The 72,089-nt window shown below is 43.4% G+C and overlaps 1 protein-coding gene across 1 annotated transcript; it reads left to right on the top strand.

Moving 5' to 3' along the window:
* The first annotated feature begins 66,431 nt into the window (after positions 1-66,431).
* FZD5 (frizzled class receptor 5) lies at positions 66,432-71,680 on the top strand. Its single transcript, XM_044304421.1, has 3 exons — positions 66,432-66,574; positions 67,025-67,100; positions 67,406-71,680. Exon 3 carries the CDS (start codon positions 67,495-67,497, stop codon positions 69,208-69,210), a length of 1,716 nt encoding a protein of 571 aa, XP_044160356.1. The 5' UTR covers positions 66,432-66,574; positions 67,025-67,100; positions 67,406-67,494; the 3' UTR covers positions 69,211-71,680.
* The last annotated feature ends 409 nt before the right edge of the window (positions 71,681-72,089 follow it).

Here is a 72,089-nt window from a genome sequence, read left to right as displayed (position 1 = left end):
TTCAAAGATTTGTGCTTAAAAGCCAAGTACAGATGGATCTTTACAGACAGAAGAGGCGCAGTACCCTCAAGCTCCTGGTTTTTGTTTGTGTTCCTTTCCCATGAGCACATAAGTGGTACCCTCAGTCATACACTAGCTCTTCACTAGGAGAAAGGTTGGCACATGTAAAAAGGTCCTATTCTGCACCCATTCATCCACAGCAATCTCCTCTAGTCCCCAGATTCTCATACCAAGCAACCCATTTTCATACTCATTTCTCAACAGTTATGCAAGTCTCGGAGCAAACCAATTTATGACGACGCTAGTTTGTCTCTCGCATTTCTCTTTTTCCGTTTAAGAGTTTGCCTATTTAATAAGTAGAGTCCCCTCTCCCTTTCATTGCTCTTGCAAGTTTCCTTCACAAACACCCAATTGTCAATGCCAATTAGTGCATTGTTAGCATACACAATGGCGTTACTGTAGCCAGTGGATGGTCTGCTTTTGTGCTTCTCCAGTCGGCCGTGGGGGCAGTCAAGTTGCATTTAGTACTGAGCATAACATGGACAGAAAATGCCATCAGAAAACTAAGAAAAAGAAAGAGAAAAGGGGAAGGAGGTAGATGGGTGTTTGAGGAGGACCGGGGCAGAAGCATGAATGCTATTCAAGTGTTAGCCCAACTTGGTGAAAGGGCCAATGGGCAGACCTTACATTGAAAACTCCTCTTTCAAATACAAAGGAAAGCTTGGCCATAGCAGTAATTAGTGCTCTAACTGGGCTATGTCCACTGTGCCTGCAATGCCGATTGTCCCCATGTTTACTCTCCCTCCCACCAATCAAAGAATGAGAATGGGGCCACTTTTCTTTGCCTCAGCAGTATACAGTTTTTCATTCACATTCTTTTTGATTTCTTCATCATCCTAGACTCTAACCCCCTCAATGTGCACGGATATGAAATAGTTAGCATGTGTTGCAATGATTGGTGTTCTAAGGGTGCTTTCACACTTGCAGCAGAGGATTCCGGCAGGCATTTCCATCATCGGATCCAGCAATCCGTACGCAAATGGATGCTTTTGTGAGACATATCCCGATGCTGATCTGTCTCACAAATGCATTGCAATACCGGATCAGTCTTTCTGGTTGTCATCCTGAAAAACGGATCCGGTATTCATTTTTTTCTCATTTCTCAAAGGTCTGTGCACCAGATCCGTTTTTCCAGAACACTTGGGGCCAGATCCGGCATTAATGCATTTCTGCAAGTGTTCAGGATTTTTGGAAGGAGAGAAAACTGCAGCATGCTGCAGTATTTTCTCCGGTCAAAAAACGTAAGAGGGGCTGAACTGATGCATCCCGATGCACACTGAACGGAATGGTCTCCATTCAGAATGCATTAGGATAAAACCGATCAGTTTTTTCCGGTATTAAGCCCCGAGGACAGAACTCAATACCGGAAAACTTTAACGCAAGTGTGAAAATACCCTAACACATGCATATAACTAGACTATGCCCTGTAAGTGCTTGTTTCACCATTGTCCCATCTCTAATTTCCATTATGAAAAGTTTGTTGAGCTATGCAAAGCGGTTCCTTACTAACACTGATGATATATGTGTATAATAGGTCATCATCACATGATCAGTATTAGTCCATCTTTGTGATTATCATCACAAGATTAAAAGGGTTGTCTTTTCCCTTCCAGTAATGTGTACCCATATAAAAAAAATCACCTGTCCACAGTGCCAACCTTCCAGCACTGTGGCTCCCTTCCCAGCAGCTTCAGTTTCCATCAGACCAGAAGTGGCTTGGTTCTGTGACTGCTAAACCCAATCTCTGACCTCAGCAGACAGCTATCCCCGTGAAAAAGCCTCATCCTGTGCAGTTGCTGTCATTTCACTGTGAACTGAGCATAGGTAAAGACGTGGCAAGCACTAGGGTCAGTATTTTAGGAAGCTTATAATTGTAGAATATTGGATAGGGACAGGGGGGGAGATCGTAGGGAGAGCATAGGAAGACTGCAGGGACATTGCAGGCTCTGTGTAATCACCCTGTGCATCTTGTTCAACTGCTGAACCATTCATACTTAATCTGTTCTGTTATACATAGACTTACTGTACATCAGACTCATTGTCAACAGGCGGTTTAATATATAGACACATTTATCTTGTTCACCTGCAGTGGCATTTATATTTAATCTATTCTGTTATACATGGACTTACTTTGCGTCAGACTCATTGTTAACAGGCGGTCTAATATATAGGCATGTTTATCTAGTACACTTGCTGTGCCATTAACACTTAATATGTTCTGTTATACATAGACTTACTGTGCATCAGACTCATTGTCAACAGGCGGTCTAATATATAGGCGTGTTTATCTTTTACACCTGCTGCACCATTTATACTCAATCTGTTCTGTTATACATAGAATTACCATGCATCAGACCCAGCGACAACAGGTGGTCTAATATATATAATTTTGTTTCTAGTTCACCTGCTACGATATTCATACTTAATCTGTTCTGTTATACATAGACTTACTATGCATCAGACTCAGTGTTAACAGGTGGTCTAATGCGGGTAAAATGCCATACTCAGCAGTGTGGGAATTTTTTATCAAGTCGCTGGAGGACGTTATGCAGAATATGTTGGCAGAAGATGAAGCGCGGTCAGGGTGCTAATGTTTGCACTGCGTCAATACATACAGCATCACCCTAAAGTGGCCTGGGAAAACTGTGGCACTAATGTAGTGGTACAGCCTGATGCAGCAACTGCTGTATCTCCCAGCGGCCTGCACACCTTCTCCAGCAGTCAGGGCTCCTCAATCTCAGCAGAAGGAAGCTGTTGTTCCTTCCCTTCATCTATTGCTCCTGATTAGGGATGAGCGAACTCGAACTGTATAGTTCGGGTTCGTACCGAATTTTGGGGTGTCCGTGACACGGACCCGAACCCGGACATTTTCGTAAAAGTCCGGGTTCGGGTTCGGTGTTCGTCGCTTTCTTGGCGCTTTTGTGACGCTTTCTTGGCGCTTTTTGAAAGGCTGCAAAGCAGCCAATCAACAAGCGTCACACTACTTGCCCCAAGAGGCCGTCACAGCCATGCCTACTATTGGCATGGCTGTGATTGGCCAGAGCACCATGTGACCCAGCCTCTATTTAAGCTGGAGTCACATAGCGCCGCCCGTCACTCTGCTCTGATTAGCGTAGGGAGAGGTTGCGGCTGCGACAGTAGGGCGAGATTAGGCAGATTAACTCCTCCAAAGGACTTGATTAATCGATCGATCTGCAGCTGTGCATCATTGAGCTGCTGAAATTCAATGGCTCACTGTTTTTAGGCTGCCCAGACCGTTTGTCAGTCACTTTTTTCTGGGGTGATCGGCGGCCATTTTGTGTCTTGTGGATTTAACCAGCAATAGTCTGTTTATTTTTTGGCCATATACTACACCAGGGGCAAGCTGCGCCTGTCACCAAGTGCATTTAACCCTCAATGGTGTGGTTGTTTTTTTGGCTAAAGCCTACATCAGGGTGAAGCTGTCACACCAAGTGCATTTAACCAGCAATAGTCTGTTTATTTTTTGGCCATATACTACATCAGGGGCAAGCTGCGCCCGTCACCAAGTGCATTTAACCCTCAGTAGTGTGGTTTGTCAAGCTGTCACACCAAGTGCATTTAACCAGCAATAGTCTGTTCATTTTTTGGCCATATACTACATCAGGGGCAAGCTGCGCCTGTCACCAAGTGCATTTAACCCTCAATGGTGTGGTTGTTTTTTGGCTAAAGCCTACATCAGGGTGAAGCTGTCACACCAAGTGCATTTAACCAGCAATAGTCTGTTTATTTTTGGCCATATACTACATCAGGGGCAAGCTGCGCCCGTCACTAAGTGCATTTAACCCCCAGTAGTGTGGTTGGTCAAGCTGTCACACCAAGTGCATTTAACCAGCAATAGTCTGTTAATTTTTTGGCCATATACTACATCAGGGGCAAGCTGCGCCTGTCACCAAGTGCATTTAACCCTCAATGGTGTGGTTGTTTTTTGGCTAAAGCCTACATCAGGGTGAAGCTGTCACACCAAGTGCATTTAACCAGCAATAGTCTGTTTATTTTTTGGCCATATACTACATCAGGGGCAAGCTGCGCCCGTCACCAAGTGCATTTAACCCTCAGTAGTGTGGTTGGTCAAGCTGTCACACCAAGTGCATTTAACCAGCAATAGTCTGTTAATTTTTTGGCCATATACTACATCAGGGGATAGCTGCACCTGTCACCAAGTGCATTTAACCCTCAGTAGTGTGGTTGGTCAAGCTGTCACACCAAGTGCATTTAACCAGCAATAGTGTGGTTATTTTTGGGCCATATCCCAGTCTAATTCTGTCAGTAAATCCATACCGGTCACCCAGCGCCTAAATACTAGGCCTCAAATTTATATCCCGCTAAATCTGTCGTTACCGCTGTACTGTTCTGGCTGGGCAAGTTATTTAGTGTCCGTCAAAGCACATTTTTTGTTCTGGGTTGAAATACAATTCCCAATTTAGCAATTTCATAATTTTGTGGTTTCTGCTATATCAGAGCTATTTGAAATCTATCCCTAAAAGGGTATATAATATTCAAGGTGCACATAGGGTCATTCAGAATAACTTCACACACACGCTACTGTGCATTTCCAAGTTTAATTCTGTCAGTAAATCCATACCGGTCACCCAGCGCCTAAATACTAGGCCTCAAATTTATATCCCGCTAAATCTGTCGTTACCGCTGTACTGTTCTGGCTGGGCAAGTTATTTAGTGTCCGTCAAAGCACATTTTTTGTTCTGGGTTGAAATACAATTCCCAATTTAGCAATTTCATAATTTAGTGGTTTCTGCTGTATCAGAGCTATTTGAAATCTATCCCTAAAAGGGTATATAATATTCAAGGTGCACATAGGGTCATTCAGAATAACTTCACACACACGCTACTGTGCATTTCCAAGTCTAATTCTGTCAGTAAATCTATACCGGTCACCCAGCGCCTAAATACTAGGCCTCAAATTTATATTCAGCTGAATTTGAATACAATACGTTGGGCCAAATAATATTTTTGTTGTTGTGGTGAACGATAACAATGAGGAAAACATCTATTAAGGGACGCGGACGTGGACATGGTCGTGGTGGTGTTAGTGGACCCTCTGGTGCTGGGAGAGGACGTGGCCGTTCTGCCACATCCACACGTCCTAGTGTACCAACTACCTCAGGTCCCAGTAGCCGCCAGAATTTACAGCAATATATGGTGGGGCCCAATGCCGTTCTAAGGATGGTAAGGCCTGAGCAGGTACAGGCATTAGTCAATTGGGTGGCCGACAGTGGATCCAGCACGTTCACAATATCTCCCACCCAGTCTTCTGCAGAAAGCGCACAGATGGCGCCTGAAAACCAACCCCATCAGTCTGTCACATCACCCCCATGCATATCAGGGAAACTGTCTGAGCCTCAAGTTATGCAGCAGTCTCTTATGCTGTTTGAAGACTCTGCTGGCAGGGTTTCCCAAGGGCATCCACCTAGCCCTTCCCCAGCGGTGGAAGACATAGACTGCACTGACGCACAACCACTTATGTTTCCTGATGATGAGGACATGGGAATACCACCTCAGCATGTCTCTGATGATGACGAAACACAGGTGCCAACTGCTGCGTCTTTCTGCAGTGTGCAGACTGAACAGGAGGTCAGGGATCAAGACTGGGTGGAAGACGATGCAGGGGACGATGAGGTCCTAGACCCCACATGGAATGAAGGTCGTGCCACTGACTTTCACAGTTCGGAGGAAGAGGCAGTGGTGAGACCGAGCCAACAGCGTAGCAAAAGAGGGAACAGTGGGCAAAAGCAGAACACCCACCGCCAAGAGACTCCGCCTGCTACTGACCGCAGCCATCTGGGACCGAGCACCCCAAAGGCAGCTTCAAGGAGTTCCCTGGCATGGCACTTCTTCAAACAATGTGCTGACGACAAGACCCGAGTGGTTTGCACGCTGTGCCATCAGAGCCTGAAGCGAGGCATTAACATTCTGAACCTTAGCACAACCTGCATGACCAGGCACCTGCATGCAAAGCATGAACTGCAGTGGAGTAAACACCTTAAAAACAAGGAAGTCGCTCATGCTCCCCCTGCTACCTCTTCTGCTGCTGCCGCCTCGGCCTCTTCTGCTGCTGCCGCCTCGGCCTCTTCCTCCGCCTCTGGAGGAACGTTGGCACCTGCCGCCCAGCAAACAGGGGATGTACCACCAACACCACCACCACCTCCGTCACCAAGCGTCTCAACCATGTCACACGGCAGCGTTCAGCTCTCCATCTCACAAACATTTGAGAGAAAGCGTAAATTCCCACCTAGCCAACCTCGATCCCTGGCCCTGAATGCCAGCATTTCTAAACTACTGGCCTATGAAATGCTGTCATTTAGGCTGGTGGACACAGACAGCTTCAAACAGCTCATGTCGCTTGCTGTCCCACAGTATGTTGTTCCCAGCCGCCACTACTTCTCCAAGAGAGCCGTGCCTTCCCTGCACAACCAAGTATCCGATAAAATCAAGTGTGCACTGCGCAACGCCATCTGTAGCAAGGTCCACCTAACCACAGATACGTGGACCAGTAAGCACGGCCAGGGACGCTATATCTCTCTAACTGCACACTGGGTAAATGTAGTGGCAGCTGGGCCCCAGGCGGAGAGCTGTTTGGCGCACGTCCTTCCGCCGCCAAGGATCGCAGGGCAACATTCTTTGCCTCCTGTTGCCACCTCCTCCTTCTCGGCTTCCTCCTCCTCTTCTTCCACCTGCTCATCCAGTCAGCCACACACCTTCACCACCAACTTCAGCACAGCCCGGGGTAAACGTCAGCAGGCCATTCTGAAACTCATATGTTTGGGGGACAGGCCCCACACCGCACAGGAGTTGTGGCGGGGTATAGAACAACAGACCGACGAGTGGTTGCTGCCGGTGAGCCTCAAGCCCGGCCTGGTGGTGTGCGATAATGGGCGAAATCTCGTTGCAGCTCTGGGACTAGCCAGTTTGACGCACATCCCTTGCCTGGCGCATGTGCTGAATTTGGTGGTGCAGAAGTTCATTCACAACTACCCCGACATGTCAGAGCTGCTGCATAAAGTGCGGGCCGTCTGTTCGCGCTTCCGGCGTTCACATCCTGCCGCTGCTCGCCTGTCTGCGCTACAGCGTAACTTCGGCCTTCCCGCTCACCGCCTCATATGCGACGTGCCCACCAGGTGGAACTCCTCCTTGCACATGCTGGACATACTGTGCGAGCAGCAGCAGGCCATAGTGGAGTTTTAGCTGCAGCACGCACGGGTCAGTCGCACTGCGGAACAGCACCACTTCACCACCAATGACTGGGCCTCCATGCGAGACCTGTGTGCCCTGTTGTGCTGTTTCGAGTACTCCACCAACATGGCCAGTGGCGATGACGCCGTTATCAGCGTTACAATACCACTTCTATGTCTCCTTGAGAAAACACTTAGGGCGATGATGGAAGAGGAGGTGGCCCAGGAGGAGGAGGAGGAGGAGGAAGAGGGGTCATTTTTAGCACTTTCAGGCCAGTCTCTTCGAAGTGACTCAGACGGAGGTTTTTTGCAACAGCAGAGGCCAGGTACAAATGTGGCCAGCCAGGGCCCACTACTGGAGGAGGACGAGGATGAGGAGGAGGTGGAGGAGGATGAGGATGAAGCATGGTCACAGCGGGGTGGCACCCAACGCAGCTCGGGCCCATCACTGGTGCGTGGCTGGGGGGAAAGGCAGGACGATGACGATACGCCTCCCACAGAGGACAGCTTGTCCTTACCCCTGGGCAGCCTGGCACACATGAGCGACTACATGCTGCAGTGCCTGCGCAACGACAGCAGAGTTGCCCACATTTTAACCTGTGCGGACTACTGGGTTGCCACCCTGCTGGATCCACGCTACAAAGACAATGTGCCCACCTTACTTCCTGCACTGGAGCGTGATAGGAAGATGCGCGAGTACAAGCGCACGTTGGTAGACGCGCTACTGAGAGCATTCCCAAATGTCACAGGGGAACAAGTGGAAGCCCAAGGCCAAGGCAGAGGAGGAGCAAGAGGTCGCCAAGGCAGCTGTGTCACGGCCAGCTCCTCTGAAGGCAGGGTTAGCATGGCAGAGATGTGGAAAACTTTTGTCAACACGCCACAGCTAACTGCACCACCACCTGATACGCAACGTGTTAGCAGGAGGCAACATTTCACTAACATGGTGGAACAGTACTTGTGCACACCCCTCCACGTACTGACTGATGGTTCGGCCCCATTCAACTTCTGGGTCTCTAAATTGTCCACGTGGCCAGAGCTAGCCTTTTATGCCTTGGAGGTGCTGGCCTGCCCGGCGGCCAGCGTTTTGTCTGAACGTGTATTCAGCACGGCAGGGGGCGTCATTACAGACAAACGCAGCCGCCTGTCTACAGCCAATGTGGACAAGCTGACGTTCATAAAAATGAACCAGGCATGGATCCCACAGGACCTGTCCGTCCCTTGTCCAGATTAGACATTAACTACCTCCCCTTAACCATATATTATTGTACTACAGGGCACTTCCTCATTCAATCCTATTTTTATTTTCATTTTACCATTATATTGCGAGGCTACCCAAAGTTGAATGAACCCCTCCTCTGTCTGGGTGCCGGGGCCTAAATATATGCCAATGGACTGTTCCAATGTTGGGTGACGTGAAGCCTGATTCTCTGCTATGACATGCAGACTAATTCTCTGCTGACATGAAGACAGATTCTCTGTTACGGGACCTCTCTCCTCTGCCTGGGTGCTGGGCCTAAATATCTGACAATGGACTGTTGCAGTGGTGGCTGACGTGAAGCATGATTTTCTGCTATGACATGCAGACTGATTCTCTGCTGACATGAAGCCAGATCCTCTGTTACGGGACCTCTCTCCTCTGCCTGGGTGCTGGGCCTAAATATCTGACAATGGACTGTTGCAGTGGTGGCTGACGTGAAGCCTGATTTTCTGCTATTACATGCAGACTGATTCTCTGCTGACAGGAAGCCAGATCCTCTGTTACGGGACCTCTCTCCTCTGCCTGTGTGCTGGGCCTAAATATCTGACAATGGACTGTTGCAGTGGTGGCTGACGTGAAGCCTGATTCTCTGCTATGACATGCAGACTAATTCTCTGCTGACATGAAGCCAGATTGTCTGTTACGGGACCTCTCTCCTCTGCCTGGGTGCTGGGCCTAAATATATGCCAATGGACTGTTGCACTGGTGGCTGACGTGAAGCCTGATTCTCTGCTATGACATGAAGACTGATTCTCTGCTGACATGAAGCCAGATTGTCTGTTACGGGACCTCTCTCCTCTGCCTGGGTGCTGGGCCTAAATATATGCCAATGGACTGTTGCACTGGTGGCTGACGTGAAGCCTGATTCTCTGCTATGACATGAAGACTGATTCTCTGCTGACATGAAGCCAGATTGTCTGTTACGGGACCTCTCTCCTCTGCCTGGGTGCTGGGCCTAAATATATGCCAATGGACTGTTGCACTGTTGGCTGACGTGAAGCCTGATTCTCTGCTATGACATGAAGACTGATTCTCTGCTGACATGAAGCCAGATTGTCTGTTACGGGACCTCTCTCCTCTGCCTGGGTGCTGGGCCTAAATATATGCCAATGGACTGTTGCACTGGTGGCTGACGTGAAGCCTGATTCTCTGCTATGACATGAAGACTGATTCTCTGCTGACATGAAGCCAGATTGTCTGTTACGGGACCTCTCTCCTCTGCCTGGGTGCTGGGCCTAAATATATGCCAATGGACTGTTGCACTGGTGGCTGACGTGAAGCCTGATTCTCTGCTATGACATGAAGCCTGATTCTCTGCTGACATGAAGCCAGATTGTCTGTTACGGGACCTCTCTCCTCTGCCTGGGTGCTGGGCCTAAATTTATGAAAATAGACTCTTACAGTGGTGGGTGACGTGAAGCCTGATTCTCTGCTATGACATGCAGACTGATTCTCTGCTGACATGAAGACAGATTCTCTGTTACGGGACCTCTCTCCTCTGCCTGGGTGCTGGGCCTAAATTTATGACAATGGACTGTTGCAGTGGTGGCTGACGTGAAGCCTGATTCTCTGCTATGACATGCAGACTGATTCTCTGCTGACATGAAGACAGATTCTCTGTTACGGGACCTCTCTCCTCTGCCTGGGTGCCGGGGCCTAAATATCTGAGAATGGACTGTTCCAGTGGTGGGTGACGTGAAGCCAGATTCTCTGCTATGGGACCTCTCTCCAATTGATTTTGGTTAATTTTTATTTATTAAATTTTTATTTTAATTCATTTCCCTATCCACATTTGTTTGCAGGGGATTTACCTACATGTTGCTGCCTTTTGCAGCCCTCTAGCCCTTTCCTGGGCTGTTTTACAGCCTTTTTAGTACCGAAAAGTTCGGGTCCCCATTGACTTCAATGGGGTTCGGGTTCGGGACGAAGTTCGGATCGGGTTCGGATCCCGAACCCGAACATTTCCGGGAAGTTCGGCCGAACTTCTCGAACCCGAACATTCAGGTGTTCGCTCAACTCTACTCCTCCTTCTATTCACGTGTTTTGCCAGCAATCAATCACCAAGGTGACTGCAAAGAGACAACAGTATGTGTGCACTCATCCAACGGTGCAAAAGCTGAACGTGCACCTGGCCAAGTTGCTGGTACTACATTCCCTCCCTTTCCATATCGTGGACTCTGAACTTTTCAAAGAACTGATGGCTTGTGCCCACCCAAGGTGGAGAGTCCCAGTAAAGTTCAAGCCAGAACTGACGTGTGGAGCTGTAACTACAGGGAGTGCAGAATTATTAGGCAAATGAGTATTTTGACCACATCATCCTCTTTATGCATGTTGTCTTACTCCAAGCTGTATAGGCTCGAAAGCCTACTACCAATTAAGCATATTAGGTGATGTGCATCTCTGTAATGAAAAGGGGTGTGGTCTAATGACATCAACACCCTATATCAGGTGTGCATAATTATTAGGCAACTTCCTTTCCTTTGGCAAAATGGGTCAAAAGAAGGACTTGACAGGCTCAGAAAAGGCAAAAATAGTGAGATATCTTGCAGAGGGATGCAGCACTCTTAAAATTGCAAAGCTTCTGAAGCGTGATCATCGAACAATCAAGCGTTTCATTCAAAATAGTCAACAGGGTCGCAAGAAGCGTGTGGAAAAACCAAGGCGCAAAATAACTGCCCATGAACTGAGAAAAGTCAAGCGTGCAGCTGCCAAGATGCCACTTGCCACCAGTTTGGCCATATTTCAGAGCTGCAACATCACTGGAGTGCCCAAAAGCACAAGGTGTGCAATACTCAGAGACATGGCCAAGGTAAGAAAGGCTGAAAGACGACCACCACTGAACAAGACACACAAGCTGAAACGTCAAGACTGGGCCAAGAAATATCTCAAGACTGATTTTTCTAAGGTTTTATGGACTGATGAAATGAGAGTGAGTCTTGATGGGCCAGATGGATGGGCCCGTGGCTGGATTAGTAAAGGGCAGAGAGCTCCAGTCCGACTCAGACGCCAGCAAGGTGGAGGTGGCGTACTGGTTTGGGCTGGTATAATCAAAGATGAGCTTGTGGGGCCTTTTCGGGTTGAGGATGGAGTCAAGCTCAACTCCCAGTCCTACTGCCAGTTTCTGGAAGACACCTTCTTCAAGCAGTGGTACAGGAAGAAGTCTGCATCCTTCAAGAAAAACATGATTTTCATGCAGGACAATGCTCCATCACACGCATCCAAGTACTCCACAGCGTGGCTGGCAAGAAAGGGTATAAAAGAAGAAAATCTAATGACATGGCCTCCTTGTTCACCTGATCTGAACCCCATTGAGAACCTGTGGTCCATCATCAAATGTGAAATTTACAAGGAGGGAAAACAGTACACCTCTCTGAACAGTGTCTGGGAGGCTGTGGTTGCTGCTGCACGCAATGTTGATGGTGAACAGATCAAAACACAGAATCCATGGATGGCAGACTTTTGAGTGTCCTTGCAAAGAAAGGTGGCTATATTGGTCACTGATTTGTTTTTGTTTTTGAATGTCAGAAATGTATATTTGTGAATGTTGAGATGTTATATTGGTTTCACTGGTAAAAATAAATAATTGAAATGGGTATATATTTGTTTTTTGTTAAGTTGCCTAATAATTATGCACAGTAATCGTCACCTGCACACACAGATATCCCCCTAAAATAGCTAAAACTAAAAACAAACTAAAAACTACTTCCAAAAATATTCAGCTTTGATATTAATGAGTTTTTTGGGTTCATTGAGAACATGGTTGTTGTTCAATAATAAAATTAATCCTCAAAAATACAACTTGCCTAATAATTCTGCACTCCCTGTATAGTCAAGGAAAATATATGAGAACCGACAAAAACAAAACTCCATGTTTCCAATAAATATATATCAGACATCCAAAAAATCCATGTGGTTGATAATGCCATGATACCCTAAGTACACAAAAATGTAAACATGATTCAAATATCTGTCTCCAATTCTCTAGGTCTTGAAAAATCCAACAATAAGTATCAATTACATAAGTCATAAAGTTCAAGTGCAAATATAAAGTCTAACAAAAAATCTAAGTGAATATGCTTGGAAAATACCAAATAATTAAGAGGTCAACATAAAAAACAAAAATAGTATATACAAACCCATATTATTGAGACACAGGGGGACTGATGGCTACCACACCACAGAGATAGACCTCAGCAGCAACTTGAGTCTTAAGTCGCTTACTGAAGAAACCACTCATCAGGGTGGGTGTTTAGTGTGGCAGGTAGCATAGTTACCCCAAAGACAATTCGCCTTTGAACACAAAATGTTGAGAGACTAACCTTTATAAAGATGAATCAGGCATGGATCAGCCAGGATTTCCAGATCTGACTGTAGTGTGCTGCCACACCAGAACATTGTGACAAATGGCCCGTTACTTCTGCCCACATGCTGCTGCCCGCCTGATACCACACGCCTGCTGCCTCTACTGCAATCTGCTCCTACTGTGATCCTCAACCATCTTGTGCTGTTACTGCCACTGCTGTTGCCCTTACCCCTCTCCACACTCCCAACTCGGTTATGTAGACACTATTGTGACTCTTCATGCTGTTGCCACCCTCACCAGCCTGCTACAGAGAAACTAGTGTCCCTGTTTGGCTGTGTTGACATCACTGTATATTTTTTTGTTCTTCTGATCCATCAGAAGAACAGAAAAAAAACGGGTCCTGTCGTTTGAGCTTCCATAAGTCCTCTATCACATGGTCAATATTTTGCATCAGGATTTGATCATGATTTGAAAGCGAAAAGCAGGCATGGGTCCAAAACACACAGAAGACATGCAAATATTTCCATCACATGTAATCTCTGTTTAGGACCCACTCCTCTTTTTGCCTTACCAATTCCGATCAAATACTGATGCAAAAAACTGACCAAATATTGACAATGTGACAGAGACCATTAAAGGACTTCTTTTCCATATGAATAAAACCAATTTCAGATGCAAATGGCCAAAACTCATGCAAACTGAGCATTAGGCCTCTATTACATGTTCAGTATTTTACATCTGGATTTGATCATGATTTGGAAGCCAAACGCAGGAGTAGGTCCAAAACATGGAACAGATGCCAATATTTCCATCATATTTTATATTTCTCTGTTTTGGACCCACTGTTTTTGCCTTACTAATACTGATCAAATGCTGACCAAATACTGACAGTTTGAAGGCGAATGCGCAAAATACAGGATCTGCTTTTTTTGGGCTGTTCTTCTGACAGATCAGAAGAACAGAAAAATAAACAGTGATATGAACACAGCCTTACTACTGACACCCTCCCCGCTGTCATGGGGCCACTACTTGAATCTTGGGCCATTGCACAGTTAAGTCCACACCGATAAATTAGTGCTGATGCTAACATAGACCTGTAAGGCTGAGTTCACATACAGTACAGACCAAAAGTTTGGACACGCCTTCTCATTCAAAGAGTTTTCTTTATTTTCATGACTATGAAAATTGTAGATTCACACTGAAGGCATCAAAACTATGAATTAACACATGTGGAATTATATACATAACAAAAAAGTGTGAAACAACTGAAAATATGTCATATTCTAGGTTCTTCAAAGTAGCCACCTTTTGCTTTGATTACTGCTTTGCACAATCTCTTGGCATTCTCTTGATGAGCTTCAAGAGGTAGTCACCTGAAATGGTCTTCCAACAGTCTTGAAGGAGTTCCCAGAGATGCTTAGCACTTGATGGCCCTTTTGCCTTCACTCTGCAGTCCAGCTCACCCCAAAACATCTCGATTGGGTTCAGGTCCAGTGACTGTGGAGGCCATGGTCAAATAGCCCTTACACAGCCTGGAGGTGTGTTTGGGGTCATTGTCCTGTTGAAAAATAAATGATGGTCCAACTAAACGCACCCCGGATGGAATAAGCATGCCGCTGCAAGATGCTGTGGTAGCCGTGCTGGTTCAGTATGCCTTCAATTTTGAATAAATCCCCAACAGTGTCACCAGCAAAGCACCCCCACACCATCACACATCCTCCTCCATGCTTCACGGTGGCAACCAAGCATGTAGAGTCCATCCGTTCACCTTTTCTGCGTCGCACAAAGACACGGTGGTTGGAACCAAAGATCTCAAATTTGCACTCATCAGACCAAAGCACAGATTTCCACTGGTCTAATGTCCATTCCTTGCGTTCTTTAGCCCAAACAAGTCTCTTCTGCTTGTTACCTGTCCTTAGCAGTGGTTTCCTAGCAGATAATTCTACCATGAAGGCCTGATTCACACAGTCCCCTCTTAACAGTTGTTCTAGAGATGTGTCTGCTGTTAAAACTCTGTGTGGCATTGACCTGATCTCTAATCTGAGCCGCTGTTAACCTGCGATTTCTGAGGCTGGTGACTCGGATGACTCTTGGTCTTCCTTTCCTGGGGCAGTCCGCATGTGAGCCAGTTTCTTTGTAGTGCTTGATGGTTTTTGTGACTGCACTTGGGGGCACTTTCAAAGTTTTCCCAATTTTTCGGACTGACTGACCTTCATTTCTTAAAGTAATGATGGCCACTCAGTTTTCTTTACAAATTATAACAGTCTGTTCAGTAGGACTATCAGCTGTGTATCCACCTGACTTCTCCACAACGCAACTGATGGTCCCAACCCCATTTATAAGGCAAGAAATCCCACTTATTAAACCTGACAGGGCACACCTGTGAAGTGAAAACCATTTCAGGTGACTACCTCTTTAAGCTCATCAAGAGAATGCCAAGAGTGTGCAAAGCAGTAATCAAAGCAAAAGGTGGCTACTTCGAAGAACCTAGAATATGACATATTTTCAGTTGTTTCCCACTTTTTTGTTATGTATATAATTCCACATGTGTTAATTCATAGTTTTGATGCCTTCAGTGTGCATCTACAATTTTCATAGTCATGATAATAAAGAAAACTCTTTGAATGAGAAGGTGTGTCCAAACTTTTGGTCTGTACTGTAGTTATTTGGTCACTTATTTCCATCACTTATTGTGAGCCAAATTCAGAAGCCAAGCCTACTGATTAGGTATCATGAATAGATCTACACCTGTTTTGTGGTTTTGACCCGCATCTGCTTTGGGCTGACAATAACTGATGAGAATAACTGACCATATAAGTGAAATGTGAACTAAGCCTAATAGTGATACACAGTCATTCTACAGAAGGGATTCAAAAGCATTTGTATGCGCTGCCACCAGCTGGATTAAAAGAACATTTTTTTCCCCAATACTTTAGTGGCACTGCAATGCATGTCCTTATATTGTTTCACTAAAGAGTCATTGGGACACAGGTCCTGTAGGGGCAAGCAGCATTTATTTTTATTTTTTTGCTTTACTGAAGGCTGCTGTATGCTTTTTTTTGGTTTAGCTAGGGGTTAGCTAGGACTGTTTGTGTCCTGCATGATGATGCACATGTCCATTTATGTGCCCTGCCTGTCATCCTGACACACAGTATAACAGTTTGGCTACCAAAAAGGACTAGTTATCCATGTTGTTACAATGCACAGTGATGCACACCAGTATACATAAATCATCAAAGTTTAACTGCAGGCCAGGATAGAACTGATTTAACGTGCCTTGTGACTAATTCATTCATAATGAAGTGAATTTCTTGGACAAATTCAGCAAGGCAGCCAAATCAAATTTTTGAAAACTATGCTCATCTCCACTAGTGACGTACCGTTCAAGCACGTGACCTCTGAGGCCAGTGATTTGAAAGTAAGGGAGCCGCTGTGGACAGGTTAGTGTATTTTTTGTTTTTTAGTTAGGCACATGTTACTAGCCAGCTCCTAGGTTGGACAGTCCTTTTAAAGCAGCTAGAATGCTTGGTGGACAGTTGTACTCTGTTCAACTTCAAACAGTTGCAGTGCCACTTTTGTCTAAATGCTGGTCTGGTATTACAACTCAGTTGCACTTGAATGTAACTGGATCACAAGGAACCAGGCGCTTGGCTATTTGGGTTAAAATGGACTGGAATCACTCATACATTTCTAGAATATAGAACTTAGGAGGGGGGCATTTTTAAATCAATTTAGCAGGAGTCTGCATTGGTGTCATTTAGGACTTATTTTCATATGTCATTCAATGTTTGATAAATGGTGCATTACAACATCTAACACTTCTATCCTGAGATGTTTCCATTAGTCACACAACCCTTTTAGTTGAGTAAGATGGAGAAAATTTTTACGACTTAAAAAGTCTCAGTTGATAAATTTGGATTGAAACAAATACACATTGCTAACCATGCCCATTTTCTCACCCACTTTTCAAAACTGGAGAGAAAATACTAACTATTGCTAATTGTTTGCACAAATAAGCTTGAAAAGTTGCCAATCGCAATTTAGCCATTTTTGAAGCTAGAATTCTGAAGTGTAGGGCTTGATAAATTCAACCACAGTGTATAATATACATACAAAAAATTGGAATTTGGTGTGCATATTGGTGTGTTGCATAATGGGCAGCATGCTGGTTCAGGGAGCTAGCACTATTCCCGTGTAAGGTCCTGGGTTTGAATCTGACCAAAGGCAACAACTGCATGGAGTTTGTATGTTCTTCCTGTGTTTGCATGGATTTCCTCCAACACTTCAAAAAAATAAAACATACTCATAGGTTCATTTGTAATTGAGATTTTGAGCCCCAGAAGGAACAGGTGACTGATGACAATCTACATACAGGGCTGCAGAATAGCTTGGTGCTATATACTGTAAATGAGCAAAGTTTTCATGTTTAATAATCTTTATGTATATAGCGGCAACATATTCCACAACGCTTTACAATCAGGGGGGTCATGTACAAACAGAATCACAAATAACATAGCAACAAACAAGTCAACAATTAAAGCAAGAGGAATGAGGGCCCTGCTCACAAGAGCTTACAATCTATGAGGAGATAGAGGTTACAGAAAAGGTAAAAAGTTTGTACAATGGTCCATCCATCTTAACACAATAGGGGAGTATATATAAGGATGCATGAGCCAGCCGTCAGCTGGTATCTGTAGTGCTTCTGAGTGCATGGGGTGTGGATGTTTGACAATGAGCAGGTTCAGAACAATGATGATGGGGGGAGAGGGAAATGGAGAAGAGTAAGCTAACCTAAAAAGATGTGTTATTAGGTAGCACCTAAAACCCCTTTTAAGGTTTATTAAAGTGGTTGTCTCACTTCGGAAATTGCATTTATTATGTTGTCTATATTGCCTCCTTTGCTGGCTTGATTCAGTTTTCCATTTAATTATAATACACTGCTTGTTTCCACTGGTTGCGACCACCCTGCAATTCAACAATGGCGGCCTGCTTGCACACTACAGGAAAAAAGTGTCAGTCTTTGTGGTCGCCAGGACTGTGGCAGTGCACATAGGCACGCATGCTCAGCGGCTTCCGTCCAGGCCACCTGCGCTGGAGCGGTGGTCGTAACCCCTGGATACAAACACTGAACAAGGCAACTGAAAAATGAATCCAGCCAGCAAAGTAGGCAATATGGACAATCACAATACATTAGTAAGTGCCTTGTATTAATTTTCTCTATATGATAAATGCCATTTGCTGAAGTGAGAAGACTCCTCGAACCTCTTTTACCTTACAAAATAAACAGTGATGTAAATAATGGTAAATCACCTGTACTTATACATTCTACCAATTAGATTAGGATAAAAGTAACACATAAGGACATCCTAGATGGCCATGTAGGTTCTTTCCTTCTGATTTAATCCATGTTACAATTTATAAACTGTGATGCAAATACATGAAGAAATAAATAGTCTTATCTGTAGCTGTCAGTAGGTTTAGAATTTAATTTCACCTAGAAAATGAAATAGATTTTATATATATATATATATATATATATATATATATGCATTCCTTCTTGGCTCGATATGAAAAAGGTATACAAAGAGCAAGCAGATGGTTCTATTTATACAATGACAATATGGCCATAGCACCGAGACCATATTCATTGTGTGTCATAAGCGGGCACTGAATACTGGTAGCAGGAACAGTTGGTAATGGTGAGCTAAACTTTGGCCTTTCTCAACAGACCTGAATACTCCCGTGTAGATGGTTGAGATGGGTGTTCTACTTTCACACCTTCAATAGCAGTGGATTTTTCTTTCAAAGATTTCTTCCTTCTATCCTACACTAAAATATGTAATTCTCACTGGCTTTTTCTTACTATTAGACTGTCTTTTACCGTGAAAAGGTAGTACAGTGCAATGAGCAGAATAGAGTTAGTCAATGGTTTAAATTGCCACTAAACCCAGAATGCAAACATAAAAAAGAACCAACAAAAACTAACTTGGGCTACTTTCACACTTGCGTTCGGGGTTCCCCTTGTGAGTTCCGTTTGAAGGCTCTCACAAGCGGCCCCAAATGGATCCGTACAGCCCCAATGCATTCTGAGTGGATAAGGATCCGCTCAGAATGCATCAGTCTGGCTCCGTTTCGCCTCCGTTCCGCTCAGCAGGCGGACACCTGAACGCAGCTTGCAGCGTTTTCGTGTCCCCCTGGCCATGCGGAGCCAAACGGATCCGTCCAGACTTACAATGCAAGTCAATGGGGACAGATCCGTTTGACGTTGACACAATATGGTGCAATTGCAAACGGATCCATCCCCCATTGACTTTCAATGTAAAGTCAGGAGTCCCTATTAATATACCATCGGATCGGAGTTTTCTCCAATCCGATGGTATATTTTAACTTGAAGCGTCCCCATCACCATGGGAACGCCTCTATGTTAGAATATGCTATCGCATTTGAGTTAGAGCGTGAAAACTCAGATCCGACAGTATATTCTAACACAGAGGCGTTCCCATAGTGATGGGAACGCTTCAAGTTAGAATATACTGAGAACTGTGTACATAACTGCCCCCTGCTGCCTGGCAGCACCCGATCTCTTACAGGGGGCTGTGATCCGCACAATTAACCGCTCAGGTGCTGCAAGGCAACAGGGGCCAGAACCCCCTCCCTCCCCAGTTTTAAATTCATTGGTGGCCAGTGTGCCCCCCCCCCTTCCTCCCTCCCCAGTATTAAATTAATTGGTGGCCAGTGCAGCCCCCCCTCCCTCCCTCCCCAGTATTGAATTCATTGGTGGCCAGTGCGGCCCCCCTCCCTCCCTCCCCAGTATTAAATTAATTGGTGTCCAGTGCGGCCCCCCCTCCCCCATCATTGATGGCAGTGGAGAGTTCCAAATTTTAGAAGCATTATACTTACCTGCGCTGTCTGTGGCCGGCTGGTCGCTCCTCCTACTGGTAAGTGACAGGTCTGTGCTATAAGCAATGCGCCGCACAGACCTTTCACTTACCAGTAAGAGGAGCGACCGGCCGGCCACAGACAGCGCAGGTAAGTATAATGCTTCTAAAATTGCTAAGTAATCATGGCAGCCAGGACTGCAGTAGCGTTCTGGCTGCCATGGTAACCGATCGGAGCCCCAGCGATTAAACTGGGACTCCGATCGGAGCTCTCCGCTGCCACCAATGATGGGGGGGTGATTTTAATTAGGGGGGAGGGGGCCGCACTGGCCACCAATGAATTTAATACTGGGGAGGGAGGGAGGGGGGGCCGCACTGGCCACCAATGAATTTAATACTGGGTAGGGAGGGAGGGGGGGCCGCACTGGCCACCAATGAATTTAAAACTGGGGAGGGAGGGGGGGTCTGGCCCCTGCTGCCTGGCAGCACCTGATCTCTTACAGGGGGCTATGATACGCATGATTAACCCCTCAGATGCGGCACCTGAGGGGTTAATTGTGCGGATCACAGCCCTCTGTAAGAGATCGGGTGCTGCCAGGCAGCAGGGGGCAGTTATGTACACAGTTCTTAGTATATTCTAACTTAAAGCGTCCCCATCACTATGGGAACGCTTCTGTGTTAGAATATATGTGAAAACTCAGATCTGAAAAAGATGTTATGCAGACGGATCCGTTCTGAACGGATGAAAGCATTTGCATTATAGGTGCGGATCCGCACCGAACGCAAGTGTGAAAGTAGCCTTATGTGTAGATATCACAATAGTAGACAATAAAAAATACAATAGAAAGTTTTCTCAGGCTGCAGCCATATCTCCTCCCCCCCCCCCCCCCTCCCTTTTTGATGCCTCTGCAGATGAGCCAAGAAGTTTAGGAGGAGGGGCTGGGCTGGGTTTTGTCTGGATAATTTTTGTCTATGTAGTGAGCCTGGCCATTTTGTTAGGAGGAATCTCTAAGTTAAGAATAGTATAAAATAGATTTGGTAATGGTGCCAATCATACTAAGTGTAGTATATACATAGCAGGCTGTAGCGCATTCAGCTGAATAAATAATCTGCCACAGTGATAATTCCTCCCTTCACTACATAATTGTGCTAGAGATGTGCAAAGTTTATAAAAAATTTGATTTGGCAACTTCGCCGAGATTAGCCAAGAAATTAGATTTGTTCCGAGTTTGTTCTTGTGAGACTTTGGGAATAACTGACTTCTCCTTGACTGGGGCCGTACATTTTAAGGGTCCATTCACACGTCCGTGGTGTGTTGTGGACCCGCAAATTGCGGATCCGCAACACACCCAGCCGTCACCCGCTATAAAAAAAGACTATTCTTGTTTGCAGCTGCGGACAATAATAGGACATGTTCTATCTTTAGCAGAAGTTCGGGGCCGCCCTCCGCAAATGCGGAAGCGTAGAGCACATAGTTCTGAAAAATTGCGGAACGGGTGTGGACCCTTTTGCGGACGTGTGAATGAACCCTAATGCTGTATGGAAACAGATCCCCATACAGCATTAGTCCGAAGTTTTGAGGAAAGTGACTTTCGATCCGAAGCAAACTTCGCTCATCCCCAGCACTGACCTCTGCTATATTTATACATAGTTATTAGATCTCCCCTAAGTCGTTTTGTTTCTAAATGAAATAACCCTAATTTTGATAATCTTTCTGGGTACTGTAGTCCACCCATTCCAGTTATTACTTTAGTTGCCCTCCACTAAAGCCTCTCTAGATCTGCTATGTCTGCCTTGTTCACAGGAGCTCAGAACTGTACACAGTACTCCATGTGTGGTCTGACTAGTGATTTGTAAAGTGGCATGACATCTCATCACGGGCATCTATACCCCTTTTGATGCAATCCATTATCTTATTGGCTGGTTACTACAGTTTACTGTCAACTAAAATTCCTAAGTTATTTTCCATGTCAGTATTACCCAGTGTTTTACCATTTAATATGTACGGGTGACTTGCATTATTCCTTTCCATGTGCATAACTTTACATTTGTCAGTGTTAAACCTTATCTGCCACTTCTCTACCCAAGCCTCCAATCTATCCAGATCCATATATAGCAGTGTGCTGCCCTTTTTTGTGTTAATTACCTTACACAGTTTAGGATCATCATCAAAAAATATTTTACTGTGCAACCAGACTACAAAATCATTAATAAATATATTGAAAAGAATAGGCCCCAATACTAACCCCTGAGGTACCCCACTAGTGACAGTGACCCAATCTGAGTGTGTACCATTAATAACCACCCTCTGTTTTCTACCATTGAGCCAGTTACTTACCCACATACAGACATTTTCTCCCAGTCCGAGCATTCTCATTGTATATAGTAACCTTTTATGTGGTACAGTGTCAAATGCTTTGGAGAAGTCCAGATACACGACATCCATTGATTCGCCGCTGTCAAGTCTAGAACTTACCTCCTAATAGAAACTGATTGAATTAGTTTGACAGGATTGATCCCTCATGAAGCCATGTTGATACGGCATTATACGCTTATTTTCATTGCGATACTTCAGGATAGCATCTCTTAGAAAACCTTCAAAGAGTTTACCCACAAAAGATGTTAGACTTACCGGCCTATAGTTTCCCGACTCTGTTTTTTACTCCGTTTTGAATACTGCCACCAAATTTTCTAAGCGCCAATCCTGTGAAACAGACCCTGTCATAGGGTCCTTAAATATTAGAAATAACGGTTTGTTCATATGACATTACTTAATTCTCTCAGTATACAAAGGTGTATGCCATCTGGAATCGGTGATTTGTCTATTTAATCTTTTTAAGATGCTGCTGCACCTCTTCCTGGCTCAGACAGATTCGCTTTCTCCTCCTCGCTCTCTCTACAACTCCTACTTAATCACTCCTTAAATGGGCCAACACTTTCCAGTTCAAAATTGTTACCTTTTATATCATTGAAAAACATTTTAGGGTTAGTGTTACTCGCTTTGGCAACAAATCTCTCTGTCTCCAGTTTGGGTGCCTTTATCTGTCCTTTACATATTTAATTTTTTTCCTTATAGTTTTCCTATTTTAGTGATGTTTTCTTTACATTTCTATTCACCACACAGTTTTTTTCTTGTTCCTCGCCCTTTTATTCCCCAAGTGTTTGTACCTCTTACAATTTGAGTTAAGGATGCTTTTAAAAATTTAAAATTTTGTGGCTATATTTTTCATTTTTAAGGACATTGTTCCAGTTTAACTAAGCTGGTCAAATTTTGCTCTTTGGAAATTCATAGTTTTTGGGATAGTCACGATTTTGAACAACAATTGAAAGTTTATTATATTATGGTCACTATTTTCCAGGTGACCCCTAACCTGCACATTTGTTCTATTGATTAGTACTAAGTCCAGTATAGCCGCCCCTCTAGTCAGATCCTAACCAGTTGGGAGAGGTAATTGTCTTTGGTTATTGCCAAGAACCTGTTTCCTTTATGAGATCTACAAGTTTCAGTTTCTCAGTCTACATCTGGGTAGTTGAAGTCTTATTGATACTATTTGGGGAGGAGGGTGTATTACTTTTTGGTAGATTTTTATTACATTTTTTTGGGAGTTAAGGCAACAAAAAAGTCAAATTGGTCATTTATTTATTTTTTTCATCACGGCGTTCACTGTACTAGATAAATACTTTTAATAGAATGAGCATTTTGGGACATGGTGAAGCTTATGATGACCTTTATATTTGGAAAAAGGGATGATTAGAATTTTTTTTTACTTTTTTTAAACTTACTTTACATTACAACATGTGATTATCTCTCCCGTATTATGTAATAAATTATCTTTGCAGTCTATGGGAAATTTGCCAGAGGCAGGGCACCATAGAAATATCATAGGCTGAGGCTGCCACAGCAAACAAATGGCTCCTGCAATTTTGGCCCGGTGTTATTAGCACACCCTCAGACTAGGTAATCATTACTAGTGGCGTATCACAAAAGTCAGTATTGGGCCCTATTTTCTTTAATATGTTTATAAATGATCTTGTAGTGTGGTTGTGCAGTAAAATATCAACTTTTGCAGATAATACTAAAATGTATAAAGTAATTAAAACAGAAGAGGACAATATACTGTTACGGATGGATCTGGATAGATTAGAGGCTTGGGCAGAGCAGGGGAAGATGAGGTTCAACACTGACAAATGTAAAGTTATGCACATGGGAAGGAAAAATATGTCACCCGTACATACTAAACGGTAAAACACTGGGTAATGGCTCGTTCACACGACCGTGTGAAGCCCGTGTTGTGGACCGCAAATTGCTGTCCGCAGTGCACGGGCACCGACCGTGGCCTAGCCGCATGGGGATCATAGACCCATTCACTTGAATGGGTCCGCGATCCCTCCATTCTGCAAAAAGATAGAGCATGTTCTATCTTTTTGCGGTGCGGAGGTACAGAACCCCAGAAAGCACTCCGTAGTGCTTTCGTAGTGTTCGTTCCACACCGTTCCGCATTTCTGGATTTGCGGACCCATTGAAGTGAATGGGTCCGCATCCATCATGCGGAATGCACACGGAATGGTGCCCGTCTATTTCGGATCTGAAAATGTGGTCCGCAATACGGCAATGGTGTGAATGAGCCCTAACACTGAGATGGAAAAGGTTAGTTGACAATAAACTTAACTGTAGCAACCAGTGTCAGGCAGCTGCTGCCAAGGCCAATAGGATTAAGAGTACATAGATAGGATTAAGAGTACATTCACACAAAATTCCGCAACTGAAAATCAGTTCCATTCACCTAAATGGAGCTTGCAGAAATCCATGTGCTTGCTGCTTCATTCAAATGAATGGAACTGATTTTCAGTCTTGGAATTTTCTGCCACAAAATCTGCCGAGTTTAAAGGCTCCCTAAGGGTTGCATCAAAAGGGGCCACGTGACAAGGACATACTTCTGCAAATCATTTTCATTGCAAAGAGTGAAATCTATGGTGGAAATCCTCAATATAAATTGACATGCTGCAAATTTTAATATCCGCACTGCATGTCAAGTTATGTGTGGGTTTTCTGGCAGAAAACATCTTCAGCGTGTGGATGACATTTGTTAAGGTCTCATCTGATTTACTACTACTGTAAATGCAGATTTCCACATGCAAATCTACAGTGGAAAATCAGCAGCATATATGTCACTTACTGCGTACCCTAAAATAAAAATGTAGTTGAAGCCAGTAGCACTTAAGAGCAATATCGATGCATCTGTGCGCCCGTATTATGTCTACAAGTCCTAGCCTGACTGTGAGTCCAATTGCCCCATAGGTCTATGTGATGCTGTAAGTATGGTTCCATAGACCTGTGGTCAGGCTGGTCCTAAACTTTTTGCGGGGCAAGTTGTACAATGTAGTGGGAGAAAAATTCCAAATCGTGTGGAATTATAAAAAACACAATTCAGCCACAGTTCCATGGGTTTGTTTTCATTCTCCGGGTCAGTACGACAATACCACATATGTATATTTTTTCTTGCGTTTTAATACAAAAAAAAAAAATGTCTTTGCATCACTGACTGTATGACTTTTTGATCACTTTTTATTACATTTTTTATATGAGGTGAAGCAACCAAAAAAGAGGCGAATCAGTCATTTTGACTTTTTTCCATTTCGCTGTGCCATATGGGATATTTTTATATTTTAATAGTATGGGCGTTTTCACAGGGTAATGCCCGTGACCCTTAATTTTTTTATTATTTATGTATTTTTATTTGGGGGAAAGGAGGGTGATTTGAATTTTTATGAAAAAAATATATATATTTTTTTTTCTTTCTTACGCTGTTCAATAGTTCCCATAGGGACTTCAATGCATTAGCTTTGGAGTCTATGAAGATTATACTATGTTCCTATGAAGCTCTGCCACAGACATTCTCTCCATAGGAACTAATGTGCTGCAGCCTCTTGTCACTCAGGAGGACAGAGATTGCCGCACACACTCAGGCTCCCCTGATCCTCACTGAGGGGAGCCTGTGCACGGCCATGAGTCTGTGCTCCCGATCTTTAATGTCCCCAGATGCCATGGTCATATTTGACCATGGCATCTGAGGTATTAAATTGCATACATTAGTCTCATCAACTGTCGGTCCCATAGGCTGATTTTAATTAGTGCCAGTATAAAGCTGTAGCCTTGTCTCCCTGTATTTATTGGAGGCCATTTGACATCAGGAGAGGCAAAATACAGAGTGGACTCAGCGTGCATGTGGAACCTGCATTCCCTGAGTTTAGCGGAGGCCAGTAGGACACCAGAGGAGGTAGTATTTAGCCTATTTCCCTGTCCTAAAGAAATTGCCTTGACACTGGCGGACAGCCACAAATGATTTTGCCAAGAATCTCACATTTACAATGTAGCATTAACATTAGTAGGTTTTCTATACTGAGTAAGGCACTATTGTATTTACTTTATTATTTGTGTTTGCAGAGTGCAGTTGCATTATGTTTGTTTTTGCATTAGTCTCGAATGCCTGCTGTTTACCATGAGGCGGTCAGGAAGGGGTTATCTCACTTCAGCAAATGGCATTTATTATGTAGAGGAAGTTAATACAAGGCACTTACTAATGTATTGTAATTGTCCATATTGCTTCCTTTTCTGACTTGATTATTTTTCCATCACAATATACACTGCTCATTTCCAGGGGTTATGACCACCCTACGATGACTGTGCTTGCACACTTTGCATGCTCCCTCGGTCCCGGCTACCAGAGAGGCCGGTGCTTTTTCCTATAGTGTGCAAGCACAGCCACTGCTGCTGGTTTGCAAGGTGGAAAGGAGCAATGAATAATGTGAAGGAAAAATCGATCAAGCAAGCAAAGGGGGCAATATCAATAATAACAGTACATTAGTAAGTGCCTTGTATTAACTTTTTCTACATGATCAATGCCATTTGCTGAAGTGAGACAATCCCTTTAATTATACTGTGTAAAGAAAATATTGCTTTTAATCTAAAACTCAAATAGTAAGGATAAAGTATTGGCTGTTGAAATTTGTGATCTATCAAGTGCACCCATACAGTGTCTAATGCTATGAGTTCTAGATCCTAGGTCATGGAGAATTGATGTTCAGTATCCTCTAACCCTGTTTTACATCCTCAGCATAGTTTGACAGATTGGACCTCTGGGGTCAACAAGCAATTTTCTGAGGCCCTGAGAGCATTCTTCTCTTCAGCACAGACAGACGCCACACCTTAAAGAAATGCAGGAAATCGCATTATGCAGCCACTCCACTGCTCTACCTTGCATTATTCTATGTTTATTTAAAATGACCATGCCAATTCACCCCTGGTCTGTAAACAGGTCGGCAAAAAGGCTTAATGCTACATTAATCTACTTCCTCCAAACAATCAGTGCATTAGGCAAGACGTTCGCCTCAACAGCCCAAAAAGAAGTTCTACACAAAGTCAGTGAAGTAGAAAGGTCATAGCACAATGTAACCTATTAACCTCGAAGAAACTTATTAACCTTGAAGAAACCTCCTTTTCTCCTTTGTACAGTCCTAGGAATGTGCAGCTCTTTTCTACCACCAATGATTTCTCACCTGCAAAGCTCCATTATTTCACAGTCCATTCTTGAAGCTGTCAACAAAGCTACAGACGTTCTGGCTGGAAGCCCTATGGAGTCCTTCTGCCACTTTCTTTCAGTAGCCCTGTCATTCTCCATATGTTCTCTGCTAACCAGTCTGTTTGGAAAGTAATCTTTTACTGGGGTTTCCGTAAAAACCCATAAAGCTGACAGGAATAACAAAAATAAAGAAATAGTTCCATGGACATCACATCACATTTCAATCAAGGAGGGTCCCTTTAACTTAATTTAGTTGTAAAAAAACATGATTGCAATTATAAAATCATCTGGTAAATAGGAGATATACTGCAGAAAGGTCCTCGCTGCTTCCACAACTATGAACAAGTCAAACTATACACCATGTAAATTACACATTGTGGGAGATTTGGAAAATGAAAGGAGGAATCTTATTGGTTGCTATGGTTAACTAAGCCAGTTTTCCTTTACACCAGTTATGATAAATCTCCCCCATAGTATTCCTAGAGCCCTATCAAAAAGCACAGTGCACACCACATTGTTATCAATATCTTGCCTCTCTCTGGCTTGTAGGCCTTGCCACAGTTTCATAGTGTTTACAGGGAGCCAAATATTACCCTCATAATCCGATAACACTGGCCCAGATTTACTAAGCTTATAGGGGAGGATAGATCATCAATAGAAAAAGCCTGAACATGCCCCTTTAAATGCCCCCTTAGCACCTCCAAAAGAAATCCCTACACCACGTCCTGACGATGAATGTAATAGTGCCTGTCTGCTCCAGTCTGTCCGTGCTCAGCTCTGCAAGCACAATGATGTCACTGCATTACACCTGCCTGCGCTGAACCACCAACGGCAGGGGAATGGTGGAACACCGAGCTGAAGGCATCCTGCTTCTCCATTGTATTCAAATGTATCTCCATCCTGACGGTGCAGATACAGTTAGAATCTGGACATGCTGCAGCCTACCAAGATCGTAAGACAGTATCCGGGACGGTTGGGAGACATTCATAAGATACGGCTAGAGTCAAAACAGGGATGAAAGGGGAGAGGTCTGGGAGGGATTACTGAGGAACAGTCTGGACTTCTATGGAAAGGCAGCACCCAGTGGATACTTGACAACTGTTTTACATATGGTGCAAGATGAAATTAAACTTTGCTTTTTCAGGTTCCAATATGATTGGCAAGCTAGGTATGTGTAGACTTGATTTTATTTCACCTATACAGTGGTGCTAGTGGTTTGTAGGACCTTCACTTGTGGAAGATTTCTGTTGCAGATAAACTCTGCCCCCTTCAGTCTCAGGCTCATCTATCTGTCCGCCCTCTACACCGAAGGCTCTAGCCTGTGCCAGTCACTTCAATGGTTGGTCATCCATACAGTTCAAACTTCCTCAAACACCCTCACCCAAAAATCTCTCCTTGGGGCTGCACCTCCCTACATACTCTCCCTCATTTCTGTCTACTACCCTACTCACCTTCACGATTCTGCCAATGATCTAAGATTATCATCCTCCATAATTCCAACCTCTCACTTCGGTTTTTAAGACTTTTCTTAAGCTGCACTTGCTCCCTGGAATGCTCTGCCCCAGACTAAGTCCTGACTTTCTTAGCTTCAAACGTGCCTCCAAACACATCTTTTCAGACAGGCTTATCATGTTCCCTAAGCTAACTCTTCCCTGTTTACTCCCCCTCCCCCATTCTTCACAACCAAACGCCATCTTCCAACACTAATCCCACACTAAATGCACTGGATCCATCTGCACCACTCTATTTAGTACAAAGATGCCTGGACCACTTTAGAAAACAATAAGACTTTTTTGTCACCCCCATTTCCTCATAGATTGTAAGCTCTTGCAAGCAGGCTTGTTTCAATTGTATATTGGCCTGTAATTATGTGATGTCTATATTGATTTTTACATGTACCCTCTGAATTGTAAAGTGCTATATATAATAAAAAGTTATGCAACTTTCTGATCTACAGGTGCATCTCAATAAATTAGACTATTATCAGAAAGTTAATTTGTTTCAGTAATTCAATTCAAAAAGTGAAACTTAATGTTGATGGTTATGGCTTACAGCTAATGAAAACCCAAAAGTCATATCTTAGAAAATTGGAATATTGTGAAAAAGTTCAATATTGTAGACTCATGATGTCACATTGTAAGGGTCCGCAAAACACGGACACCGGCGGACCGCAAATGACAGGCACTTTAATAGAAATGCCTTTTCTTGTCCATGTCTGCGGACAAGAATAGGACATGTTCAATTTTTTTGCAGAACGGAAGTGCAGATGTGGACAGCACACTGTGTGCTGTCCGCATCTTTTTTTGCCCCATTGTCGCATCTTTTTTTGCCCCATTGAAAATGAATGGGTCCACACCCATTCCGACCTGCAAAGATTTCCTTAGCCTTTAACCACTTTATGACCAGCTAGTTTTGGGTCTTACTGACCGCAATTTTTTTCATTGTTGCCCTCCAAAAGCGTTTTAATGTTTCTGCCTGTGTAGCCATATAAGCTTGTTTTTTGCGGGACAAGTAGTTTTTAACAGCCCTAATTTGGGATACACATAACTTACTGATTAACGTTTATTAACTCTTTCTGGGAGGGAAATAGAAAAAACTGCAATACTGCCACTTCGGCATTAAGTACATTAGTCTCTGGGTCAGTACAAAAACAGTAACACCAAATACATATAGTTTTATTTGCGCTTTATTACTTTTGTGCAATAAAACCCCTTTTTTTGAAAAAAGCAAAAATGTTTTTGCATCGCTGCATCCCAAGAACCCATAACTTTTCTATTTTTATTTCTGCAGAAATGTGTGAGGACTTGATTGCCTTGTAGTATTCATTGGCATCATTTTGGGGTATGTAACACTTTTTGATTTCTTTTTATACCTTTTTTTAGGGGCAAAGGCAATTCTGGCTTTTTTTTTTTTTTACCGCGTTCACAGTGCAGAATAGATTACATGATAACTGTGTACTGATGTGGTGATACCAAATATGTGGAGGAGATTTTATTTTTGCAATTTTGTTCCACTGAAAAGCATTTTTTCAGTAGGAAAAAAAGCATTTTTTCAGTAGGAAAAAAAGCATTTTTAATCGGAATTTTGTTTAATAAATGTTTTTTCTTTACTTTTTTTTATTTATTTAATAGTCCCACAAGGGGACTATAATAAGCAATATTTTGATCACTTCTAAAATACAATACACTATTTCTATAGTGCATTGTATTTTAATGTCAGTTCTATACTGAGATTCACCAGTAGGCTGCTGGCCTGCATGCACAGACATCGGCATCCCACAATCTCATTTGCAGGGTGCCAATGGGAGACAGAGGCGTAAGGGGCTTAACGGCCTAGATCATCGCTCCTACTGGTCTGGCCAGTTGACAGGAGCACAGCTCTCCTGGGAGAGCCAATTCCCGGATCTCTACTGTGCAGTGATTAGACTGAGCTGCTGTAAAAAGGTTACAGCTCAGCCTAAGGCTCCTTAGTGACCGCCGTAAAATGGAGCATTTGTGGTCACTAAGGGTTAAATGGTCCCTCAGTCTGGTTCAGTAGGCTACAAAATCATGGGGAAGATTGCTGACTTGACAGTTGTCCAGAACACAGTTATTGACATCCTCCACAAGGAGAGTAAGCCACAAATGGTTTGTATCCAAGCATGTTAATGGACAGTTGAGTGTAAGGAAAACGTGTGGTAGAAAAAGGTGCACAAGCAGTAGGGATAACTGAAGCCTTGAAAGGATTGTCAAGAAAAGGCAGTTTTAGAATTTAGGAGAGATTCACAATGAGTGGACTGCGGCTGGAGTCAGTGCTTCAAGAACCACCACACACAGCGTATCCAGGACATGAGCTACAACTGTCGCATTCCTTGTGTCAAGCCACTCATGACACAGAGACAGATTCAGAAGCGTCTTACCTGGGCTAAGGAAAAAAGGACTGGACTGTTGCTCAGTGGTCCAAAGTCTTGTTTTCAGATGAAAGCAAATGTTGCATTTCATTTTGAAATCAAGGTCCCGGAGACTGGAGGAACAGTGTAGAGGCACCCAATCCAGGTTGCTTGAGGTCCAGTGTGAAGTTTCCACAGTCTGTGATGGTTTGGGGGGTCATGTCATCTGCTGGTATTGAAGCATTTGTGAAGCCACAACATGCACAACCTTGAGGCGGATAGGCTATAACAGCAGAAGACCCCACCGGGTACCACTCATCTCCACTACAAATAGGAAAAAGAGGCTACAATTTGCACAAGCTCACCAAAATTGGACTGTTGAAGACTGGAAAAATGTTGCCTGGTCTGATGAGTCTCGATTTCTGTTTAGACATTCAAATGGTAGAGTCCGAATTTGGCCATCCCTCATGACCATCATGTACCCATCCTCTGATGGCTTCCAGCAGGATGCACCATGTCACAAAGCTCGAATCATTTCAAATTGGTTTCTTGAACATGACAATGAGTTCACTGTACTAAAATGGCCCCCACAGTCACCAGATCTCAACCCAATAGAGCATCTTTGGGATGTGGTGGAACGGGAGCTTCGTGCCCTGGATGTGCATCCCTCAAATCTCCATCAACTGCAAGATGCTATCCTATCAATATGGGCCAACATTTCTAAAGAATGCTATCAGCACCTTGTTGAATCAATGCCACGTAGAATTAAGGCAGTTCTGAAGGCAAAAGGGGGTCCAACACCGTATTAGTATGGTGTTCCTAATAATTCTTTAGGTGAGTGTATAATAATCTCATTTTCTGAAATACAGACTTTTGGGTTTTCATTAGCTGTAAGCCATAATCATCAAGAAATAAACGCCAGAAACGAATCACTCTGTGTGTAATGAATCTATAGAATATATGTTTCACTTTTTGAACTGAATTACTTTAATTTATTCAGCTGCACCTGTACTTTAGGTGAGATTTATCACGGAGAGATAAGTTTAAGTTTGTTAAGCTTAAAGGGGTTTTCCGAGACTTTAATATTGATGACCTAGCCTCAGGAAAGGTTATCAGTATGATCGGTGGGGTCCACCCATAAGCTGTTTGAGAAGGCAGTGGTGCTTGCAGTAGCACCGCAGCCTTCTCTCTGCTTTTTCCTAGGCCAGTGATGACAAGTTCATCGGTCACGTGGCCTAGGAGCAACTCGGCCCCCATAGATGTGAATAGGTCTGAGCTCTGATACCAAGCACAGCTGCTATCAAATGTATGGCACTGTGCTTGGTAAGCGCTGAGAAAGCTGTGGTGCTCACAGGAGTGCCGCTGCCTTCTCAAACAGCTGATCGGTGGGGGTCCTGGGTGTTGGACCCTCACCGATCAGATACTGATGACCTATCCTGAAGATTCACACGTAAGTGTTTTTGTCAGTGTTTTCCCATCAGTGAGTGTGAGCCAAAACCACGATTGGGGCCTCCACAGAGCCTCCACAGATGTAAGGTATAAGGGAAAGTTCTGCACCTGTTCTGTGTTTAGAGCCGCGCCTGGTTTTGGCTCAAAATCACTGATGGAAATCACTGACCGAACACTGACTGTGTGAATGAGGCTTTAAAGTCTTCATTGCTGTAATTTTTGCAAAACTTATCAAACCTTGTCTAGATGTTACTCCAGTTTTTTTAGTCACCCTCGTGGTGGAGGTAGACTGTGACATTTAAAAAAAGTTTTATTTCAGAGATTTGGCACACACCTACTAACCTAGCTGACCAAGCCCATGTATCAAAAGTGGCAGGAGTAATGTAAAAGAAAATAAAAAACTGCAAAAATAGCGTGCGTGCCAACTTTTTTTTACAGCTATACAATAAACTTCCACCCTCTTGATTCAATTCCTTACCATTTTTAGGAACTCTGCTGTCAGCGAATGGAGGCTTAAAACGTATTCTATGCTAGTTGTATATACACATGGCTAGGACGGCTATGTGTCACTCCAGGAGTTCAGGAAAGGGGCAAGAATTGTGCTGCTTTTATGCTTAGCCTTCGCTATGTTCACATCACATCTTGGTGCCTATGTAGGCTACCATCAAGGTCTCCATGCATTCCCTTGTATAGCAGAAACCATGACCATGTAACAGACTAGTCTCCCAGCAGATTACAGGGGTTCCAGTATTTTTGATGGCAAGGACAGTAAACGACTTTTGCTGGAAAGCTTAATGGAACCTCCAATGGGTGGCATCAATTTAAGTCCATCTAAAATTGACTCCAATTCTAACTAGGGGCGATTATTTTAAGGCATAATTGCTTGGCACGGTAAGTGGCAGATCAGGCATTTTATCCATTTTTTAGAATATTTGCTTATATTGCAGACATTGCAATCATTGAACAATTTCGATCGAGAGCAATTGGATTGAAATAGGTATCAATACAAGGTCTAGATCAAATAGATTTTTGGAGCCCATTACTCCTTAGGCCCTTGCAGACGAGCGTGTCTGGATTATGTCCGAATGCGTTGCAGATGCGTTCAGTGAAAACTGCGTGATTTGGCAAAGTCATTCATTTTTATTTGCGATCGCAACCATCTTTGAAAATCGCATCCGCACTTGCTTGCAGATGTAATGCGATTTTCACGCAGCCCCATTCACTTCTATGGGGCTAGTGTTGAGTGAAAATTGCTGAATATAGAACATGCTGCGATTTTCACGCAACGCAAAAGTGATGCTTTAAAAACCACCGCTCATGTACACAGACCCATTTAAATCAATGGGTCCAGATTCCGTGCGGGCACAATGCGTTTGCATCACGCATTGCACCCGCACGGAATTCTCGATCATGTGAAAGGGGCATTATTCTACCAGGGGTTATTCAGACGTAGTTATAGGGAGCTATAGTACAGTTCTATTTTTTTTATACATATTACTGAATGTTTTGCATCAGATATTACAAAAAGACCAGAAATCACGTTGGGGAAGAGGAGGACAGCAACATACCTTGTCCTCAATCTTATGTCAAGATAAATATAACATGGAAAAAAAAAAGATTTAACATTCACTGTAATCCTTGTTTCCTTACCAGGGACTGGTGCACTCCGGAGTCAGATATCTCTGCTTAGTGTGTAACACACAAAAGACCCAAAGTCTAGAGCTTAGTCTCCTTGACACAGGTACAAGGAAAACCTTGTGGGCCCCTGTCTTGTTGATTTGCTAATCTCTTAAACATACACAGAGCTGTTACAGCAAGTAACTGTCTAAATAAGGCTTTATGCTGACAGAGTCCTCGATGGCATTGTTACCAGCGGACAAGCGTCTCAGGAAATTCCAGGAGAAGGTAAGAACAATGCTAATGACTTCTGTACCAACAGTGGACCAAATGTACTGGCCTCCCCTTACCGCTGTTTGTTTTACGTCTTTACTGCCAATCTCTTTCTATACACTACTGGGCTCCATTAAAAGCTATTTAAAACATTTGATCCATTTAATGAACATCTGATTTATTTAACTCTTTATTTCCATCTGTACAAATATTTTAGTTTATTTACCAATGTAGCATGGTTAGCACTCCTTTTTTCTGAGATTTCTGAGTTTGGCTATCTAATCTAAGCAAACACCTTCAATTGCTTTGGAATGAGTTAAGAAATTTGAGTTAACAGCGGGAGTGCTAACCATGGTACATCTGTATAGGGAAAGTTTATGCTATTTGTTTTTAATGGCTGTTAGTGGGCATCAAGAATCAGTTGGCTGAATACTTTATTTCCTAAAATAACAATGTCCCGTCATTGAAAAACATTTCCGGCAGAGTTCCGTCCTAGGGGCTCTATACCGTAAAATAACTGATCAGTTTAATCCCTATGCATTCTGAATGGAGAGCATTCCGTTCAGGGTGCATCAGGATGTCTTCAGTTCAGTCATTTTGACTGATCAGGCAAAAGATAAAACCGCAGCATGCTACGGTTTTATCTCCGGCCAAAAAAACTCAAGACTTGCCTGAATGCCGGATCTGGCATTTTTTCCCATAGGAATGTATTAGTGCCGGATCGCGGGATCTGTCCTTCCGAAAAAAAGGTAAAAAAAATAAATGCTGAATCAGTTTTTTCCGGATGACACTGGAAAGACGGATCCGGCATTTCAATGCATTTTTCTGACTGATCACACATTTTTAAGACTGATCAGGATCTTGATCAGTCTTACAAATGCCATCAGTTGGCATATGTTTTGTTGGATCCGGCAGGCAGTTCCGGCGACGGTAACTGCGGTTCTTCTGTCTGTTCACGAAAACTGGATTAAAAGTTAAAACACACACAAAGAACACGTCATGTAAAGCACTTTAGGAAACTGTTACCGAAACAGGCAAAGACAGATCAAAACTGACACTTCCAGTGTTTTTCTGAGTAAATTCTAGCTAAGACTAACATATGACATGACCCCCCCCCCCCCCTTTTTCTCTGGAAAAACCTGCGCTGAATTCAATATGGCGGATTTTAAAATGGTGTCTGAAAATATGTCCTTCAATAATGCAGCCTCCCTATGGAATAAATACTTTCACACATTAAAAGTAAATGTTCTACAAATTGCACTAGTTAAAAGAGTGTGTCCAGACTTTTGCTTCACCCTGTATAGTTTTGTGAGAAAAGATTCAGTGAAACGTTTAAGGCCTCATGCACATGACCATATGTATTTTACAGGGTCAGCTCACCTGCAGGCCCAAACCTAAAATCTTTTACAGGGTCAGCTCACCTGCAGACCCACAACTCAAATCTTTTACAGGATCAGCTCACATGCAGGCCCTCACATAGAATTGTTTAGAGATTTAGCTCAGCTGCAGGCCCTCTCAGATGTTTTACAAGGTCAGCTCACCTGCAGGCACTCTCATATAATGTTTTACAGGGTCAGCTCAACAGCAGGCCCGCACCTAAAATCTTTTACAGGGTCAGCTCACCTGCAGGCCCACAACTCATGCTGCCTTTCTTTGAAGTAGTAGCCATAGCCGTTTATCAGGCTCCCTCTCCAAAATCGAACAATGATTCCCCGTTACCGGAGGTCAACATGTTAGGCGCATAAAAAAACATCGAAAATTGATAGGGAAGATATCAAAATGGATCGTGGATGTCATGGGGACGTCCGATCAGGCAGAAGTTATCTAGAGTCAACAAAACAGCAGCAGGGCTTCTCCTTTATAACGTTTCCTCATCCAAAATACCGCAGTGACATTCCCTGTAATCTTTTATTACTCATTCTAATAACAGGGCATCTTAAGAGTCCTGTATTGTTATTTATCATCATTACCCCCACAAGTCGGGAGTGTGTGATTTGCGCGCCACCCGCTTGCCTTCCTTGGATGTGGTAGCTGTTTCTCAAGCTCCCTCTCCGCATTCAAACACTGATTCCTCATTACCTGTAGTTTACAATGGTTTTGAGCTGACAATTACATCGAAAGTTGATAGGCCAGATATCCGAATGGATCGTTGCTGTCACAAGGACATGCCATCGGCCCCAGGTTATCTAGAGTCACCAAAGCGGCAGCAGGCCACCGCCCATAATGTTTTAGATGGTGAGATCAGCAGGCCCTTGCTCCTGTTTTTGAGGGTCACCAGCAGGCCATCAATCATAATTTTTAAAGGGTGTGTATGACGCCATCCTTTATGTGTAACTAAGGGTGTATCAGAGTGCCTCTTCCTTGAAATTTTTGGCAGCACTTGCACTTTATATACAAGTAAATAGGGTTGAGTGAATTTTAGGATTTCTGGACCCCGGACCCGAACCCAAACATTTCAGTAAAAGTTTGGGTTCGGTGTTCGGCGCTTTTTGAAAGGCTGCAGAGCAGCCAAGCGTTAAACCTACTAATGGCATGGCTGTGATTGGCCAGTGTAGCATGTGACCCAGCCTCCATATAAGCTTGAGTCACGTAGCGCTGCACATCACTCTGCTGTGCTTAGTGGAGGGATAGGATGCTGCTGCTGTGAGGGAGAGACTAGGAAAGAAACTTTAATTAGAACTGCAATTAACCCCTTAAGGACTCAGCCCTTAACCCCTTCACGACTGCAATCTGTATATATACGTGATAGCTGCACATACCCCGTGCAGCTACCACGTATATATACGTTCTGGCAGCTCTTTAATCCAAGCGCTGCAAAGCGTTTGGATTAAAGCTTCTGCCCCTACCCTGTATGCTGTCACGACAGCATACAGTGCAGTAATGCCAGCAAGGGACCAATCAGAGTGGTCCCTTGCCGGCAATCGATCCGATTGGTTAGTCTGTGCAGACTAACCAATCGGATCGCGGCACTGTTAAAATGCCGTTTTCAGGCTCTGATCTGCGCTCTGCAGATCAGAGCCTGAAAATCGGTAATGTGTCCTGAAGCCCCTGATCTGTGCTGCCTTCTTGTTCTTGTCCTTATCCTGCCCCCGATGCGGTCCGCCCCCTCCTGCCCCGATCTGTACCTCCTTCTTGTCCTTCTTCATATCCTGCCCCCGATACGGTCCGCCCCCTCCTGCCCCGATCTGTGCCCCCTTCTTGTCCTTCTTCTTATCCTGCCCCCGATGCGGTCCGCCCCCTCCTGCCCCGATCTGTAATGTGTAAAATGCTGCCCTCCCCTCCCCCTTTTCCAGCGCTGCCCCCAGGCGCCGATGTGGTCCCCCTTCTGTGTGTGATGGCGGCGGCTCCATTCCTGAGCCGCCGCCATCAGCAGCGTGTGTCAGCTCTATGCTGACACTGCTGTAACCCCATAGATGCCGCAGTAGCGGCATCCATGGGGTTAATAGAGGGAGAGGGCTTCCTCTCTCAACCATCAGGGCTGCTGCGATCGCAGCGCCCGATGGTTGCCATGGCATAGGCGTCCGGTGCTGCCACCTACAGGCATCTGATTGTATTATACTTTGCAATGCAAGAGCATTGCAAAGTATAGTACAACCATCAGCCCCACTGGATCTTCAAGATCCAAGAGGGAACTGATAAAAAAAAATGTGAAAATAATAAAAGTAAAAGTAAATAAATAAAAATGTAAAAAATAAATTTCTTTTTCCTACATATTAGGTGTCACCGCATCCGTAACGACCATCTCTATAAATATATCACATCATCAACCCCGTCCAATAAACACCATAAAAAATAAAAAGGGTGTAAAAAAATAAGCCATTTTTGTCTCCTTACATCACAAAAAGTGCAACACCAAGCGATCAAAAAAGGCGTATATACCCCAAAATAGTACCAATCAAACCATTACCTCATCCCACAAAAAATGAGCCCATATTTAAGACAATCGCCCAAAAAATAAAAAAGCTATGGCTCTCAGACTATGGAGACACTGAAACATAATTTTTTTGGTTTCAGAAATGCTATTGTTGTGTAAAACTTAAATAAATAAGAAAAAGTATACATCTTGGGTATTGCCACGTCCGTAACGATCTGCTCTATAAAACTGTCACATGACCTAACCCCTCCGATGAACGCTGTAAAAAAAAAAAAAAAACTGTTCCAAAACAGCCAATTTTTGGGCCACCTTGTCCCATAAAGTGTAATAATGAATGATCAAAAAATCCTATGTACCCAAAAATGGTACCAATAAAAACTCTTTCTGCAAAAAATGAGCCCCTGCACAAGACGATCGGTAGAAATATAAAAAACATATGGCCTTCTGAGCCCTGCCGTGCGCCCTTACATCAGTTTACGACCACATGTGGGGTGTTTCTGGAAACCGCGGAATCAGGGTAATAAATATTGAGTTTTGTTTGGCTGTTAACCCTCAATGTGTTAAAGAAAAAAATTTAATAAAATTGAAAATCTGCTAAAAAAGTGAAATTTAGAAATTTCATCTCCATTTTCCTTTAAATCTTGTGGAACACCTAAAGGGTTAATAACGTTTGTAAAATTGGTTTTAAGTAACTTGAGGCGTGTAGTTTCTACAATGGGGTCATTTATGGGGGGTTTCCACTATGTAAGCCCCGCAAAGTGACTTCAGACCTGAACTAGTCCTTAAAAAGTGGGTTTTGGAAATTTTGTAACGTCCTACAAAAATAAAATAACATTTCCAAAATGATGCCAACATAAAGTATACATGTGGAGAATATTATTTAATAAATATTTTATGAGGTATCATTTTCTGTTTTAGAAGCAGAGAAATAGAAATTTCGAAAATTGCAAATTTTGAAAAATTTTGGGTAAATATTGGATTTTTTACGGTGTTCATCTGAGGGGTGAGGTCATGTGATATTTTTATAGAGCCGGTCGATACGGACGTGGCGATACCTAATATACTTTTTTTTTATTTATGTAAGTTTTACAAAATAACTGCATTTTTAAAACAAAATAAATGATGTTTTAGTGTATCCATATTCTGAGCCATATTTTTTTATATTTTTTGGGCGATTGTCTCAGGTAGGGGCTCATTTTTTTGCAGGATGAGGTGACGGTTAGATTGGTACTATTTTGGTGGGCAAACGCCTTTTTGATCACTTGCTGTTGTACTTTTTGTGATGTAAGGTGACCAAAAATTTTTTGTTTCTTATTTTTTATGGTGTTCATCTGAGGGGTTAGGTCATGTGATATGTTTATAGAGCTGGTTGATACGAACGCGGCGATACCTAATATGTATACTTCCCCCCCCCCCCCCCCCTCTATTTTTTACCAAATTTTTTTTAAACTTTATTTGGGGAAAATGACATTTTTGTTTATTTTTACTTGAAACTTTTAATTTTTGGGGGAAAAATGTATTTTTGCTACTTTTTTTCCCTTAATTTTTTTGTCCCACTTTGGGACTTGAACTTTTGGGGGTATATTCCTTTACAATGCATTCCAATACTTCTGTATTGGAATGCATTGGCTGTATGAGTAATACTGTGTATTACTCATACAGCTTCCGGGGCCTGTGAGATCCAGGGGGCTGGATCTCACAGGCTCTTCACCGGAAGGCAGTGCAGATGCCTCAGGAAGGCATTGCGCTGCCTTCCATGCCATCGGGTCCCCCCCACAGCCCCATGGGGACCCGATGGCACCGCCGCCGCATAATAAAAAGCTGCAAACCGCAGATCTGAATTGACCTGCGGTTTGCGGCGATCGCCGACACGGGGGGGTCACGGGACCCCCCCGGGCATTTAGCCGAGATGCCTGCTCAATAATTTGAGCAGGCACCTTATTCCGATCACAGCCCACCGGGCAGCGGTGATCGGAACAACCCATGACATGGGTCCTTAAGGACTCGGGATCCATGCCGTACCGGTACGCCATGAGTCCCTAAGGGGTTAAACTCAGCGATCTACATAGATTTTGTTGTGTAGGTGCAGTGCACAATCTTTTTACCCTGCCCTGAGCCCATTGACCGAAAAAAAGAGAACTTTTATCCGTCCATTAGTTAGGTGGGCGGCGGGGTCCATTTTATGCAAGCTCAGTGCACCAGCACTGCATATGTGCTTTTGTGACATTCTAATCCAAGCTTGAAAAACTGCACTAATAAACTGGTTGTAAAAAATCACCCTTTTTTTTGGCAATATACAACATCGGGTGCATTTGCAGGATTAGTCAGTGTGCAATTTTAGCTAGAAATACAGGCATAATTTTCTGGGTTTTTTAAAACACCCTTTTAGTGCAAAATACACTATTTTACATCCCTAGCTGCATCTGGACGTGTGAAATTCAAATATATAACAGCTTTCATATTCTGTCTGGCAATATACAACATCTGGATTAGTCAGTGTGCAATTTAAGCAAGAAATGCAGCCATCATTTTCTAGGTTTTTAAAAACTTTTTGGCCAAAATACACAATTTTACAGCCCTTGCAGCATCAGCACGTGTGAAATTCAAGGGTTATATACAGCTGTTTTATTCAGTTATCAAACAAACACCCGTTAGGGCAAAAAAAGTTTATTTGGCAGCCTTTGCTGCATATGTCATTGTGAGATACACCCTTTATATATTTGGTTTGTATTCAGATATTTGAAATACCGCCATTCGGTGCACAAATCTTTAATTGAAGCCTAGTGTGGGTCAGGGCGTGTGAAATACACCCTGTATATACAGGGCTTATATTCTTCTAATAATAAAACACCCTTTTTGGGGCAAAATACACAATTGTTGCACCCTTACATCATCAAGACGTTTGAAATTCCCTTTAAATACAGGGGTTTATTCAGGTATTTGAAATACAGCCATTTTTGGCAAACAAATTAAATTGAGGCCTAGTCTGGTTCAGGGCGTGTGAGATACACCCTGTACATACTGTCTATTCTACTATTAATTAAACACCCATTTAGGGCAAGATCCTAAATTCGAGAAATATGAGGAGAGCGTCAAATAAGGGACGTGGCCCAGGTTGTGGTGCTGCTGGTGGAGCTCCTGTTGCAGGGAGAGGACGTGGTCGATCTGTGCCAGCTACACGCACAAGTGAAACCCCTTCCTCAGGTGAGGCTATTCGACAGACCCTGCAGCAGTAATTGGGTCGGGCCTAATGCGGCTCTACGAATGGTAAGGCCTGAACAAGTACAGGCGATAGTAGATTGGGTTGCTGACAGTGGATCCAGATCCTTCACATTGTCTCGCACCCAGTCTCATGCTGAGAGACCACAGTTGGCACCTGCAGCTGATGTCCATCAGTCTTTCACCTCACCCCCTTGCAAATCAGCCAAGCAGTCTAAGCCCCAAGTTATGCAGCTGTCTCTACTGCTTTTTGATGACTCTGTTAGCAGGGTTTCCCAGGGCCATCCACCTAGCCCTGCCCCAGAAGTGGAAAAGATTTAGTGCACCGATGCCCAACCACTTATCTTTCAAGATGAGTACATGGGAGGACCACTGCAGCACGTCTCGGATGATGACGAAACACAGGTGCCAACTGCTGGGGCTTTCGAAAGTGTGCAGACCGACAAGGAGGGCAGGGGTGAAGACTGGGTGGAAAATGATGTGGAGAACGATGAGGTCCTCAACCCTACATGGAATCAAGGGCATGCGAGTGACCTATGTAGTTCGGAGGAGAGGCGGTGGTCGCACAGAGCCACCAGCAGAGCAGAAGAGGGAGCAGGGTGCAAAAGCGGAGCGGCCGTCCTCTAGACAGTAGGCCTGCTACTGCCCACCGCAACAAGGGACCGAGCACACCAAAGCCAGCTCCAAGGAGTTCCCTGGCGTGGCAGTTCTTCAGACAATGTGCTGATGACAAGACACAAGTGGTTTGCATGCTATGCAATCAGAGCCTGAAGCAAGGCATAAACGTTCTCAACCTGAGCACAACCTGCATGACCAGGCATTTAAGTGCAAAGCACGAGCTGCAGTGGAGTAGACACCTCAAAAACCAAGAAAGGTCTCTGGCTCCTCCTGCTTCCTCTTCTGCTGCAGTCTCGGCCTCTTCATCCACCTCTGGAGTGACAGTGCCACCTGCCACCCCGCAAACAGAGGATCTTCCAGCAACACCACCACCTGGGTCACCAAGCATCTCCACAATGTCCCACGGAAGCGTTCAGCTCTCCTTTTCCCAAACGCTGGAGAGGAAGAGGAAGTACACCCCTACCCACCCACGATCACTAGCCCTGAATGCCAGCATTTCTAAGTTACTGGCCTTTGAAATTCTGTCATTCCGTCTGGTGGAGACGGATAGTTTTAAAGGCCTTATGGCGGTGGCTGTCCCACAGTACGTCGTGCCCAGCCGCCACTACTTTTCCAGGCGAGCCATCCCTTCCCTGCACAACCAAGTAGGGGACAAAAATCAGGTGTGCACTGTGCAATGCCATCTGTGGCAAGGTGCACCTCACTACGGATACGTGGACCAGTAAACACGGTCAGGGACGTTATATCTCCATAACAGCACACTGAGTAAATGCAGTGGCGGCTGGGCCTGAGGCGGATAGCAGTATGGCACGTGTCCTTCCACCACTGAGGATTGCAGGGCGCTTCAGTTTGCCTCCTGTTGCTTCCTCCTCCTACTCTGCTTCCTCATCCTCTACCAGCTCCTCATCCGGTCAGCGTAACACCTTCACCACCAACTTCAGTACAGCCAGGGATAAATGACAGCAGGAAGTTTTAAAACGTATCTGTTTGGGGGACAACAGACCGATGAGTGGTTGGTGCTAGTGAGCCTCAAGCCCGGTCTGGTGGTGTGCGATAATTGGAGAAATCTCGTAGCAGCTCTGGGACTAGCCGGTTTGACGCACATCCCTTGTCTGGCGCATGTGCTGAATTTGGTGGTGCAGAGGTTCCTTAAAAATTACCCCGATATGTCAGAGTTGCTGCATAAATTGCGTGCCGTCTGTGCACGCATTTGGCGTTCTCACTCTGCTGCTGCTCGCCTGTCATCGCTGCAGCGTAACTTCGGCCTTCCCGCTCAACTCCTCATATGCGACGTGCCCACAGGGTGGAAATCCACCTTGCACATGCTGGCCAGACTGTGCGAGCAGCAGCAGGCGATAGTGGAGTTTCAGCTGCAGCACGCACAGGTGAGTCGCTCGGCGGAACAGCACCACCTCACCACCAATGACTGGGCCTGCATTTAAGACCTGTGTTTCTTGTTGCACTGTTTTGAGTACTCCACCAACATGGCCAGTGCCGATAACGCCGTTCTCAGTGTGACTATCCCAATTCTATGCCTCCTTGAAAAAACACTGCTGGCAATGATGGAAGAGGCTGTGGCACAGGAGGAGGAGGAGGAAGAGGGATCATTTTGTAGGGTTTCCGGCCAGTCATTCCCAAGTTGCTCCGAGGGTGGGTTCCTGCACCCACAAACCCAAGGTACACAATTGTCCAGCCAGGGCACAGTTCTGGAGGATGACAAGGTGGAGGATGAGGAGGAGGAACCATGTTCACAGCAGGTTGGCACCCAGACCAGCTCATGGCCATCACTGGTGCGTGGCTGGGGGGATACAGAGGACACAGACGATACACCTCCCACAGAGGACAGCTTTTCGTTGCCTTTGGGCAGCCTGGCACACATGAGCGATTACATGTCGCAGTGTCTCCGCAACGACCGCAGAGTTGCCCACATTGTAAATTGTGCTGATTACCGGGTGGCCACGCTACTGGATCCTCGTTACAAGGACAACGTACCATCCATAATTCCGTCACTGGTGCATGATCGTAAGATGCACGAGTACAAGCACGCGCTGGTAGACGCGCTGCTGGTGGCATTCCCACCTGACAGCGGGGGCACAGTGGAAGTACAAGGCAAAGGCAGAGGATGAGGAAGAGATCGCCAACACAGCTGGGGCACCGCCAGCAAGTCAGAAGGCAGGGTTAGCAGGGCCGAAATGTGGAAAAGCTTTGTCAGCACGCCACAACAACCAGCACCACCAGCTGATATGGAACGTCTTAGCAGGAGGCAGCATTTCAGCAACATGGTGGAGCAGTATGTGTGCAGAAGCCTACACATACTGAATGACGAGTCTGCCCTCTTCAACTTCTGGGATTGGGCACCAAATTGGGCACATGGTCTGAGCTTGCCCTTTACGCCTTGGAGGTGCTGGCCTGCCCTGCAGCCAGTGTATTATCTGAACGTGTGTTTAGCACGGCAGGGGGCTTCATCACAGACAAGCGCAGCCGCCTGTCCACAGCCAATGTGGACAAGCTCACATTCATTAAAATGAACCAGGCATGGATCCCAGAGGACTTGTCTGTACCTTGTGCAGAATAGACATGTATACCGGCACTAACCAGCCATTGTTATACTGCAGCGCAATTGCTCGTTCTTTTATTTTGGATATTTCACACTCTTTTGGAGTGTACCCTAATTTAAAAAAAATTAATTAAAACCAAAAACCTGTGTTGGCTACCTCGTCCTCCACCACCGCTTCCACCTACACGGCTTCTTCAAACTCCTACTCCACCTCATAAATGGAACTCCACCTCATAAATGAATTTTATTTGTATGTATTTTATTTTATGTCATTCCACTACTTTGTCAGTTACATTTTCTGGTGAAATTCACCAATTTTTGGGCGTGAAGTACCACTGCTATACCTAGTAGACAGGTTAAAAAAAAAATTGTCAGTTACATTTTCGGGTGGAATTCACAAATTTTTGGGTGTGATGTACCACTGCTATACCTAGTAGACCGCTAAAAAAATAAAAATAATTGTCAGTTACATTTTCTGTTGAAATTCACCAATTTTTGGGTGTGATGTACCACTGCTATACCTAGTTGACAGCTGAATAAATTTCAATAAATTTTCTTTAACATTTTTGGGTGACAATAAACAATTTTTTTCTGTCATAGACCTCTGCTCTACCAAGTAGACAGGTTAATATATTTCACAAATTTTTCTGTTACATTCTTGGGTTATACAATTTTAGACGTGAATAAACCCCTGCTCTGCATAGGTAACAGGGAATAACATTTCTGAAATTCTTCTTTAATTGATGCTCGCCACCTTCTTTGATTCAATGCTTAAACTTTAACAAGTTGTACCATATTTGCGCTTCAATAATTTGTCCCACATATCCGCTTTACTCTTTTCGCCAACATTTGCGCTTCAATATTTTGTCCCACATTTCCGCTTTACTCTTTTGGCCCACATTTGGGCTTCTGTAATTTGTACCACATTTGCGCTTTAACAGCTTTTCCCACATTTCCGCTTTACTCTTCTGGCCAACATTTGGGCTTCTGTAATTTGTCCCACATTTGCGATTTAACAGCATTTCCGCTCGATCCCAATTTTTTTAAATTAATTTATCTCCCTTAAATTTGGTCTCTTTTTCTTACTCTCCCTCTCCGGCGTGGAACCCTGATTCACTGATAACCGTGATCAACATGGTAGGCTCAGAAAAGAACATCGAAAGTTGATAGAGAAGCTTTCAAAATGGATGGTGGATGTCACTGGGGCACCTCTACATAGGTGACCGGAACATAAAAAAGCCCCCCTAGCTTAAACCCCCTTAATGACCAGACCACTTTTTACAATTCTTCACTACACTACTTTCACGGTTTATTACTCGGTCATACAACTTACCACCCAAATGAATTTTACCTCCTTTTCTTCTCACTAATAGAGCTTTCATTTGGTGGTATTTCATTGCTGCTGACATTTTTACTTTTTTTTTATATTAATCGAAATTTACTGAAATTTTTGCAAAAAATTGCATTTTTCACTTTCGGTTGTAAAATAAAAATAAAAAAATACATTTCTATATAAATTTTTCTCTAAATTTATTGTTCTGCATGTCTTTAATAAAAAAAATCTATAAGTGTATATTTATTGGTTTGGGTAAAAGTTATAGCGTTTACAAACTATGGTACAAAAATGTGAATTTCCGCATTTTGAAGCAGCTCTGAGCACCTGTCATGTTTCCTGAGGTTCTACAATGCCCAGACAGTAGAAACACCACACAAATGACCCTATTTCGGAAAGTAGACACCCTAAGGTATTCGCTGATGGGCATAGTGAGTTCATAGAAGTTTTTATTTTTTGTCACAAGTTAGCGGAAAGTCCCATATTCCACTAACTTGTGACAAAAAATAAAAACTTCCATGAACTCACTATGCCCATCACGAAATACCTTGGGGTGTCTTCTTTTCAAAATGGGGTCACTTGTGGGGTATTTATACTACCCTGGCATTTTAGGGGACCTAAAGCGTGAGAAGTAGTTTGGAATCCAAATGCGTAAAAAATGCCCTGTGAAATCCTAAAGGTGCTCTTTAGAATTTAGGCCCCTTTGGGCACCTAGGCTGCAAAAAAGTGTCACACATGTGGTATCGCCGTACTCAGAAGAAGTAGGGCAATGTGTTTTGGGGTGTATTGTTACATATACCCATGCTGGGTGAGAGAAATATCTCTCTAAGAGTCAACTTTTCCCATTTATTTATACAAAGTTGTCATTATAGAGAGATATTTCTCTCACCCAGCATGGTTATATGTAAAAAGACACCCCAAAACACATTGCCCTACTTCTTCTGAGTACGGCGATACCACATGTGTGACACTTTTTTGCAGCCTAGGTGCGCAAAGGGGCCCAAATTTATTTTAGGGGGGCATTTTTAGACATTTGGATTCCAGACTTCTCACGCTTTAGGGCCCCTAAAATGCCTGGGCAGTATAAATACCCCCCCAAAAAAAAAATCTTCTATGAACTCGCCATGCCCCTCAAAAGTGATCTTTTTATAGCGCCGCAGCGATTTTACGGTGTTTTTGCAGTGATCAGAAAAAAATAAAATTGTGTGTGCACAAGATGAGGCCTGATCGGGCGAACACTGCGTTTTTGTAGAGCCTATAGAACATGTCCTATTCTTGTCCGCAATTGCGGACAAGAAAAGGCATTTTCTATATAGTTCTGGCAATGTGCGGATCCGCAAAATGCGGAAAGCACATTGCCACGGTCCGTGTTTTGCGGATCCGTGGATCCGCAAAACACATACGGACGTCTGAATGGAGCCTTACAGGGGGGTGATCAATGATAGGGGGGTGATCAGGGAGTCTATATGGGGTGATCAGGGGTTAATGAGGGGTTAATAAGTGACAAGGGGGGTGTAGTGTAGTAGTGTTTGGTGCTACTTTACAGAGCTGCCTGTGTCCTCTGGTGGTCGATCCAAGCAAAAGGGACCACCAGAGGACCAGGTAGCAGGTATATTAGACGCTGTTAGCAAAACAGCGTCTAATATACCTTTTAGGGGTTAAAAAAATCGCATCTACAGCCTGCCAGCGAATGATCGCCGCTGGCAGGCTGTAGATCCACTCGTTTACCTGCCGATCCTGTGACATTTCGCAAATATTTTGTAGAATATTCGGCGAATATTTGCGAATTCGAATATTCGTTATATTCTACGTTTTTTTTACTAGAAAAATCGACAAGGTAATGATCGCGTAATATGCAAATTTTCGTAATGCTAATTTTTCATAATGCACATTTTTACCGCAAATTTTTCAATTGCCGAGCAAAAACATGATTCCTCCCTGCTTTTTGCTTGTGGGCCAATAAGTCATAGCACTATATAGAATATATTAGTTTTTTCGAATATTTGTAATATTCTAAAACAAGAATATATAGCAATACAGTGAATATTAAAAAAAAACTAATGTAGAGCAATTCAGCTAATATAGTGCTATAATCTTTTTTTTTTTTAATAGTTGTAATTTTTTTCCAATCAGAACGTCGTCAGATGAGAAAAAAATTACAACTATTAGACAAAGAAGATTATAGCACTATATTAGCTAAATTGCTCTATATTAGTTTTTTTTCGAATATTCGCTATATTGCTATATATTCTTGTTTTAGAATATTCTGAAAAACAAATATATTCGATATATATTTGTTTTTTAGAATATTCATCATTTTTCCCATTTAAAGTTATGATTCCTCCCTGCTTCTTGCTTGTTGGCCCACAAGCAAGAAGCAGGGAGGAATCATGTTTTTACTCGGCAATTGAAAATTTTGCGATATAAATTCGCATTACGAAAATTCACCAAAAGAAATCTTGGATATTCAAAATTACGAATATATATCACTATATTCTAAATATTTGCGATAAAAAAATCGCAATTCGAATATTCGTGATCAACACTAGGTATATATCAGTCTGCTCTATAACATGCTGCCTGCAGATTACAATTGTGCTTTTCTCTTAGGCCTAGTTCACACGACCGTATGGCTTTAATAGTTTTTTGCGGTCCGTTTTTCACGGATCCGTTGTTCCGTTTTTGAGTTCCGTTGTGTTTCCGTTTCCGTTCCATTGTTCCGTTCCGTTTTTCCGTATGCCATGTACAGTTTACAGTAATTACATAGGAAAAATTGGGCTGGCCATAACATTTTCAATAGATGGTTCAGAAAAAACGGAACGGAAACGGAAGACATACGGATGCATTTCCGTATGTGTTCCGTTTTTTTTGCGGATCCATTGACTTGAATGGAGCCACGACCCGTGATTTACGGCCAAATATAGGACAAGCTCTATCTTTCAACGGAACGGAAAAACGGAAAAACGGAAACGGAAGGCATACGGAACACATTCCGTTTTTTTTGCGGAACCATTGAAATGAATGGTTCCGTATACGGACCGTATACGGAACACAAAAAAACGGCCCGTACACCCGCAAAAAAAACGTTTGTGTGAACTAGGCCTTAGGCCTCATGCACACGACCGTTTTTTTTTAAGGTCCGCAAAAACGGGGTCCGTAGGTCCGTGATCCGTGACCGTTTTTTCGTCCGTGGGTCTTCCTTGTTTTTTGGAGGATCCACGGACATGTAAAATGAAAAAAAAATCTAAGTCAAGTTTGCCATTCAAATGATAGGAAAAAACGGACACGGATCACGGACACGGATCACGGACACGGATGACAATCTTGTGTGCATCCGTGATTTTCACGGACCCATTGACTTGAATGGGTCCGTGAACCGTTGGCCGTGAAAAAAATAGGACAGGTCATATTTTTTTCACGGCCAGGAAAAACGGATCACGGATGCGGCTGCCAAACGGTGCAGTTTCCGATTTTTCCACGGACCCATTGAAAGTCAATGGGTCCGCAAAAAAAAACGGAAAACGGCACAACGGCCACGGATGCACACAACGGTCGTGTGCATGAGGCCTTAGTCATTCATTTGTAAATCCACTCCTTCTAAAAATATTTCTCTAATTTTAACACAAAAGATCACTATTAGTTGTGATAACAGGCATGGATAATGCCGGAGATTTACTGACCAAAATGCACATAAATGCTCAATACCACATTTATTGTTTTAGACACTTTTTGCAACAAGAGGGTACGGTTTTAGCAAAAAAAATATATGTAAACTAAGTAGTGTTGAGCGAGCATGCTCGGCCGAACAGCATTTCTGGCTTGAGCATTGCTATGCTCGGCACATCACAGTGTTCAGCCGAATACTGCGTATGCTCGAACACAATGAAAATCAATGGGAGACCCAAACATTAAACCAGGCACCCCCTGCTCTGAAGAAGAGAGGGTGTCTGGTTCACAGAAAAAGGTTAGAAATTGATAGAAACACCACTGAAATGGTTTGGAAACAGCATGGGAAGGATGTCTGGATGCATCTTGGACTCCCATTACCTATTACATACAATAGACAATCACACAAAGGCTATATGCTAAAAGCCGGGTATGTGCAAGCCAACAATATATTCATGAGACAGATACAGTCGGCATATCTTACAATGGCAGCCTTATGCACTATGAGCTATTCAAAACCAGCTCTCATCTGACTGAGAGCCAGTAAGGCTACTTTCACACTGGCGTTTTGGATTCTGCTTGTGAGATCCGTTTCAGGGCTCTCATAAGCGGTCCAAAACGGATCAGTTTTACCCTAATGCATTCTGAATGGTTAAGGATCCGTTCAGAATGCATCAGTTTGCCTCTGTTCCGCCTCCATTCCGCTCTGGAGGCGGACACCAAAATGCTGCTTGCAGAGTTTTGGTGTCCACCTGACAATGCAGAGGCAAACGGATCCGTCATGACACACAATGTAAGTCACTGGGGACAGACATAATCTGGCACAATAAAGAACCGATCCGCCCCCTATTGACTTTCAATGGTGTTCAAGACGGATCTGTTTTGGCAATGTTAAAGATAATACAAACGGATCCATTCTGAACAGATGCATGCGGTTGTATTATCGGTGCAGATCTGTCTGTGCAGAGCCATGACAGATTCACACCAAACGCAAGTGTGAAAATAGCCTAAGCCTCAAAGTTACTTCATATCTGTTGGATTGCTTTGGTGGACCTGCGCACCTAGATCATTATCATTAGGGTGACAAAAAGGTTTCTGATTGTCCTAACATAATATTCAATAACCTTTCTATACAGTTTTCTCATGTAAACTCATTTGCATAATTGTGAGCATAAGCAAATTAGCAGAATCTGCTTGTTTTTCAGCTGAAACACCATTTGCATGGAAAATTTGCGATTAGAATATTTGCGATCAGCACTACTCATGAACAACGCCATTTATTGGATTCATAGTCTTATGACAAGACTATGAGTCCAATAGATGGCACTGTTCATGACGCATAAACAGCCCAATCTATTGGATTCATAGTCTTATCATAAGACTATGAATTCAATAAATGGCGCTGTTCATGCGTTATGAAAAGCGCCATCTATTGGTTTCATAGTCTTTTGTTCTGAACGGATGCATGCGTTTGTATTATCGGTGCGGATCTGTCTGTGCAGACGGATCCGCACCAAACGGCAGTGTGAAAGTATTCAGACGGCCGTAGTGCTTTGCAGATGCGCATAACACGGACACCGGCTATGTGCGTTCTGCAATTTGCGGACCGCACATGGCCGCAACCATAATAGAAAATTCCTATTCTTGTCCGCGATTGCAGATAAGAATAGGACATGTTCTATCTTTTCTGCGGAGCCGCGGTACAGAATAATAGATGCGGACAGCACACGGTGTTCTGTCTTTTGAGGGCTCATAGAAATGAATGGATACGCAGACCTTCTGCAAAATTGCCGGACGGCTACGGATCCGTACATACAGTCGGTGAATGGACCCTTATCCTAATGCATTATTGGAGAGCATTCCGTTCAGTATGCATCAGGATGCATCAGCTCAGTCCCTCTTACTTTTTGGCCGGAAAAAATACCACAGCATGCTGCATTTTCTCTCCGGACAAAAAACACTTGCCAGAATGCCAGAGTCGGCATTCATTTCCATTGAAATGTATTAGTGCTGGATCCGTCATTAAAATTGCCGCATTGATGGATCCGTTCTTACGGTCAGAGCATGCACAGAACTTTAAATCTTTGAAAAAAATAAATACGGATCTGACAAATGCATCCATGCGTCTGGATTGCTGGATCTGGCGACAGAACTGCCTGCTGGAATCCTCTGACACAAGTGTGACAGTAGCCTAATCGTGAATTTTTATCGCAAATTTTCCATATAGAAGGGTTATTAAATATTATGTTAGGACAATCAGAAAACTTTTTGTCACCCTAATGATAGAAACAAATAGGTCTGTGTGCTATCCGCAAAAAAAATGCAGACTGTGAATGGACCCAATATACAGTGGTGTGAACGCACTCTTACCGGTATTGTTACTAACTGTCCAGCTTCATGCAGAGGGAGGCCTATCACTACATAAGGAAGCTGCGGGACTACTCCTGTGTTTGTGGACAAAAGGGGTGGAGCAGGAATGGGAGGAGCTAGGAACAGGGCATGGGGGCCCAATTCAGATTCTTGCTATGGGGCCCAGTGATTTCTGTGCAGCCCCTGCCCACCACATGGTATAGGGTTTAGACAGTGGCGTAACTGCAGTGGAAGCAGCTGCTTCAGGGCTCGGGCTGACAAGGGGCCTGGCAGCGTGCGTGCCACCCTGTCTATCACTGCAGAGCTACACAACATTCACAGTCAACATATGGGGTCTATCAGCTTCTATCAGCTTCGCACCCCCCTATAGAACATCCGGGCCCCCCCCCCCCCTCCTAGTATACACAGACATAGGGGCTCCATGCCCTACCGCTCAGCATAGATCCTCCTAAGCTACAGGACCTTTGATGATGTCATGACCATGTAGGCTGGTAGAGCCTTTATGATCCTCATCCGCTCCTGACTTTGGCTTCAACATATGAGGTTAGCACCCTAGGCAGGGGCGTAGCTATAGGGGAAGCATGAGAATCTGCAGCTTTGGGGCCCTGACCCTGAACGGGCCCATCCAGGAGGAGGAGGACTAAAGGATTTGGTCAGGGCCCCCTCAACAGTATTACACAATGAAATTATATACATTGACAGTATAAACAGTGTATAAAACGGATGGAACAGCTGCTGGCCCTGGTCTGAGAGAGCGATCTTTACTAGCCACAGGAATGGGGGCGGCATGAAAGGAAGGGGTCGCTAAAAAATTACTGTGGGATGGAGCCCCGTTCAAAAATTTGCTGTGGGGCCCAGTCATTTAGAGCTACGCCACTGAGTCCCTAGGACTTAGAATTCTGGGTCCTTAGGGGTTAATGCCAGGATGTGTAGAGGACTCTATTGCTCATTTACACATTGCAGATTTGCAGAACTGTAAAGTTTGGGTTCGTACCGAGCTTTAGGGTTTTTTGTATCCGGACCCGAACCCGAACATTTCAGTAAAAGTTCATGTGGCGAAACCAACCTCGCCACTGGGTTTTGGAGAGGCCTGTTTAAAAGCCTCTTGCCTCAGGATTATGACCCATACTAACTTTTAAACCCCTGAACCTATTCAAGTGAATTTTGGATAGGTTTGTCCCCAAGTTATACTGTTTAAATTGATGTAAGTTATATGTATGGACAATGTAAACTCACAAAGTTGTAACAATTTATAATAAGTGTAACTTGTCAGCTTGGGAGGAATATGCTGGGTGTGTTTCTATTGTCCCATTGTGTGTTTAAAATGGTGATGTCTGTCCTGTTGTCTCCACATGTGTATTGGCGATTTCCCTTTGTCCTGAGAGATAATTGGATTGCTCCTCGGTTGTCTCCGGGACAGAGAGGAGGAAACCATGATGCATTGTGGGGATATGTTGTATCTGTCCTGTGTCGCAGTCTCTCTTCTGGTCCTCTGGGGGCGTGAACGATTGTTTGCTGTACTTACATTGTATGTGTTGTAATATACTGATTGGTTGTATTTCGAAACCCTGTGGGCAGTACTATGTTTGTTTTTTGTGAATAAAAGAGGCTGTACTTGAAGTACAGTCAGACCACTGCTTGACCCTCAACACGGAGCCTTGTCTCGTTATTGGGGGGATTCCCTGTATGCTGTTAGAGACTGATTGCCAGGAGTGTAAGCTGATTGTATGCTTTTCCTGTTCGTCTGCTAGCAGCTATTCGTGAGGTTCCAGTTTGGAGTGCTATTTTGTATCCAGTTCGGGGGTTTTGTGTTCTGCAGTAGCTGTGCCTGTCTCTCAGAAAGGGGCATATCGCCTAAACGGATTTTAACCCCTTGTCTGCTGAAACGGTCCGTTACAGTTCAAGTTCGGTATTCAGCGATTAAATGGCGCTTTGAAAAGGCTGCAGGGCAGCCAATCAACAAACGTTTAACTAGTGTGCCTGTTATGGAATATGATGGACACTTGTTTGTCACTTACAAAATGGTGTCTGTCCGAGAGACAACCCCCAGTATGCATTCTATGATTGAACCTATTTGCAGCAAAGACTTGAAACTGTCAGTAATTCCTCTGAGTCTATCATACATATGCCTTAAACTTGTTTCCTGTTTACATTCCTTCTTGCTAAAAGACCAATCATGTGAGCCCACTCCTCCCACTAATATGGAGGGTATATAATGTGAAGCCCCCACCTAATAAATTAGAGTTATGCTGTGACCTTATCTACTGTAGAGTGCCTACTGTGATTGGCCAAGTGCAGCATGTGACCCAGCCTCTATATAAGCTGGAGACATGTAGCGCCGCACATCACTCTGCTCTTACTAGTTGTAGCGATAGGATGCTGCTGGTGTGAGGGCGAGAAAAGGAAAGACTCTGATATCTGCACTTGGTGTGAAGTCAGCGATCTACAGCGTTTTTGTTTTTGTTTTAGGGGTGCAATGCAACATTTTTGTACCCTGCCCTGAGCCCAGTGAGACTAATAAAAAAGTTTTAATCCGTCTGTTAGTTAGGTGGGCGTCGGCGGCCATTTTGTGCAACAGCAGTGCACCAGCACAGCATATGTGCCAGGGACAATCATTTAATCCTGTTCTTGTAGTTCAGTGGCCGACATATACCCATTTGTAAAGTGCACCTGCACTGCATATGTGCAAGGGGAAGGGAAAATAATACCGTCAGTGAGTTCAGGGACCCAGGGGGTGACATATCCCCATTTTTTTCTGTAAAGTACCCCTGTGCTGCATTTGTGAGAGTGAAATATAATCAGTGAAATCCATCTGTTCCATTGTGGGGTGACATATTTACATTTTTTGTTGCAAAGTACCTCTAAGGCCTGCACAAGCAGGCACATAAATTCAGCAAATCTATCTGTTCCATTGTAGGGGTGACATAGCCACCATTTTTTAAGTAAAAAACCCCTGCACTTAAAGGGGTTGTCCGGGTTCAGAGCTGAACCCGGACATACCCTTATTTTCATCCAGGCAGCCCCTCTGAGGCTAGCATCGGAGCATCTCATGCTCCGATGCACTCCCTTGCCCTGTGCTAGATCGCGCAGGGCAAGGTCTCTTTAGTTTTCAATAAGACACTGCCGGGCAGAAACTTCCGCCCAGCAGTGTGTTCGGTGACATCACCGGTTCTGATGGACGGGCTTTGGCGCTGCCCTAGCTGTTTTACTGGCTAAGTCACGTCACCGGATCTCCAAAAAATGCCTTTGGCCTGCGCGATTTAGCACAGAGCAAAGGAGAGCATTGGAGCATGAACTGCTCCGATGTTCAAGTCAGGGGGCCTGCCGGGTTGAAAATGGAGGAATGTCCGGGTTCAGCTCTGAACCCGGACAACCCCTTTAATTTGTGAGATTGAAATATAATCTCAGTCTCAGTTTATGGTTAAAGAAACCCTTTTTTGGAGGACAATAAAGTACCGTTTTGCCCTGTGCTACATTTCTGACAGTCCAAAAAAAAAAACCAAATACTGCAGTTAAATTTCTTTATGAACAATTACATTTTTTGTTGCTATAATTTACATTTGTGGCCTGCGCTGCGTTCCTGTCAGTCAAATAAAACCATTAAATACTACTGTTACACTTTTGGGCTTCAAAGTCACATTTTTGGGTGTAAAGTACCTGCCGCCCCGCAAACAGAGGATCTGCCAGCAACATCACCAACTCAGTCACCAAGCATCTCCACAATGTCCCACGGAAGTGTTCAGCTCTCCATCTCCCAAACACTGGAGAGGAAGAGAAAGTACCCCCTACCCTCCCGCGATCCCTGGCCATGAATGCCAGCATTTCCAAATTTACAGCCTTTGAAATGCTGTCATTCCGTCTGGTGGACACGGACAATTTTAAGTATCTGATGGCGGTGGCTGTCTCACAGTACGTCGTGCCCAGCCACCACTACTTTTCCAGGCGTGCCAACCCTTCCCTGCACAACCAAGTGGGGGACAAAATCAGGTGTTCACTGCACGATGCCATCTGTGGCAAGGTCCACCTAACTATGGATACGTGGACCAGTAAGCACGGCCAGGGACATTATATCTCCATAACAGTAGTGGCGGCTTGGCCTGAGGTGGATAGCAGTTTGGCGCATGTCTTTCCACCACCAGGATTGCAGGGCATTTCTCTTTGCCTCCTGTTGCTTCCTACTCCTCTTTCTCATCCTCTACCGCCTCCTCATCTGGTCAGCGTAACACCTTCACCACCAACTTCAGTACAGCCAGGGGGTAACTACAGCAAGCAGTTTTGAAACTTATCTGTTTGGGGGACAAACCCCACACCGCGCAGGAGCTGTGGACGGGTCTTGAACAACAGACCGATGAGTGGTTGGTGCCAGTCAGACTCAAGCCCGGCCTGGTGGTGTGCGATAATGGTCGAAATCTCGTAGCAGCTCTGGGCCTTGACGCACATCCCTTGCCTGGTGCATGTACTGAATTTAATTTATTAACTTGATCCACCCTCTCCACCCAATCAGATTTCAGCCATTGACCTCCCTTGGATGTGGTATCCCTTTATCACGCTCCTTCTCCGACATGGAACCCTGATTCCCAGTTACCCGTCATCACCATGGTAGGCGCATAAAAGAACATCGAAAGTTGATAGAGCAGATATCCAATTGGATCGTGGACATCACGGGGACGTGCGACATGGTGGGGCAGTATGTGTGCACACGCCTACACCTACTGAATGACGGGTCTGCCCCCTTCAACTTCTGGGTCTCCAAATTGGGCACATGGCCTGAGCTTGCCCTTTACACCTTGGAGGTGCTGGTCTGCTCTGTAGCCAGTGTATTATCTGAACGTGTGCTTAGCACAGCAGGGGGCGTTATCACTGACAAGCGCAGCCGCCTGTCCACAGCCAATGTGGACAAGCTCATGTTCATTAAAATGAACCAGGCAGGGATCCCACAGGACTTGTCTGTACCTTGTGCAGAATAGACATGTATACCGGCACTAACCAGCCATTGTTATACTGCTGCGCAATTACTCATTGTTGTATTTTTTATATTTCCCAATGTTTTGGGGTCTACCCAAATTTCAACATAAAAAAGTAAAATAAAATAGAAAACAAAACCAAAATGCAGTGTAGGCTACCTCCTCCTCCACCACCGCCGATTCCACCTACACAGCCACATGCACCGCCTCCTCAACCTCCTACTCCATATGGACCTCCTCCTCCTCCTAAATTAAGATTATTTTTTATTTTTACGTATTTTACGTTATTTAAAGTCATTTCCCTATCCACATTTGTTTGCAGAGCACTTGCCATGCTCTTAACCAGTGATGGCCAGTTCGCCGTGTTTGCCCGCGAACACATGCGGGCTGCCATCTTAACTCACAAGTCCAGCGATGGACAGGTAAGCCCTTACCTGTGCCTGCGCCTGCGCCGCGAGCTGGTCTGAAACAAATGCGGTCACCAGGAGCAGGCAGTTTCGAGAACAGCCTGATTCTCGGAACTGCCTGCTCCCAGTGACCGCATTTGATTTCAGACCGGCTCCCGATACAGGCACAGGTAAGGGCTTATCTGTGCATCGCCGGACTTGTGAGTTAAGACGGCAGCCCGCATGTGTTTGCGGGCGAACACAACGAACTGGCCATCACTGCTCTTAACCACATTTTGCTGCCATTTCCAGCCCTCTAGCCCTTTCTATGACTTTTTTAGAGCCATTTTAGTGTTCAAAAGTTCGGGTCCCCATTGACTTCAATGGGGTTCGGGTTCTGTATGTACACATGTGGCATACATGTATGTATATCAGACTGTATGTACACATGTGGCATACATGTATGTATATAAGACTGTATATACACATGTGGCATACATGTATGTATATCAGACTGTATGTACACATGTGGCATACATGTATGTATATCAGACTGTATGTACACATGTCGCATACATGTATGTATATCAGACTGCATGTACACATGTGGCATACATGTATGTATATCAGACTGCATGTACACATGTGGCATACATGTATGTATATCAAACTGCATGTACACATGTTGCATACATGTATGTATATCAGACTGTATATACACATGTGGCATACATGTATGTATATCAGACTGTATGTACACATGTGGCATACATGTATGTATATCAGACTGTATGTACACATGTGGCATACATGTATGTATATCAGACTGTATATACACATGTGGCATACATGTATGTATATCAGACTGTATATACACATGTGGCATACATGTATGTATATCAGACTGCATGTACACATGTGGCATACATGTATGTATATCAGACTGTATGTACACATGTGGCATACATGTATGTTTATGAGACTGCATGTACACATGTCGCATACGTGTATGTATATCAGACTGTATGTACACATGTGGCATACATGTATGTATATCAGACTGCATGTACACATGTCGCATACATGTATGTATATCAGACTGTATGTACACATGTCGCATACATGTATGTATATCAGACTGTATAAACACATGTGGCATACATGTATGTATATCAGACTGTATGTACACATGTATGTATATCAGACTGTATGTACACATGTGGCATACATGTATGTATATCAGACTGTATATACACATGTGGCATACATGTATGTATATCAGACTGCATGTACACATGTGGCATACATGTATGTATATCAGACTGTATGTACACATCTCGCATACATGTATGTATATCAGACTGCATGTACACATGTGGCATACATGTATGTATATCAGACTGTATATACACATGTGGCATACATGTATGTATAGCAGACTGTATGTACACATCTCGCATACATGTATGTATATCAGACTGTATGTACACATGTGGCATACATGTATGTATATCAGACTATATACACATGTGGCATACATGTATGTATATAAGACTGTATGTACACATGTATATCAGACTGTATGTACACATGTGGCATACATGTATGTATATCAAACTGCATGTACACATGTTGCATACATGTATGTATATCAGACTGCATGTACACATGTGGCATACATGTATGTATATCAGACTGCATGTACACATGTTGCATACATGTATGTATATCAGACTGTATGTACACATGTGGCATACATGTATGTATATCAGACTGTATATACACATGTGGCATACATGTATGTATAGCAGACTGTATGTACACATCTCGCATACATGTATGTATATCAGACTGTATGTACACATGTGGCATACATGTATGTATATCAGACTGTATATACACATGTGGCATACATGTATGTATATCAGACTGCATGTACACATGTGGCATACATGTATGTATATCAGACTGCATGTACACATGTGGCATACATGTATGTATATCAAACTGCATGTACACATGTTGCATACATGTATGTATATCAGACTGTATGTACACATGTCGCATACATGTATGTATATCAGACTGTATATACACATGTGGCATACATGTATGTATAGCAGACTGTATGTACACATCTCGCATACATGTATGTATATCAGACTGTATGTACACATGTGGCATACATGTATGTATATCAGACTGTATATACACATGTGGCATACATGTATGTATATCAGACTGCATGTACACATGTGATATACATGTATGTATATCAGACTGCATGTACACATGTGGCATACATGTATGTATATCAGACTGTGTGTACACATGTGGCATACATGTATGTTTATGAGACTGCATGTACACATGTCGCATACGTGTATGTATATCAGACTGTATGTACACATGTGGCATACATGTATGTATATCAGACTGCATGTACACATGTCGCATACATGTATGTATATCAGACTGTATGTACACATGTCGCATACATGTATGTATATCAGACTGTATATACACATGTGGCATACATGTATGTATATCAGACTGTATGTACACATGTATGTATATCAGACTGTATGTACACATGTGGCATACATGTATGTATATCAGACTGTATATACACATGTGGCATACATGTATGTATATCAGACTGCATGTACACATGTGGCATACATGTATGTATATCAGACTGTATGTACACATCTCGCATACATGTATGTATATCAGACTGCATGTACACATGTGGCATACATGTATGTATATCAGACTGCATGTACACATGTGGCATACATGTATGTATATCAGACTGTATGTACACATGTGGCATACATGTATGTATATCAGACTGTATATACACATGTGGCATACATGTATGTATAGCAGACTGTATGTACACATCTCGCATACATGTATGTATATCAGACTGTATGTACACATGTGGCATACATGTATGTATATCAGACTGTATATACACATGTGGCATACATGTATGTATAGCAGACTGTATGTCCACATCTCGCATACATGTATGTATATCAGACTGTATGTACACATGTGGCATACATGTATGTATATCAGACTGTATATACACATGTGGCATACATGTATGTATATAAGACTGTATGTACACATGTATGTATATCAGACTGTATGTACACATCTTGCATACATGTATGTATATCAGACTGCATGTACACATGTGGCATACATGTATGTATATCAGACTGCATGTACACATGTCACATACATGTATGTATATCAGACTGTATGTACAGATGTCGCATACATGTATGTATATCAGACTGTATGTACAGATGTCGCATACATGTATGTATATCAGACTGTATATACACATGTGGCATACATGTATGTATATCAGACTGCATGTACACATGTGGCATACATGTATGTATATCAGACTGTATGTACACATCTCGCATACATGTATGTATATCAGACTGCATGTACACATGTGGCATACATGTATGTATATCAGACAGCATGTACACATGTGGCATACATGTATGTATATCAGACTGTATATACACATGTGGCATACATGTATGTATATCAGACTGTATATACACATGTGGCATACATGTATGTATAGCAGACTGTATGTACACATCTCGCATACATGTATGTATATCAGACTGTATGTACACATGTGGCATACATGTATGTATATCAGACTGTATATACACATGTGGCATACATGTATGTATAGCAGACTGTATGTACACATCTCGCATACATGTATGTATATCAGACTGTATGTACACATGTGGCATACATGTATGTATATCAGACTGTATATACACATGTGGCATACATGTATGTATATAAGACTGTATGTACACATGTATGTATATCAGACTGTATGTACACATCTTGCATACATGTATGTATATCAGACTGCATGTACACATGTCGCATACATGTATGTATATCAGACTGTATGTACAGATGTCGCATACATGTATGTATATCAGACTGCATGTACACATGTGGCATACATGTATGTATATCAGACTGTATGTACACATGTGGCATACATGTATGTATATCAGACTGCATGTACACATGTGGCATACATGTATGTATATCAGACAGCATGTACACATGTGGCATACATGTATGTATATCAGACTGTATGTACACATGTCGCATACATGTATGTATATCAGACTGTATATACACATGTGGCATACATGTATGTATATAAGACTGTATGTACACATGTATGTATATCAGACTGTATGTACACATCTTGCATACATGTTTGTATATCAGACTGCATGTACACATGTGGCATACATGTATGTATATCAGACTGTATGTACAGATGTCGCATACATGTATGTATATCAGACTGTATGTACAGATGTCGCATACATGTATGTATATCAGACTGTATATACACATGTGGCATACATGTATGTATATCAGACTGCATGTACACATGTGGCATACATGTATGTATATCAGACTGTATGTACACATCTCGCATACATGTATGTATATCAGACTGCATGTACACATGTGGCATACATGTATGTATATCAGACTGCATGTACACATGTGGCATACATGTATGTATATCAAACTGCATGTACACATGTTGCATACATGTATGTATATCAGACTGTATGTACACATGTTGCATACATGTATGTATATCAGACTGTATATATACATGTGGCATACATGTATGTATAGCAGACTGTATGTACACATCTCGCATACATGTATGTATATCAGACTGTATGTACACATGTGGCATACATGTATGTATATCAGACTGTATATACACATGTGGCATACATGTATGTATATCAGACTGTATGTACACATCTCGCATACATGTATATCAGACTGTATATACACATGTGGCATACATGTATGTATATCAGACTGTATATACACATGTGGCATACATGTATGTATATAAGACTGTATGTACACATGTATGTATATCAGACTGTATGTACACATCTTGCATACATGTATGTATATCAGACTGCATGTATACATGTGGCATACATGTATGTATATCAGACTGCATGTACAGATGTCACATACATGTATGTATATCAGACTGTATATACACATGTGGCATACATGTATGTATATCAGACTGTATCTACACATTTCGCACACATGTATGTATATCAGACTGTATGTACAGATGTGGCATACATGTGTGTATATCAGACAGCATGTACACATGTGGCATACATGTATGTATATCAGACAGCATGTACACATGTCGCATACATGTATGTATATCAGACTGTATGTACACATGTCGCATACATGTATGTATATCAGACTGTATATACACATGTGGCATACATGTATGTATAGCAGACTGTATGTACACATCTCGCATACATGTATGTATATCAGACTGTATGTACACATGTGGCATACATGTATGTATATCAGACTGTATATACACATGTGGCATACATGTATGTATATCAGACTGTATGTACACATCTTGCATACATGTATATCAGACTGTATATACACATGTGGCATACATGTATGTATATCAGACTGTATATACACATGTGGCATACATGTATGTATAAGACTGTATGTACACATGTATGTATATCAGACTGTATGTACACATCTTGCATACATGTTTGTATATCAGACTGCATGTACACATGTGGCATACATGTATGTATATCAGTCTGCATGTATACATGTCGCATACATGTATGTATATCAGACTGTATGTACAGATGTCGCATACATGTATGTATATCAGACTGTATGTACAGATGTCGCATACATGTATGTATATCAGACTGTATATACACATGTGGCATACATGTATGTATATCAGACTGCATGTACACATGTGGCATACATGTATGTATATCAGACTGTATGTACACATCTCGCATACATGTATGTATATCAGACTGCATGTACACATGTGGCATACATGTATGTATATCAGACTGCATGTACACATGTGGCATACATGTATGTATATCAAACTGCATGTACACATGTTGCATACATGTATGTATATCAGACTGTATGTACACATGTCGCATACATGTATGTATATCAGACTGTATATATACATGTGGCATACATGTATGTATAGCAGACTGTATGTACACATCTCGCATACATGTATGTATATCAGACTGTATGTACACATGTGGCATACATGTATGTATATCAGACTGTATATACACATGTGGCATACATGTATGTATATCAGACTGTATGTACACATCTCGCATACATGTATATCAGACTGTATATACACATGTGGCATACATGTATGTATATCAGACTGTATATACACATGTGGCATACATGTATGTATATAAGACTGTATGTACACATGTATGTATATCAGACTGTATGTACACATCTTGCATACATGTATGTATATCAGACTGCATGTATACATGTGGCATACATGTATGTATATCAGACTGCATGTACAGATGTCACATACATGTATGTATATCAGACTGTATATACACATGTGGCATACATGTATGTATATCAGACTGTATCTACACATTTTGCACACATGTATGTATATCAGACTGTATGTACAGATGTGGCATACATGTGTGTATATCAGACAGCATGTACACATGTCGCATACATGTATGTATATCAGACAGCATGTACACATGTCGCATACATGTATGTATATCAGACTGTATGTACACATGTCGCATACATGTATGTATATCAGACTGTATATACACATGTGGCATACATGTATGTATAGCAGACTGTATGTACACATCTCGCATACATGTATGTATATCAGACTGTATGTACACATGTGGCATACATGTATGTATATCAGACTGTATATACACATGTGGCATACATGTATGTATATCAGACTGTATGTACACATCTTGCATACATGTATATCAGACTGTATATACACATGTGGCATACATGTATGTATATCAGACTGTATATACACATGTGGCATACATGTATGTATATAAGACTGTATGTACACATGTATTTATATCAGACTGTATGTACACATCTTGCATACATGTTTGTATATCAGACTGCATGTACACATGTGGCATACATGTATGTATATCAGTCTGCATGTATACATGTCGCATACATGTATGTATATCAGACTGTATGTACAGATGTCGCATACATGTATGTATATCAGACTGTATGTACAGATGTCGCATACATGTATGTATATCAGACTGTATATACACATGTGGCATACATGTATGTATATCAGACTGCATGTACACATGTGGCATACATGTATGTATATCAGACTGTATGTACACATCTCGCATACATGTATGTATATCAGACTGCATGTACACATGTGGCATACATGTATGTATATCAGACTGCATGTACACATGTGGCATACATGTATGTATATCAAACTGCATGTACACATGTTGCATACAGGTATGTATATCAGACTGTATGTACACATGTCGCATACATGTATGTATATCAGACTGTATATATACATGTGGCATACATGTATGTATAGCAGACTGTATGTACACATCTTGCATACATGTATGTATATCAGACTGTATGTACACATGTGGCATACATGTATGTATATCAGACTGTATATACACATGTGGCATACATGTATGTATATCAGACTGTATGTACACATCTCGCATACATGTATATCAGACTGTATATACACATGTGGCATACATGTATGTATATCAGACTGTATATACACATGTGGCATACATGTATGTATATAAGACTGTATGTACACATGTATGTATATCAGACTGTATGTACACATCTTGCATACATGTATGTATATCAGACTGCATGTACAGATGTCACATACATGTATGTATATCAGACTGTATATACACATGTGGCATACATGTATGTATATCAGACTGTATGTACACATCTCGCACACATGTATGTATATCAGACTGTATGTACAGATGTGGCACACATGTGTGTATATCAGACAGCATGTACACATGTCGCATACATGTATGTATATCAGACTGCATGTACACGTCGCATACATGTATGTATATCAGACTGCATGTACACATGTCGCATACATGTATGTATATCAGACTGCATGTATACATGTGGCATACATGTATGTATATCAGACTGCATGTACAGATGTCACATACATGTATGTATATCAGACTGTATATACACATGTGGCATACATGTATGTATATCAGACTGTATGTACACATGTATGTATATCAGACTGCATGTACACGTCGCATACATGTATGTATATCAGACTGCATGTACACATGTCGCATACATGTATGTATATCAGACTGCATGTATACATGTGGCATACATGTATGTATATCAGACTGCATGTACAGATGTCACATACATGTATGTATATCAGACTGTATATACACATGTGGCATACATGTATGTATATCAGACTGTATGTACACATCTCGCACACATGTATGTATATCAGACTGTATGTACAGATGTCGCACACATGTGTGTATATCAGACTGTATGTACACATCTCGCACACATGTGTGTATATCAGACAGCTCTATTGCTGCCTCTGGGCACTGTCCTGGCGTGAACAGGTCCAGCATCTTGTCCCATCTTCTAGATGTCGCAGCAGCAGCCGTCACATCTGCTTCTTCTCCATCATACCTCCCGGAGAATGGACGCTGGTGACTCTGTAATAAGGACAGTACCAGTCCCGACTCCTTACAGCTGCGCGATACCGCCAATGTCTGGACAAGAGCGTAATCGCAGCGCTGAGGACAAGGGCGGGGACATTTTACATAAAGTGGGAGGGACAGGAATGGCAATCTTCCAATCAGTAGCAGAGGGCGGGGTCCCAGTGACAAATGGGTGTGTCCTGCGAAGATCCTTTCTGAGCACAGGTAGACAGATAAGAGAAGTGCGGGCAGAGCTGCTGGTCTGCGCGGTCACAGGGCTGCGGGACCGGACCGTCACTGCAAGTGTCTGCGCCTCGGGCGGCTATGGGGCAGCGGCATGGACACCGGCAGGACACCGTGAACTTCACCGCAACTGGAAGAAAGTGCGATGGTGAGGACAGCCGCCGACGGGAGCCTTGTATTCCTAGCACTGGGCACCAGTACAATCGGGGGGCAACACTGGGAGTACCGCCGGGCACCAGTACAATCAGGGGGCAGCACTGGGAGTAGCGCCGGGCACCAGTACAATCAGGGGGCAGCACTGGGAGTAGCACCAGTACATTCAGGGCACAGCACTGGGAGTCCCGCTGGGCACCAGTACAATCAGGGGGCAGCACTGGGAGTAGCACCAGTACAATCAGGGCACAGCACTGGGAGTACTGCCAGGCACCAGTACAATTAGGGCACAGCACTGGGAGTACAACCGGGCATCAGTACAATCAGGGGGCAGCACTGGGAGTAGCACCAGTTCAATCAGGGCACAGCACTGGGAGTACCGCCCTTTCTCTATGTATTCTCACAGGCGTCCAAAGTTCACTTCTTCCCTTTTCTACTTTAAAAGGCAACTTGCAGAAGGCTTTGTCCACGGTCACCACAAGGCTGGGCGCTGCAGAAGTCCTAGAAACTGTCACATGAAGGTAAGGGGTTAATGATAACGTGGGGCATGTCTATGGCGGTGCGGGGTGAGATGCTTATTTCTGTATCATCCAGCCATATGTGATCTTCCGGAATGTTCTTCAGCATTATTATAGTACTGTATACGCTCCCATCCTCAGGTCGGTACTTGCTACATTCTCAGTTTGAGATTTGTTGCTGACTTTTCATGTATAGTCCTCCCTGACACATAACTGGAGTATTACTTGTAGTCGGTCAGGTTCCTATAGGTATGTGTTGTTTTTCTGCTTTTACCAGTATTATTAATCCCATTATTATTATTTTTCAGTAAGCGGTATACCACAGCCGTCTAAACGTGTGAAGATACCTGGAGCTCCACAGAACATTGCAGCTGAATATGATCTAAGCATTAAAGACATGGCCAGACTGAATCCGAGAGTCTTTGTACTGGGCCTTGTGTTCATCCTGCAAGCACCAATGCCAGTGTCTGCGGCATCCAAAGCAATTGTGTGCCAGGATATCACTGTACCAATGTGCAAGGGTATTGGATATAATCACACCTACATGCCCAACCAGTTCAACCACGACACTCAAGATGAAGCCGGCCTGGAAGTGCATCAGTTTTGGCCTTTAGTGGAAATTCAGTGCTCACTTGATTTGAAGTTTTTCCTGTGCAGCATGTATACACCGATTTGCTTGGCTGACTACAAGAAACCTCTTCCGCCCTGCAGATCTGTATGTGAACGGGCTAAAGCGGGATGCTCTCCACTCATGAGACAATATGGGTTTGGTTGGCCTGAGAGAATGAACTGTGACAAACTTCCACAAAATGGAGACCCAGAAAACCTCTGTATGGATTATAACAGGACTGAAACCACCACACTTCCACCCTTATTTGTAAAACCAACTCATCCGCCCAGAGGACCAAAGCACTTGACTCCTCTCCATAGTCAGAAGCAACCAAACGGTGACTGTGAAGGGGTATGCAAATGCCGAGAACCTTTCATCTCCATAACAAAAGAATCCCATCCACTGTATAATAGAATCAAGACAGGCCAGGTGCCAAATTGTGCCATGCCATGTTTCCAGCCCTACTTCACCCAGGACGAGAAGACATTTGCTACTTTCTGGATAGGGTTGTGGTCCATATTGTGTTTCATCTCAACCCTTGCTACTGTGGCCACATTTCTGATTGACAGGGAGAGGTTTAGGTACCCGGAAAGGCCTATCATCTTCTTATCTGCGTGTTATCTCTTTGTATCCTTAGGCTACATCATCAGACTTATTGTAGGTCATGAAAATGTTGCCTGCAACAGGGACCACATTCATTACGAGACAACAGGACCAGCCCTCTGCACAATGGTTTTTCTTCTTATCTACTTCTTTGGAATGGCCAGTTCCATCTGGTGGGTGATCTTATCTTTTACATGGTTTTTGGCCGCTGGTATGAAGTGGGGTAATGAGGCCATTGCCAGCTACTCTCAGTACTTCCATATGGCGGCCTGGCTCATACCAAGCATCAAATCCATAACTGTCCTTGCTTTAAGTTCAGTGGATGGTGACCCTGTGGCTGGAATCTGCTATGTGGGTAATCAAAACCTGGACAACCTCCGTGGTTTTGTCTTGGCCCCACTCGTAGTGTACCTCTTCACAGGGACAATGTTTCTGCTGGCTGGCTTTGTTTCGCTCTTCAGAATTAGGAGCGTTATAAAACAAGGTGGCACCAAAACCGACAAACTGGAAAAACTGATGATCAGAATAGGTGTATTTACTGTCCTGTACACCGTACCTGCAATCATCGTGGTTGCCTGTTATATATATGAACAGCACTGCAGAGAATTTTGGGAAAAATCCCACAACTGCTGTTCGGGCGACAAAAAGAGATCCAGGCCTAAGTATGCAGTTTTCATGTTAAAGTACTTTATGTGTCTGTTGGTTGGCATAACCTCAGGTGTATGGGTTTGGACTGGAAAAACCTGGGAGTCTTGGAAGAGATTGACAAGTAGATGTTGCAGAAGCAGCAAGTCCATCAATGCCTTGGTGTACAGTGAAGCCAGCACGGCACTAACCGCGAGGACTGCTTTGCCAAGTTCAGCTTTATACCACAAGCAGGTGCCAATGTCTCATGTTTGACCAATGCCCCTTGCACTTGCCTGGCCTATCGAGGATGTGTTTGTCTTACTGCTAGTCAACGTTTTGTGCTCTGACAATGTGTACATTGTTTCACCTTTATGGTTGTCAGCATTCAGAACCCATAGAAGCTCCTTTACTCAGAGTAGCTGTTTCAGGGGCAATTGTGCACACATCATTGAAAAAACGTAATTTACTCAAATTTGGCTTCTCGACAATATACATTTTATAATGTTCTAGTCACTTGAAAATGTTGGTGAACATGGAAGGTGGACAAGAGATGAGCTACAGGTAATATATATTTACATCATTCTGATAAATGCTGCCCCTTCTCTTGTAGGAGGTTGCTTACTCCTATCCAAAATGAGAAAACCGTACACGGTTTTCTAAGTGCATGCCCATACAGCCATGTAGAACAAACCGGAGACCTGCACTTAGTCCAGATAATGCCCCTTTGGTATTGCAATGACATTAAATACGAGTTTGTGTTGTAATATGCAGGAGCCTATGTGATTTATAGCCGTAAGGACCCCTGCAGGACAGAAGGGGGCATTACCTCCCAGAGCTGCCATTACTAGGTAGTTCTCTGGGGTCTGTAGGTTTCCAGCTCCGCTTCCACAGACATACAGATGTAGCAGACACCTGACAGTTAGATACACAGGGGCTGATTTAGATTATTTGAGGTTGTCTGTGTTGAAGGGCTTTGCACCACATTTATCAAATAGCGTGTGGTGCTTGTTACATGTGATGTGTTTGTACACCTAACATGAAGGATGCTCCAGTTTTTCTACACCACCCTTGTGCTGGAGGGAGTTTAGAACTTTTTTGTATTGGTGATAAATCCTGAGTGAAAACTATTAATATAGATAGCTACGTCCACTTTTCAGAACTGTAGGAGTTGTGTAAAAATATATGAGAAGTCGCAAAGCCCCTTTTTTGTGACAAGGTGTGATGAACTCCCCCACAGTATCTGACATGGTAAGTGCCACATCTGTATGTGAAGCTTTATAAGCTGCCTGCCTTCTCCATTCCTATCACTGGTTCTCTTTTGGGTAATGAATTTCTCACACTTTCAGAAAATGACCATCTTTTCCATCATTAGAAATGTTTCCTACTTTTGGCCCAATAATGATGTAAAAAACCCCAGACCCTCCAGGGTTAACCTGCATTGTGTGTTTAGGCCATGCGGTGATCCATTGTCAGGTTGTGTAATCAGCGTGTCCTGTTCAGGTATTTGTTCTGCCATTGCCTGTGTGTGCAGCCGGCCCACCTTCTTTGTGTAGACACTGAGAACTTGTTCTTATCAATCCCACATGTTCACTATGGCTTTGTGGCTGGAAAACCAACTACATACTCGGTGAGTCAAGAGTGCGCAGAATAAACGCGGCAGCGTCCGGCACATCGCGCTGCCGCGTGCTTCCGGCATAAAACGCACCTGTGGATGGAGCCTGTGCGAGGTCGGGTCTCTGCCCCTGTCAGCCACTTGTGTCTGGAGGAAACGCTAATTTAGTCATATCCACTATTTTGTGATCCTAATCGGTATTTGCTCACAGGAATCTACGAATGACTTTAGCTCGGGCATGTGAATTCTCCTAATGAGACACGAGGTAAAACTAATAGCCCCAGCGTAATAGAGACTGTGGACGGGCCCGTGATCGGCCGCTCACTCCCGCTGTCACATGCTTTGCCCGGGGACTTCAATAAGAGGCTCGGGCTCTTCTGTTTGACAATGGCAAACAAGCAGCGCCCATTGTGAAAGCTCAGCAGCATTTTTGTTTGATTTGTCATGCAGTTTATCAAAGCATGAGCCGTGTAAAATGGTTAATAGGTGAGCGAAAGTGAAGTCCAGGCACAGTCCTGACACTGGCTCTATGAAAACCACCCTGACATGTTTTTTTTATGTCCTTGCACATGCTATCTGTTCACTTCCTTCATTGCATCCGTCTTTTCTGCCCGTGCTTGGCCAGTAAAGAGTCCTGCGGAGTTAGCATTTGCCAATAGGCACGGTTTACACACGGGAGCCAAGCAGATGTAGCAGAGCTCAGTGGTTACATCACTGACACACAATCCCTATGCGGGTTATCAGACTTTGCTAGATCGGTAAAAGCGGATTTATCTAAATCAACACAAATGTATTTATTTTTATTTTTTTATAGATTTTTGCACCTACAGCTCAGTGTATGTTATCGGCTTACACACTGCCATTCAGCTGTGATACCTTGTATAACATGGGAAGAGCCTGTCCCATGGCCAAATGTCATTGCAGAACCTGCATACAGTGGCTACAATTCACTTCCACCAAGCAGTTACTAGATCTGAGTGAAATTGGTCATTATTTATCTAAATCGGGCTTTATTCACACACTGCAGATTTGGTCAGTATTTGTAAACCTAAGGCATCGTTCACACAAACGTTTTTTGCGTTCTTTATACGAGCCGTTTTTTTAGGTCCGTATACGGAATCATTCATTTCAATGGTTCCGCAAAAAAAACGGAATGTACTCCGTATGCATTCTGTTTCTGTATTTCTGTTTTTCCATTCCATTCAAAGATAGTACATGTCCTACTATTGCCCGCAAATCACATTCTGTGGCTCCATTCAAGTCAATGGGTCCGCAAAAAAAAAAGGAACACATACGGAATGTACTCCGTATGTCTTCCGTATCCTTTCCGTTTTTTGCAGAACCATCTATTGAAAATGTTATGCCCAGCCCAATGTTTTCCTATGTAATTACGGTCTACTGTATAGGCCATATGGAAAAACGGAACAGAAAAACAGAATGGAACTGGAAACACTACTTAAAACAAAAAACTGATCCATAAAAAAAAAATACAGATGACGTCCGTGTTCATTCTGTATTTTGTGGAACGGAACAGATGGCT

The sequence above is a fragment of the Bufo gargarizans genome, chromosome 8 (assembly GCF_014858855.1).
Source record: "Bufo gargarizans isolate SCDJY-AF-19 chromosome 8, ASM1485885v1, whole genome shotgun sequence".
In the NCBI taxonomy this organism is placed as follows: domain Eukaryota; kingdom Metazoa; phylum Chordata; class Amphibia; order Anura; family Bufonidae; genus Bufo; species Bufo gargarizans.
Note: the sequence above shows the minus strand (reverse complement) of the source record. Positions and strands in the feature narration are given on the sequence as shown.

What these genes read in the sequence shown, in the direction of transcription:
- FZD5 (XM_044304421.1), top strand. Translation starts at nt 67,495, where the DNA reads ATGGCCAGACTGAATCCGAGAGTCTTTGTACTGGGCCTTGTGTTCATC.